Source organism: Beta vulgaris, chromosome 1 (assembly GCF_026745355.1).
Source record: "Beta vulgaris subsp. vulgaris cultivar EL10 chromosome 1, EL10.2, whole genome shotgun sequence".
Classification (NCBI taxonomy): domain Eukaryota; kingdom Viridiplantae; phylum Streptophyta; class Magnoliopsida; order Caryophyllales; family Amaranthaceae; genus Beta; species Beta vulgaris.
The window spans coordinates 3,014,024-3,086,112 of NC_079202.1; the positions used below are offsets into that span (position 1 = coordinate 3,014,024).

The 72,089-nt window shown below is 36.1% G+C and overlaps 4 protein-coding genes and 3 long non-coding RNA genes across 8 annotated transcripts in view; 5 read left to right on the forward strand and 2 right to left on the reverse strand.

Moving 5' to 3' along the window:
• Positions 1-7,718: 7,718 nt before the first annotated feature.
• On the forward strand, positions 7,719-8,754 carry LOC125491967 (uncharacterized). The gene is made up of 2 exons (XR_007268485.2): positions 7,719-8,188; positions 8,499-8,754. It is a non-coding gene; the product is annotated as an uncharacterized LOC125491967 (long non-coding RNA).
• Positions 8,755-17,657: 8,903 nt separating this feature from the next.
• Positions 17,658-18,604, forward strand: LOC125491965 (uncharacterized). Its single transcript, XR_007268484.2, has 2 exons — positions 17,658-18,037; positions 18,349-18,604. It is a non-coding gene; the product is annotated as an uncharacterized LOC125491965 (long non-coding RNA).
• Positions 18,605-27,742: 9,138 nt separating this feature from the next.
• Positions 27,743-28,437, forward strand: LOC125491964 (uncharacterized). The gene is made up of 2 exons (XR_007268483.2): positions 27,743-27,872; positions 28,184-28,437. It is a non-coding gene; the product is annotated as an uncharacterized LOC125491964 (long non-coding RNA).
• An 8,420-nt stretch (positions 28,438-36,857) lies between these two features.
• On the forward strand, positions 36,858-38,018 carry LOC125494435 (secreted RxLR effector protein 161-like). Its single transcript, XM_048637994.1, has 2 exons — positions 36,858-36,948; positions 37,627-38,018. Exons 1-2 carry the CDS (start codon positions 36,858-36,860, stop codon positions 38,016-38,018), a joined length of 483 nt encoding a protein of 160 aa, XP_048493951.1.
• Positions 38,019-40,204: 2,186 nt separating this feature from the next.
• Positions 40,205-55,053, forward strand: LOC104884496 (RNA-binding KH domain-containing protein RCF3). Of its 2 annotated transcripts, XR_007275753.2 has the most exons (9): positions 40,205-40,516; positions 41,655-42,390; positions 44,419-44,877; positions 45,022-45,273; positions 45,564-45,899; positions 46,055-46,131; positions 46,229-46,340; positions 53,399-53,521; positions 54,436-54,570. XR_007275753.2 is itself a non-coding variant. In XM_010669155.4 (8 exons), the coding sequence occupies exons 2-8, from the start codon at positions 41,686-41,688 to the stop codon at positions 54,577-54,579; spliced, it is 2,085 nt and encodes a 694-aa protein (XP_010667457.1). In that variant the 5' UTR covers positions 40,206-40,516; positions 41,655-41,685; the 3' UTR covers positions 54,580-55,053. The 2 variants fall into 2 exon arrangements, 1 of the variants encoding a protein (XP_010667457.1); XM_010669155.4 differs by lacking the exon at positions 53,399-53,521 and having other exon boundaries at positions 40,206-40,516; positions 54,436-55,053.
• An 830-nt stretch (positions 55,054-55,883) lies between these two features.
• Positions 55,884-59,091, reverse strand: LOC104884497 (pentatricopeptide repeat-containing protein At4g19890). Its single transcript, XM_010669156.4, has one exon. It carries the CDS (start codon positions 58,600-58,602, stop codon positions 56,500-56,502), a length of 2,103 nt encoding a protein of 700 aa, XP_010667458.1. The 5' UTR covers positions 58,603-59,091; the 3' UTR covers positions 55,884-56,499.
• A 4,867-nt stretch (positions 59,092-63,958) lies between these two features.
• The window catches only part of LOC104884498 (amino acid permease 6), a 12,689-nt gene continuing 4,558 nt past the window's right edge, over positions 63,959-72,089 (reverse strand). The window contains exons 4-7 of the mRNA XM_010669157.4: positions 71,627-71,841; positions 71,191-71,333; positions 64,768-64,995; positions 63,959-64,664 (exon numbers count right to left, since the gene is read on the reverse strand). Coding sequence (XP_010667459.1) covers positions 64,236-64,664; positions 64,768-64,995; positions 71,191-71,333; positions 71,627-71,841 — 1,015 coding nt within the window. The 3' untranslated portion in view covers positions 63,959-64,235. The remainder of the gene's footprint in view (positions 64,665-64,767; positions 64,996-71,190; positions 71,334-71,626; positions 71,842-72,089) is intronic.

A 72,089-nucleotide genomic window follows, 5' to 3' on the forward strand; every position in this document is an offset into this window, starting at 1 on the left:
TTTTTAAATAATTATACTCTTTTCATAATCGTCCCATAATATAATGCTTGTTATGCTATTTACACGTTCGGTTAAAAAGAATTTGTTTGGTAAGAGATCGTTTACTTTTTAAATTAAAATTAGGCAATAGTAAACTTAATATTAAAAAGAGAATTACCCTAATAATGACTAGTTTAATTTCTTTCGGTGACTAATTTGATTCATTTAGTGACTAGATCTACTTTTATAATTTTTGTTATAAAAAATAAAAAAAAGTTGATATTATGAGATTAACGAATCTAACAGGTAGGGCTGGCAATGAGTTGAGACAGCTCGCGAGCTACTCGAACTCGGCTCGGTCAAAGCTCGACTCGAGTGAGCTCGACTCGAGCTCGAACTCGACTCGATAGGTTAACGAGTCGAGTCGAGCAACTCAATACTCGACTCGAAAAACTCGTGAGATACTCGATAATTTTTTTTTTATATATATATATATACTTTTAATTTTTTTTAAGAAAATTTAGCTTTTTTTTCTATAAAAATACTTGTAATTTTCTTTGAAAAAAAAGTATATAAAATGACTAAAAGTAAAGTAAAGAATTTCTTCTAAAAAAAATAGAACTATATCAAAGGATAAGATATAAAGAAACCCAAAAGATTTAATCTTAACCATTCATTGTAAAGACTAAAGATAGAGTGAGTGTGAGATAGTAAAAACTAAAAACCTAGAACTAGCAGGGAGGCACGCAGTCACGCACAACACTAGCAGTTCATCTCTCAAGGTAAAGAATTTCGCCTCTTGCCGACTTGCCTCTTCAATCCTCCTTCTCTCTCCAATCTCCAATTCTACATCGAAATTCATCTCCAGAACACCAGTACACACATCTCCATCGACATCCGAGTCGCGAAGAGCATCTCCATCGACATCCGATCGCGAAGACCACGATAAGTCGACGGCGAACACGACACATTCTAAGGTAACTCCAATCTGAAATCCCGATCTTTTTTGTATTGTTTTGTTTTGGATATTATGAATTATGGAAATTTGAAACTAATTACACTAGAATGTTTAGAACTTTAGAAGCTAATTACACATTACACTAGTTTCATTCTTAAGTTCATTTCTAGTTCATTTTGCGATTTTAGTTACTAGTTCAGTTTTTAATTAAATTCAGTTTCTATGTTTTTTAACTCCACGATTTTAGTTACTAGTTCAGTTTTTATGCTAAGTTCAGTTTCTGTGTTTTTATTGATAATGCTGCCTGTTATTATTTATGGTTTGTTAAGTTCAGTTTATAAATTTAGTTTGCAAGTTCCAGTTTATAAATTAGTTTGCAAGTTCAGTTTATAAATTACTTTGCAAGTTCAGTTTATGAATTAGTTTGCAAGTTCAGTTTATATATTAGTTTGCAAGTTCAGTTTATGTCAACTACACTTTTAAAATAGTGTTAGTATGAATAACCCTTATTAATAAGGTTTCATTTTATTTCTTGGCAGGTTTTTTGTGGAAAACGTTTGAGCTAGGTGCATGATTTCGTGTTAAGTTTGCGAAACCTAAAATGTGGCCATCATGTGATGTGCAAATTGTATTAGTTGTTGTGGATTTGTAGTGATAGGGTGATAATATATTTGTATTAGTTGTTTGGTTGAAATCGATTCGGAAAAACTCTTCATGTTGATGTTCGATGTATGGTTAAGTATTTTGAGTTTGGTATTTATTGTTCATACAAAATCTTCAAAGAATGCATATAGGTAGCGGGAAGTTGGAACTAAATTCGAGTTGGAACTTGGAACAAAGTCCGAGTTCAAGTTCAATCTTTAACCGATTTCGAGTTCGAGCTTTAACCGAGTTCGAGTTCGAGCTCGAGTTCGAGCTCGAGTTCGAGTTCGAGTTCGAGCTCGAGTTCGAGTTCGAGTTTTGGTTTCGAGTTCGAGTTCGAGCTTGAAATTGTAAAACTCGCGAGTTTTCGAGTCGAGTCGAGTTAGGATATGAGTTTTCGAGTTCGAGTCGAGTTTAGTCAAACTCGAGCTCGACTCGCATCATTGCCAGCCCTACTAACAGGATCTCACATGAATAAGTTGTTTTTATATATACAAACGAGAATATTCGATCAAAGATTTTGAAGTTTAATCCACTAAAACTAAAGTAGACACTATATTATGAGACCGAAAAAGTATTTTGGTGTTATGTGAAATAATAAAATAATATAGTGACAGAATAGGAAGAAAATCAGAGAGAATTTGGAACGTTACAACTTTTTGTTAGGGTCTTTTTTGTGGATGGCGGATATAATTGACTTGGGGATTAAGATTAAGAGGTGCGTTGATTTAATTACTTCCGCCCAAAGCAAAGATTGTTTTAATTGTAGAAGAGGAGTATGTGGTGGAAAGTCCACCTTTTGACTTCAATTCCTTTGTTCCTACAAGAAAAAAGAAATATATCTTTTGAGATGCTTTTTTTTAATGTCATGAAATGAATATGAAGTAGCTAAGATGGTTAGTGTTTACACTCAATTAAATAAAAAATACATTATGAGAAGGCTATATAGTAACTTTTTCTTTGATATTATGATCAATAAGAGAGTAATTTATCCCAATATCACTGAGGATGATATATTCATTATAGTGATGGTTGTTGATCATTTATGTATGGAGGTGTTTCTTTGTACGAATAAAAGTCATATCGATATCTGAATCGAATTGGATGTTTTTGCATATTCATGAATTCTGCCTTTAATTTAAAGCTGAATTTATTGTGCAAGGTCCAATAATAGGATTAAGAGGCTATAAATTACCGCTTGTCTAGAAATAAAAAATAATAATACTTGCTCCGTTCCTATTTGTTTTTCCTACTTTGAGTTTCTTTTATTCTTTTTCAAACACAATCTAAATAGAAATAACAAACAAGAATGGAAAGAGTATATATATTCCCAATACACCCATATTACACTACTTTCACTTTAACAATGCCAAATAAAAACTCCATCCACCTTTGCGATTCTCTCTCAAGACGCAATTAAAAAAAAAAACTCAAACTGTGGATTTTTTTTTTTTACAAAGGAAATAAACAACTAGGGTGTCCCAACTCAAATTGTGAAATTATATCTCTTTTTTGTTATTAGTATATGAAAGTCATGGTGAGTTTCATTTAGAGTGTAGCATGATTGTATTGTATAATTGCGATAAATCTTTAATTTAATTTTATGCTACATTTTAAAATTAATTTTAAGCATTTACTCCCTCTATCCCTAAATAGAGTTACTATTTTTTCATTTATGTATGTCCCAAATAGATTTCACATTTCCTTATTTGGTATGGGTCCACTAATTAAAATATTATTTAGCTTTCACTTTAGTATATTACCCGAGTGGCCGAGTTAAGTACACAACAGGGTACTAAACTTTCATTTTTGTTTCCGCTAGGGTACTCAACTTTAAAAAGTTTCTGTTTGGGTACTCCTTTATAACAGCCATTAATTAGTTTAGGTAATGAACTTTGCAAACTAACCGTTATCACCACACGAAAAAGAAAAATATGATGTGCCAATAATTATGAAAGTGATATTTGAATATTCTAATTCTTGATTTATATGTATATATTAAATTAGAATATTATTATTATCATAAATATACAAAACTAAAAACTATTCCTTCCATATCCTCTTGTTTATAATAAACAAATATTAACAATTGTATAATCATAATTTATTTTCATAATTATAACAAATTAAAAACTACAAAATTAAACATTATCATAAATATACAAAACTAAAATTAAAAATTATATAATATAGTTCGTGAAATTAAACCGAAGAGAGACAAGACTTTTTTTATAATATCGCGCACTCTGACGCTGGCGACGGCAACACGAGCAACCACTAGCCACGAATAAACCAACCATGACGATCATACCACGACGGCGCTAGAACAACACAACCAACCACGACGTCGGGGAATGATGTAAAATGCCGGTGAAGGAGGGGACTGAGGACGCGCGACTGAGGCAGAGGTTTGAGGAGAAGCCACGAAAATTCATAAATCCAACAAACTCAAACCCACAAAACAGAACAATAGAAACCAACAAAAATTCATTAACCCAACAAAGTTTCTCCACAATTTTCAATCAAATTTCTCAACTGGGTCAATAAAAAATTGGATTTTTGGATAAGGGTTTGATGCAAAAGAGAAAATTTTGAACGAATTCGAATTTGGGCACTAGCTTAAATGTCAATTTATTATTCTAAAGTGATGAAAAAAACAGGAACAAATTAAACACCAAAAAAGAAAGAAAAATCGAATTTTCAAATCTAAAAAAAAACAAAAATAAAATATAAAAATTAGGATAACTTTAAATTTGTTTTGTATTTACAAGAAGGAGAAGGAAGGTGATTGAAGAAGTCTCAAGAAGCAGCGAAAGGAGATGACTAAGGTAGGGTTTGATGAGGAGAGAGAAAAGAAGACTTAAAAAAAGACATAATTATTGTCACGTCACTTTTTTCTTTTTTGTGTGCTGATAACGATTAATTTACAAAGTTCAGTACCTAAACTAACAACTGTTAAAAAGGAGTATCCAAACTGAAACTTTTAAAAGTTGAGTACCCTAACTGAAATAAAAGCCAAAGTTTAGTATCCTATTGTGTACTTAACTCTATATTACCCACTTTCCCACATTCTCTCTTCAATAAACAATTCATGAATAGTTTATCAACTTCAATTTTTACTTGTCAAATTAAACAACTAAGGTCTCACTCATGATTTCTTCTTAATACTTGTGCCAAAGGAAATGAAAACTCTATTTAGAAATAAAAAGAGTATTTGCTAATGTATATATTTTTTCTTGAATTTTATAACTCTTATATTTTAGGAGTGTAAATAATTAATATTAAGCCCATATTATATCATTAATGTGTAAACAACCAATTGCCAAGCCAAGAAAATTTTGCCATCATAACTATTTTTAATTACTATATTTTAGTTCTCAAATTATTTATACCTCTGTATAAAAAACTAGTACCGCAAATGATATATATATATATATATATATATTATTAGATTGATATTTTATTCCAAGTAAAGTCATTACTTGGTGGTTAGATTATAACTTGTGCGGGGAAGATCCACATGGGGTTCTGGATGGCCCATTCCCTACCAAAAAGAAATTCGTTTATTGTGTTTTTTAGTGAACCATATTTAACTAGGGATCATAAGTATTTTGCACGCTTATAGTGCATAAAATTGTGCTTTGTTCTAGTGATTTCTTCCTCTACGACGTGACTCTCTTGCTTAGAGAAAGAGTGCTTCTTGAATATATCATGCTACACCATAACTTATTGTGTAGTACCATCTTATACATGTAAAATAATATGAGTAATTCATAGCTTCATCACTCATTTATCATGTCATTATTGGCTTATTTCATATCATTTGGAGATGTTGCCTCATGTCATTTATTACAGGTGATTTCCTTCTTTGATTAGGTTTCTTTTTATCCCTAATGTATAAATATGTTTGAGGTCGTTTATTTATTGTATGCCGTAAGTAAGTCTCATTTTCATAGATTGAGAGAGAAATTCATATAGAGAGACTTTTGAGGAGAGATCAGAGAGTCTAGAGAGATCAAATTGTCTCCTTATATATCATCTCATCATGATGTTGATCAAAGTCCTCGTGTATTGTTGTGGTTTTATCCATGTTTAAGGATCCACCTAATCAAATATGTTTGAGGTCATTTATTTATTATATGCTATAAGTAAGACTCATTTTCATAGATTGGGAGAAAAATACATCTAGATAGACTTCTACGGATAGAGCAAAGAGTCTAGAGAGATTGAATTCTCTCCTTATATCATCATCTCATGATATTCAAATAACTTAGTGTAGTATTGTGGTTTTCTCCCTATTTAAGGATCTCTACAAATATATTAAAAGGCGTGCGAAAAAACGTTTATGTGCCACGTGGCGCTCTCCCTAGGGAGTTTAGTTCATGTAATCCATGTACATTAAAAAAATTTAAAAATTGCATAGTATAGGATTTGATCCTAAGACCTCAAGTACATATACTAAAGTCTTAACCACTAGACTAAGTTATATTTAGTGTTATTATCATAAAGTGTTATATTAATAAATGAAAATTTTTCTTACCGGGGGCATAGCCCGGGCCTAATAACTAGTTTCTACATAAATCTTGTGTGCTCTTAATTCATTGCTTAATTTCATTATTCATGTATGTTGATTTTCACATATTATACTTCGATTGCGTGATTTGTTAATGCAATAATACTTAGTTACTCCTAACATAGTATTGATATTGATTGATAAAAAGGTTTTGGCATTCTGATCTACATGTACATATCACATTCATAGTTTTTAGTTACAATTAAACGCGTTGATATCAACAATACGAGTCGTATATTTCTTTTGAATTTTGTTTTGTCTTATATATAAAGTACATTGTTTAATATTATTTTTTAAATTTATCTCAAAAGAGACAGAGAAAAAACCAACGTCATTATTTGGTGTCCCGTCAATGGTAACAATACTTTGTGAAAGATATCAAACCTCATGGGTATCTGAGAAAAATCTCAAACGAGAGGGTTATTTTGAGAATTCTGTCAAACTTCAAGGTACCTCATAATATTTCCCTAGTTTTGAAACTTATTCATCATTTTCAAGATTTAGGTATTTCGTTTTTTTTAGGCAAGGTATTTAGTTGGTTTGTGTTATTAGTCTTAGGATTTTAAGCTTGTTGAAAAACATATTTACTGGGTAATCAGTCAGACCTGACAAAACGGACACGACCTAAAAGACCTGATTTGAGATCGATTAGAATTCTAAAATGAAGACCTGGAATTAACTTTAAATTCAATATAACTCGACCTGACATGAATCAACTACATTCAAGAGTCAAAGCAAATACGAATTAAAACTGACTTTATTCACTATATATGAAATTGATTTGACTAAAAACTGGAATTTGAACATTGTTGATGTTGTAGTATAAGGTTGGATAGACTACACATGGACCAACCAGAGGCTTCCATGTGTCATTGAAGATAAAAGGGATCTTATAGATTGGGATATAGTGTGTAAGCCTAAGTGCTATGGGGGAATCATCCTTTCAATGCACTGCTAATGTTCCTTCTATAGATTGTCTAGAGTTTAAACGAATCCGAAGGATGGATCATTCTCTATCGCTTGGTAAATACCTAGGATGTCCAGTTATCATGGAAAGAGTTACGAAAGAAACTTTTGGAGAAGTTGTAGATAAAGCTAAAAAACAATTATTAAAGTGGAAAGCAAATTCCCTATTTCAAGTGGGACGATCTGTCCTTATTAAGGCGAATCTGTCTGCAAAGGCAAATTTCCAAATGTAGAGTTTTCTCCTTCCTTCTACTAATACTTCTAGACTTGACAAGATTAACGGAAACTTTCTCTAGAATAAAGAAGAGGATAGTTCCAGTCTAAATATTATAGGTTGGGATAAAGTGTGTAATAAGCCCAAGTGCTATGTGGGCCTTGGCATTCGGAAAGCTAGTGTAAACAATGTAGCCCTTCAACTCAAATTAATTTGAAGAATTCTGAAAGAGCCTAATAACATGTGGGTTAATTTGGTATCTAGGAAATATTTGAAGAATGAAGACGTTTGGAGTTATTCCCTTCTTCTTCCTCCTCCTGGCAATGGAAGAAACTAATGTCTCTTAGACCTATCTTCAGAAAAGGTATTCGATGGCAGGTAGGAAATGGGGTTAGTATTTCCTTTTGGTTTGATAATTGGGTGTAGGGCTGGCAAAAACTGACCCAACCTGATAACCCGACTTGAAAATTCTGGGTTTGGGTTGAGATTTTCGACCTGAAAAAAAAATGGGTCGACCCAACCCGACCTGAAAATATAATGGGTTAGGTTCAGGTTGAGATTTTGAACCTGAAAACAACCCGAAATGACCTGAAGTAAAAATAACTTAAACTTTCTTATAATATTGGGCCAAGCCCAATAAGTCAATAACCCTAAGGCTAAGCCTTTTTTTACTGTGGTATGCCGTTTGTGCAATTACAATCAAAAGCTGAAAAATCAAAACCCTAGAGTATAGAGTAGAGAGAGACTAGAGACTTCTCTCAAAAAAAAAACCCCAGAGAAGAAGAACAGACATTACGTTCTTCGAAATTCTTCGCCATCTGAAAAATACGTTCTGCTAAATCTTCAAAGGCTAACAGTAAGTTCTCTCTAAATCTAGTTACTTTCGTTTTTATTTTCATTTTTTTGCTGTTTCATCTTTCATGGTTTCATTTTTACTTTCATTTTTATTTTCGTTTTTTTTGCCATTTCTTCTCTAAGTTTCGAGTGTTTAGACTTTAAAGTTGTATGCTGATTCTTCTATAAATTTCTAGTATGCTGGTGCTCTGTGCTCACATGGTTGAATGTTGATGGTTTCATGGTTTCGTTTTTACTTTTTTTTTTCGCTTTCGTTTTTACTAGACAATAGACATGTAGTGATGGTTTTTTTTTGTGTTTAATCTTATTAGATGGCTGACTCTCATTGTGAGCGACCCATTAATGTTGGAGATGATTCGGATTCTGATATCAGTGACAGTCATGGCAAGTCAGAGAAGAAGAACAAAGCAAATACCGATTCTATTTTATTTTACTTTTTGCAAGAAATAGTTAAATCTTGAATTTATGTTTTGTAATCTGAAGTTGGTGGCCAATTTATGGTTTTGAATGTAGAAAGTTGAAACTTTAACTTTTACATCTACAAGTGCTTTGCGAATTAAGTTGGCAGTATTTTAGTTAGATTCTTATTTCAGGTCATTTTGGATTGGTTTCGGGTCAACCCGAAACATATAAGGTCGGGTTTGGGTTGATGTTTTCGACCTGAAATATAAATCAGGTCGGGTTTGGGTTGAGGTTTTCGACCTGAAATATAAATCAGGTCGACTTGAAATTGACCCAACCCGATCTGATTGTCAGCCCTAATTGGGTGTATGCCTATAAACTGGCGGATATATTCCCGGATGCTCATCATGATATTTATCTTAAGGTTAGTGAGTTTATTTAATTTCTCAAGAGAATCAGTGGTTGCCCTCAAAATTAGCGAGGTTTGTCTCAGCCGATGTTGTCAAGGATATTACTGGTCTGTTTATCCCCTCGTTTGGCATGGATGACAATTTGGTTTGGGGATTAACAACTCATGGGGAGTACTCGGTTCAATTGGGGTTAAATTGCTTCAAGGGTATGGTATTCGTTATACTCCTAAGGTTGCCTTTGATTGGATATGGAAAACTAATATCCCTCCCAAGATTCGGTTTTTCATCTGGAAAATCTGCCTTGACGGCCTTCCGTCTAAAGATCAGTTAGAGCGAAGCCACATTTTTATTTCTCAAGAGTGTGTCTTTTGTGATTTCCATAAAGAAAATGATTTTCAATTATTTTGTGATTGCCGTTTGCTCATAATGTTTTTGCAAAACTTCATGAGTCTCTCCACTGGCCTATTATTCCTATTTTTTATAATAACATAATTTTTTGTGATAATGTTGCTAGAATGCGTGATAAGCTTATCCATGATGAAATATGTAAGGTCTTTATTATCTAGTGTCAAATTTGGTTTGCTCGAAACCAAATAGTGTTCAAAGAGGAAACTCTGGTTCCTTCTAGGGTAGCTATTTCCATTCTCCATTTCTATAAAAGCTGGAGTCATGCGCAGAATTTGGAGGGTTGTGTTTCTATCTATCCTCGGTCTGCAAGTTCAAAACAACCCAAGGAGGTGTCGTGGGATAAACCTCCTCATGATGTCTTCAAGCTAAACTTTGATGGCTCTAAAGTGGCGAATGGTGGTAGTTCTTTCGGTTTTGAGATTAGAGATTTCCAAGGTAGTATTTCGATTTTGGGAGCGGGATGTCTTCACCATAATACTTCTATCTTGTCAAACAGAAGCCTGGGGAATGGGAGAAGGAATTAGAGCAGCTATTTCTCTTAGAATTTCTCATCTTATTATAGAGGGTGATAATCTGGTGGTTATCAATTCCCTCAAGAATATTTCGAAGATCCCTTGGGAAATTAATAATTTGATCTTGGATGCAGGGGCGGCTCTAAAGGCGTTCTCTTCGGGGGCTTTCAACCATTTCTTCTGAGAACCGAATCAAGCTGCGGACTTCATGGCGCACAAGGGTCGCTCGGTCCTCTCTTCTCACCGTTGATTCGAACTTAATGATACTAGGTTCATTTCCATCATCCACAAGGATGCTTTAGGTTGGTCCTATTTTAGGGACTAACCTAGTTTTTCTCTCCTTATCAAAAAAAAAAGATAAAAGGGAATATGACATTTTAAAGGAATTATTCTTCCGACTCAACCAATTATAGGAATGAAGGGATAATCAGGCTCAAATCCTCAAAAACGACTGCATATGATTGGCTGAATTGATACATTCGAAAAGGTTAGATGGAACCGGATCTAAGCTACGTTAATTTTCATTAATTTCGTTAGTCCCAAAGGCCAAATTCTCAATCGACGGCGTAAAAGCCCCTACCTAGCCACCCATCCAGCCACCACTACTTCGAAAATTGCCCCTCTTGTCCCTAGCCCTTGAAAACCTCCCCCTCCCCTTCCCCTCTTCTGAAAACCTCCTCCCTCCCCTTCCCAACCGTCGAAAACTGCCCCCTCCCTTTCTCAGTCCCAAAAACCTCCCCCTCCTCTTCTCCACCATCGAAAACTCCCCTTTCCCACCGTCAAAAACCACCCCTCCCTTCCCTATAGCCCCCCCCCCCGAAAACCTCCCCCTTCCCTTCCCCAGCCTCGAAAACCTCCCCTTCCACACCTCCGAAATCCTTCTCCCTCTCCTTCCCCATTGTCGAAAATCACCCCCTTTGGTAGGCGTAAGCCGTGTACTTCTAACCAAATATAATTAAGCTACTCTCATGCACACTAAGCAAGTATAATGGGAGTAGGGATCGTATCCACAGGGAGCAAAGGAACTTGCAATCAAAAATTAGTGAATTAAGGACCCTAGTATGTGCTAAGGCCAAAGTAACCAAATTGGGGGAATTTGGAACCATGCAAGTAGGCTAAACTACGCACAATATTAAAACACAAAGATATTACAATATAAAAAGGCCTTGGACTCGATTAACATCCATCCTAACATAGTTTGTGATCACGAAACCTTAACCCCCCGACACTTCCTATGGTCACCTATCGAGAAGTCTAGACCTCTATCCTCCTAGATTGTGGCTAAACACACGATCCGCGTGGTTTGAACCGCCTTTACTATGACTTAACTCAAATGAATCGCACTTAAGTCCAAACTAAAGTAGCATTAAGGTCGAGAAACACGATAGGATTACTAAATGTCATCAAAGCAATAACATTCAAATAATAAACAATGCTTCTCTAAGTGCAAAAGATTAATGTTCAACATATAATTAAACACCTAGTATGCTACATGTAGCTAGGAAACAACAATCCGATTATGCACCTAGAACTAGCATTAGATGAATCACATAACAATACTAGTAACGTTCCTAGCAAAGATAATGCAAGCATCATGAAAGTAAATACAAGAAGCATCACTATGACCATAGAGAAAGTAGAGGGTAAGAACTTCTCACAAATAGATTAGAGCTTCAACAACCAAATCCAAGATAGATGTTTAAGCTAGCAAAGTCATAGAATCCATTACAAATCTACAAAAGAAGAGAAGAAGAAATCCTGGGCAGCAATGTTTTTTCGACCCTCCTCTCGTAGCTAGAATAAAAACTAAAAACTAACTTCACAACATAAACCTCCAAGGGAGGAAAAGAAAATAAAGTGGGCGGATGACACAGGGGTCGCGACTCGCGATAACCCTCGCGACTCGCGACCAAGGGCAGGTCGCGACTCGCGATACTGATCGCGGGTCGCGACGTAGTTCCTACCTCAAATCCAGCAAAACAAACCACAAAGAGGGAAACCTTGGCTTTTGAGTAAGCCATGAAGCTGCAGAACCAAAGTGAAGACTATCCTCGGACGACGATCAAACCAAGAAGCTTAAACCACGAACCTCGGGACTCGGACTCGAAACTCGAAACGCGAAACTCGGAAGACCTCGAACAAAGCTCGAAAGATGCGCCATAAAGGGACCAAGGATAAGGACCCCGGGGCACAAAAAGTGATCGGAGGGCCAAGATCGACCCTCGACTAGCCACCATGCAAACCGTTCCCTAGACTCCTCAAAACACAACATCCTCTGACAACAGTTCATAACATCAAAACTCTTCTAAATCCCGATACTAAGCTTAAATCGACACTAAAAACGTCCCAAAATCCGCCTAAGATTGATAGATAACTTGGACACATCACCCTTCCCCTTCCTCCAGGCCCCCAAAACCATCCCCTCCCCATCCCCACACAAAGGGGGTGGTTTTCGGGGGCTGGAGGAAGGGAAGAGGGGAGGATTTCGGGGAGGGGGGAGGTGGGAGGTTTTCGGGGAGGTTTTTGAGGTGGTGATGGCTGATATGGTGGCATGGCGGTGGTTGGGGTGGCTGGTAGGTGAGGATTTAATTAACAAAGGTTAATGAGGTTCAATTAGAGTTAATTAGGTTAAATTAAAGTTAATTAGTATTAATTAGGTTAGTTAGGGGTTAATTTTGTTGATTTAGTCTTAATGCCTAACGGAGTTGACGACCGTTAGTTATCAAGGGTATTCTAATGATTTTGCAAAACATCAGGGTTATCTTGTGCATTTTCGAAACTGCAAGGGTAAAAGAGAAGGTAAGAGTATAGCGAGAAAATAGACCCGTCTCCGTTGACCCGACTCGAGATCCGCCTTCTACCCAAAAATAATGATCCAAAATAGAATTGAAAAACGAAATAACGCGAACCAAAAGTAAAATGACCCAAGCACGAACCCACCCTTTCTGGATTGGTCCAGACTCAAAATTGACCCGATAATGATGACCTGACACCGACCCGAAAACTTGTCATAAGAGTTACTTTTTAAACAAATTTAGGGAAAAAATTGTCATGAAATACTATATAGTTCTACGATTTAACCACTATTCATTAATTGTTTAACTTACTCCCATTAATCTTATATGTGTTTTATTTATTTGTGAGATTGTAAACCCGATTCAAGCCGACCAGACCTAACCTGAAATCACATGGATCCGAGATGGGCCTGTTGGAAAATTTAAAAAAATTAAATATATATTATTAATTAATATTTATTTTTCAAAATATTTAGTCGTCCATTTTATGTGGGTAGTTTCCCATGAGCAAGGAACTCCCCATGATCCTCTCCCACTTCCTTAACCACTCATAATGTTCACTATTTTCTTAGGGCTCTTTGATGGCAAGACTTTAATATAAAATAAGTGTTTTATTCTGAAAATAGGGCCACTAAATCTGCTCTCTTAAAAAAAATAAAAAGAACACCATCTATACAGTGAGATTGAGGGTTTGGCACCGAAATTCAAAAAATCAAAATCAATTAGGTACACTAGTTCGCAGAAGAAGAAGGAGACAACAAATTAGTAATGACTTGAGGTAATTCTCATCCACTTTAGAGCTTCCGCCCATGTAATTCATGTTCAATTCAAATTATTTATGAGCATGTTAAGTATAATTAGACTTACATTTGGTATCAAGAGCGAGTGTTGCTCCTCTGTCTTGCTTAGTTCTTTCTTTCTTCATCTGCCCCTTCAGATATGATATTTTCTTGTTTTGAGCAATTGAGTGCATTTTATTTTGAAATATGTTCGCTTATTGTTGAAGAAGAGTTTTATCTTTTTTTATTATTTGATTGTATCTCGTGGCTGGAGAGTCTTCATTTTTCTCATGCTTTAGCCTTTTATGTTGAGAAAACTAATGAGGAAGATGAAGTCTTCTATATCGTAAATTTTGTTTTGTTTTTTGTCTGTCACAATGCCACTGTGCATTTATTGTCATTATTATTATTATTATTTGATGAGTTTGATGGACTTTTGGAGTTCAGTATGTAATATGCAGTACATTCATATCTCGTTAAAATGAGTTTGTTACTTATGTCAGTATATTGTTTTTCATAATTTTGAATTATTAGCTATTAAGACCATTGGCAAACTGTGTATATTATTCATAACAAGGCTTATGTGTGTTCGAGTAACATGTTGTTTTTCGTTTGTACCAATTAAGTTTTTGGTCAAATATATTGTTTATATACATGGATTTTAGTATATAAAATCAAGTGAAAGTTGATCACAATTTTATTAGTTATGGAGTAGCCACATCACCTCTAATTATTAAAATTTTATTTTTAGAATCACATGTGGATACTAGACTTTTGTTGTAATTAATTGTATATGATATAAAAACTTACCCACGTGAATTTTATTGTGTTTGAACAATTAATTGGGGTGAAATATAAATTTTGTTTCTTAAGCATCCCACAGGAATTAAGAAATTAATATAGTTTATTTATTTCACCATATGGTTATTACTATAAATCTAATTGAGTAAACTTTAGCCCACAGGCAAGTTTTATGTCACTAGATTCATATTTTACATGATTTACATTGGTAAAACATAAATAATGTTAAAGGTCTCAAATTTATTAATAAGCATGATTACTTCTAATTGTAAATTATTTTTGCAGTAGTTTTACCTGGAAATATTTCTGATATCAAATGTGATATTTCTGAATTAAAGGGTGATAATTATAAGGTGTGGAAAGAAAGAGTGTTACTGCGGTTGGGATGGATGGATATTGACTATGCTATTAGGAAAGACGAACCACCTAACATTACTGCAAGTAGTACTCTAGATGCAATTGATCTTTATGAAAATGGGAGAGGCCTAACCGCCTCTCTGTTATGTTCATAAAGACCAAGATTAGTGCTAGTATTCATGGTTCCGTCGATAAGCATACCAAAGTCAAGGATCTTCTTAAGGCCATCGATGAGAAACTTGCATCTTCTGACAAAGCTCTTGCTAGCACCTTAATCATGCAGTTCTCATCCATAAGGCTCACTGAGATTAAGGGAGTGCGTGATCATATCATGCGCATGGGAGATATTGCAGCTCAGCTTAAGGACTTGAAAGTTACCATTTCTGACACTTTCCTTGCACATTACATTTTATGCACTCTTCCTCACCAATATGACCCTTTTAAGCTCTATTACAACACACATAAGGATAAATGGTCAATTAATGAGCTTATGACCATGTGTGTTTAAGAGGAGGGAAGATTGGTGATGGAGGAGGTGAAAAGGTGAACTTTACTACTTCTGCAAAGAAGAAGAAGGATCACACTAAGGATAAGGGAAAAGGGTCAGATTCCAGCCAATCAAGCCATCAAGAAAGAGTCTTCGTGTTTTTTCTGTAAGAAGAAGGGACACATGAAGAAAGATCGTGTAAAGTTCAAGGCTTGGCTTAAGACGAAAGGTAATTTTCTTACGTTTGTTTGTTATGAATCTAATACGGTTAGTGTTAATCACAATACATGGTGGATTGACTCTGGTACTACAATCCATGTTTTGAATACCTTGCAGGGTATGACAAACCTAAGGAAACCAATGGGGAGTGAACATCACATTTATTCAGGCAACCAGATGAGTTCGCATGTAGAGGTCATTTATTTATTATATGCTATAAGTAAGACTCATTTTCATAGATTGGGAGAAAAATACATCTAGATAGACTTCTACGGATAGAGCAAAGAGTCTAGAGAGATTGAATTCTCTCCTTATATCATCATCTCATGATATTCAAATAACTTAGTGTAGTATTGTGGTTTTCTCCCTATTTAAGGATCTCTACAAATATATTAAAAGGCGTGCGAAAAAATGTTTATGTGCCACGTGGCGCTCTCCCTAGGGAGTTTAGTTCATGTAATCCATGTACATTAAAAAAATTTAAAAATTGCATAGTATAGGATTTGATCCTAAGACCTCAAGTACATATACTAAAGTCTTAACCACTAGACTAAGTTATATTTAGTGTTATTATCATAAAGTGTTATATTAATAAATGAAAATTTTTCTTACCGGGGGCATAGCCCGGGCCTAATAACTAGTTTCTACATAAATCTTGTGTGCTCTTAATTCATTGCTTAATTTCATTATTCATGTATGTTGATTTTCACATATTATACTTCGATTGCGTGATTTGTTAATGCAATAATACTTAGTTACTCCTAACATGGTATTGATATTGATTGATAAAAAGGTTTTGGCATTCTGATCTACATGTACATATCACATTCATAGTTTTTAGTTACAATTAAACGCGTTGATATCAACAATACGAGTCATATATTTCTTTTGAATTTTGTTTTGTCTTATATATAAAGTACATTGTTTAATATTATTTTTTAAATTTATCTCAAAAGAGACAGAGAAAAAACCAACGTCATTATTTGGTGTCCCGTCAATGGTAACAATACTTTGTGAAAGATATCAAACCTCATGGGTATCTGAGAAAAATCTCAAACGAGAGGGTTATTTTGAGAATTCTGTCAAACTTCAAGGTACCTCATAATATTTCCCTAGTTTTGAAACTTATTCATCATTTTCAAGATTTAGGTATTTCGTTTTTTTTAGGCAAGGTATTTAGTTGGTTTGTGTTATTAGTCTTAGGATTTTAAGCTTGTTGAAAAACATATTTACTGGGTAATCAGTCAGACCTGACAAAACGGACACGACCTAAAAGACCTGATTTGAGATCGATTAGAATTCTAAAATGAAGACCTGGAATTAACTTTAAATTCAATATAACTCGACCTGACATGAATCAACTACATTCAAGAGTCAAAGCAAATACGAATTAAAACTGACTTTATTCACTATATATGAAATTGATTTGACTAAAAACTGGAATTTGAACATTGTTGATGTTGTAGTATAAGGTTGGATAGACTACACATGGACCAACCAGAGGCTTCCATGTGTCATTGAAGATAAAAGGGATCTTATAGATTGGGATATAGTGTGTAAGCCTAAGTGCTATGGGGGAATCATCCTTTCAATGCACTGCTAATGTTCCTTCTATAGATTGTCTAGAGTTTAAACGAATCCGAAGGATGGATCATTCTCTATCGCTTGGTAAATACCTAGGATGTCCAGTTATCATGGAAAGAGTTACGAAAGAAACTTTTGGAGAAGTTGTAGATAAAGCTAAAAAACAATTATTAAAGTGGAAAGCAAATTCCCTATTTCAAGTGGGACGATCTGTCCTTATTAAGGCGAATCTGTCTGCAAAGGCAAATTTCCAAATGTAGAGTTTTCTCCTTCCTTCTACTAATACTTCTAGACTTGACAAGATTAACGGAAACTTTCTCTAGAATAAAGAAGAGGATAGTTCCAGTCTAAATATTATAGGTTGGGATAAAGTGTGTAATAAGCCCAAGTGCTATGTGGGCCTTGGCATTCGGAAAGCTAGTGTAAACAATGTAGCCCTTCAACTCAAATTAATTTGAAGAATTCTGAAAGAGCCTAATAACATGTGGGTTAATTTGGTATCTAGGAAATATTTGAAGAATGAAGACGTTTGGAGTTATTCCCCTTCTTCTTCCTCCTCCTGGCAATGGAAGAAACTAATGTCTCTTAGACCTATCTTCAGAAAAGGTATTCGATGGCAGGTAGGAAATGGGGTTAGTATTTCCTTTTGGTTTGATAATTGGGTGTAGGGCTGGCAAAAATGACCCAACCTGATAACCCGACTTGAAAATTCTGGGTTTGGGTTGAGATTTTCGACCTGAAAAAAAAATGGGTCGACCCAACCCGACCTGAAAATATAATGGGTTAGGTTCAGGTTGAGATTTTGAACCTGAAAACAACCCGAAATGACCTGAAGTAAAAATAACTTAAACTTTCTTATAATATTGGGCCAAGCCCAATAAGTCAATAACCCTAAGGCTAAGCCTTTTTTTACTGTGGTATGCCGTTTGTGCAATTACAATCAAAAGCTGAAAAATCAAAACCCTAGAGTATAGAGTAGAGAGAGACTAGAGACTTCTCTCAAAAAAAAACCCCAGAGAAGAAGAACAGACATTACGTTCTTCGAAATTCTTCGCCATCTGAAAAATACGTTCTGCTAAATCTTCAAAGGCTAACAGTAAGTTCTCTCTACAATCTAGTTACTTTCGTTTTTATTTTCATTTTTTTGCTGTTTCATCTTTCATGGTTTCATTTTTACTTTCATTTTTATTTTCGTTTTTTTTGCCATTTCTTCTCTAAGTTTCGAGTGTTTAGACTTTGAAGTTGTATGCTGATTCTTCTATAAATTTCTAGTATGCCGGTGCTCTGTGCTCACATGGTTGAATGTTGATGGTTTCATGGTTTCGTTTTTACTTTTTTTTTTCGCTTTCGTTTTTACTAGACAATAGACATGTAGTGATGGTTTTTTTTTGTGTTTAATCTTATTAGATGGCTGACTCTCATTGTGAGCGACCCATTAATGTTGGAGATGATTCGGATTCTGATATCAGTGACAGTCATGGCAAGTCAGAGAAGAAGAACAAAGCAAATACCGATTCTATTTTATTTTACTTTTTGCAAGAAATAGTTAAATCTTGAATTTATGTTTTGTAATCTGAAGTTGGTGGCCAATTTATGGTTTTGAATGTAGAAAGTTGAAACTTTAACTTTTACATCTACAAGTGCTTTGCGAATTAAGTTGGCAGTATTTTAGTTAGATTCTTATTTCAGGTCATTTTGGATTGGTTTCGGGTCAACCCGAAACATATAAGGTCGGGTTTGGGTTGATGTTTTCGACCTGAAATATAAATCAGGTCGGGTTTGGGTTGAGGTTTTCGACCTGAAATATAAATCAGGTCGACTTGAAATTGACCCAACCCGATCTGATTGTCAGCCCTAATTGGGTGTATGCCTATAAACTGGCGGATATATTCCCGGATGCTCATCATGATATTTATCTTAAGGTTAGTGAGTTTATTTAATTTCTCAAGAGAATCAGTGGTTGCCCTCAAAATTAGCGAGGTTTGTCTCAGCCGATGTTGTCAAGGATATTACTGGTCTGTTTATCCCCTCGTTTGGCATGGATGACAATTTGGTTTGGGGATTAACAACTCATGGGGAGTACTCGGTTCAATTGGGGTTAAATTGCTTCAAGGGTATGGTATTCGTTATACTCCTAAGGTTGCCTTTGATTGGATATGGAAAACTAATATCCCTCCCAAGATTCGGTTTTTCATCTGGAAAATCTGCCTTGACGGCCTTCCGTCTAAAGATCAGTTAGAGCGAAGCCACATTTTTATTTCTCAAGAGTGTGTCTTTTGTGATTTCCATAAAGAAAATGATTTTCAATTATTTTGTGATTGCTCGTTTGCTCATAATGTTTTTGCAAAACTTCATGAGTCTCTCCACTGGCCTATTATTCCTATTTTTTATAATAACATAATTTTTTGTGATAATGTTGCTAGAATGCGTGATAAGCTTATCCATGATGAAATATGTAAGGTCTTTATTATCTAGTGTCAAATTTGGTTTGCTCGAAACCAAATAGTGTTCAAAGAGGAAACTCTGGTTCCTTCTAGGGTAGCTATTTCCATTCTCCATTTCTATAAAAGCTGGAGTCATGCGCAGAATTTGGAGGGTTGTGTTTCTATCTATCCTCGGTCTGCAAGTTCAAAACAACCCAAGGAGGTGTCGTGGGATAAACCTCCTCATGATGTCTTCAAGCTAAACTTTGATGGCTCTAAAGTGGCGAATGGTGGTAGTTCTTTCGGTTTTGAGATTAGAGATTTCCAAGGTAGTATTTCGATTTTGGGAGCGGGATGTCTTCACCATAATACTTCTATCTTGTCAAACAGAAGCCTGGGGAATGGGAGAAGGAATTAGAGCAGCTATTTCTCTTAGAATTTCTCATCTTATTATAGAGGGTGATAATCTGGTGGTTATCAATTCCCTCAAGAATATTTCGAAGATCCCTTGGGAAATTAATAATTTGATCTTGGATGCAGGGGCGGCTCTAAAGGCGTTCTCTTCGGGGGCTTTCAACCATTTCTTCTGAGAACCGAATCAAGCTGCGGACTTCATGGCGCACAAGGGTCGCTCGGTCCTCTCTTCTCACCGTTGATTCGAACTTAATGATACTAGGTTCATTTCCATTATCCACAAGGATGCTTTAGGTTGGTCCTATTTTAGGGACTAACCTAGTTTTTCTCTCCTTATCAAAAAAAAAAGATAAAAGGGAATATGACATTTTAAAGGAATTATTCTTCCGACTCAACCAATTATAGGAATGAAGGGATAATCAGGCTCAAATCCTCAAAAACGACTGCATATGATTGGCTGAATTGATACATTCGAAAAGGTTAGATGGAACCGGATCTAAGCTACGTTAATTTTCATTAATTTCGTTAGTCCCAAAGGCCAAATTCTCAATCGACGGCGTAAAAGCCCCTACCTAGCCACCCATCCAGCCACCTACTTCGAAAATTGCCCCCTCTTGTCCCTAGCCCTTGAAAACCTCCCCCTCCCTTCCCACTTCTGAAAACCTCCTCCCTCCCTTCCCAACCGTCGAAAACTGCCCCCTCCCTTTCTCAGTCCCAAAAACCTCCCCTCCTCTTCTCCACCATCGAAAACTCCCCTTTCCCACCGTCAAAAACCACCCCTCCCTTCCCTATAGCCCCCCCCCCCGAAAACCTCCCCTTCCCTTCCCCAGCCTCGAAAACCTCCCTCCCTCCACACCTCCGAAATCCTTCTCCCTCTCCTTCCCCATTGTCGAAAATCACCCCCTTTGGTAGGCGTAAGCCGTGTACTTCTAACCAAATATAATTAAGCTACTCTCATGCACACTAAGCAAGTATAATGGGAGTAGGGATCGTATCCACAGGGAGCAAAGGAACTTGCAATCAAAAATTAGTGAATTAAGGACCCTAGTATGTGCTAAGGCCAAAGTAACCAAATTGGGGGAATTTGGAACCATGCAAGTAGGCTAAACTACGCACAATATTAAAACACAAAGATATTACAATATAAAAAGGCCTTGGACTCGATTAACATCCATCCTAACATAGTTTGTGATCACGAAACCTTAACCCCCCGACACTTCCTATGGTCACCTATCGAGAAGTCTAGACCTCTATCCTCCTAGATTGTGGCTAAACACACGATCCGCGTGGTTTGAACCGCCTTTACTATGACTTAACTCAAATGAATCGCACTTAAGTCCAAACTAAAGTAGCATTAAGGTCGAGAAACACGATAGGATTACTAAATGTCATCAAAGCAATAACATTCAAATAATAAACAATGCTTCTCTAAGTGCAAAAGATTAATGTTCAACATATAATTAAACACCTAGTATGCTACATGTAGCTAGGAAACAACAATCCGATTATGCACCTAGAACTAGCATTAGATGAATCACATAACAATACTAGTAACGTTCCTAGCAAAGATAATGCAAGCATCATGAAAGTAAATACAAGAAGCATCACTATGACCATAGAGAAAGTAGAGGGTAAGAACTTCTCACAAATAGATTAGAGCTTCAACAACCAAATCCAAGATAGATGTTTAAGCTAGCAAAGTCATAGAATCCATTACAAATCTACAAAAGAAGAGAAGAAGAAATCCTGGGCAGCAATGTTTTTTCGACCCTCCTCTCGTAGCTAGAATAAAAACTAAAAACTAACTTCACAACATAAACCTCCAAGGGAGGAAAAGAAAATAAAGTGGGCGGATGACACAGGGGTCGCGACTCGCGATAACCCTCGCGACTCGCGACCAAGGGCAGGTCGCGACTCGCGATACTGATCGCGGGTCGCGACGTAGTTCCTACCTCAAATCCAGCAAAACAAACCACAAAGAGGGAAACCTTGGCTTTTGAGTAAGCCATGAAGCTGCAGAACCAAAGTGAAGACTATCCTCGGACGACGATCAAACAAGAAGCTTAAACCACGAACCTCGGGACTCGGACTCGAAACTCGAAACGCGAAACTCGGAAGACCTCGAACAAAGCTCGAAAGATGCGCCATAAAGGGACCAAGGATAAGGACCCCGGGGCACAAAAAGTGATCGGAGGGCCAAGATCGACCCTCGACTAGCCACCATGCAAACCGTTCCCTAGACTCCTCAAAACACAACATCCTCTGACAACAGTTCATAACATCAAAACTCTTCTAAATCCCGATACTAAGCTTAAATCGACACTAAAAACGTCCCAAAATCCGCCTAAGATTGATAGATAACTTGGACACATCACCCTTCCCCTTCCTCCAGGCCCCAAAACCATCCCCTCCCCATCCCCACACAAAGGGGGTGGTTTTCGGGGGCTGGAGGAAGGGAAGAGGGGAGGATTTCGGGGAGGGGGGAGGTGGGAGGTTTTCGGGGAGGTTTTTGAGGTGGTGATGGCTGATATGGTGGCATGGCGGTGGTTGGGGTGGCTGGTAGGTGAGGATTTAATTAACAAAGGTTAATGAGGTTCAATTAGAGTTAATTAGGTTAAATTAAAGTTAATTAGTATTAATTAGGTTAGTTAGGGGTTAATTTTGTTGATTTAGTCTTAATGCCTAACGGAGTTGACGACCGTTAGTTATCAAGGGTATTCTAATGATTTTGCAAAACATCAGGGTTATCTTGTGCATTTTCGAAACTGCAAGGGTAAAAGAGAAGGTAAGAGTATAGCGAGAAAATAGACCCGTCTCCGTTGACCCGACTCGAGATCCGCCTTCTACCCAAAAATAATGATCCAAAATAGAATTGAAAAACGAAATAACGCGAACCAAAAGTAAAATGACCCAAGCACGAACCCACCCTTTCTGGATTGGTCCAGACTCAAAATTGACCCGATAATGATGACCTGACACCGACCCGAAAACTTGTCATAAGAGTTACTTTTTAAACAAATTTAGGGAAAAAATTGTCATGAAATACTATATAGTTCTACGATTTAACCACTATTCATTAATTGTTTAACTTACTCCCATTAATCTTATATGTGTTTTATTTATTTGTGAGATTGTAAACCCGATTCAAGCCGACCAGACCTAACCTGAAATCACATGGATCCGAGATGGGCCTGTTGGAAAATTTAAAAAAATTAAATATATATTATTAATTAATATATTTTTTCAAAATATTTAGTCGTCCATTTTATGTGGGTAGTTTCCCATGAGCAAGGAACTCCCCATGATCCTCTCCCACTTCCTTAACCACTCATAATGTTCACTATTTTCTTAGGGCTCTTTGATGGCAAGACTTTAATATAAAATAAGTGTTTTATTCTGAAAATAGGGCCACTAAATCTGCTCTCTTAAAAAAATAAAAAGAACACCATCTATACAGTGAGATTGAGGGTTTGGCACCGAAATTCAAAAAATCAAAATCAATTAGGTACACTAGTTCGCAGAAGAAGAAGGAGACAACAAATTAGTAATGACTTGAGGTAATTCTCATCCACTTTAGAGCTTCCGCCCATGTAATTCATGTTCAATTCAAATTATTTATGAGCATGTTAAGTATAATTAGACTTACATTTGGTATCAAGAGCGAGTGTTGCTCCTCTGTCTTGCTTAGTTCTTCTTTTCTTCATCTGCCCCTTCAGATATGATATTTTCTTGTTTTGAGCAATTGAGTGCATTTTATTTTGAAATATGTTCGCTTATTGTTGAAGAAGAGTTTTATCTTTTTTTATTATTTGATTGTATCTCGTGGCTGGAGAGTCTTCATTTTTCTCATGCTTTAGCCTTTTATGTTGAGAAAACTAATGAGGAAGATGAAGTCTTCTATATCGTAAATTTTGTTTTGTTTTTTGTCTGTCACAATGCCACTGTGCATTTATTGTCATTATTATTATTATTATTTGATGAGTTTGATGGACTTTTGGAGTTCAGTATGTAATATGCAGTACATTCATATCTCGTTAAAATGAGTTTGTTACTTATGTCAGTATATTGTTTTTCATAATTTTGAATTATTAGCTATTAAGACCATTGGCAAACTGTGTATATTATTCATAACAAGGCTTATGTGTGTTCGAGTAACATGTTGTTTTTCGTTTGTACCAATTAAGTTTTTGGTCAAATATATTGTTTATATACATGGATTTTAGTATATAAAATCAAGTGAAAGTTGATCACAATTTTATTAGTTATGGAGTAGCCACATCACCTCTAATTATTAAAATTTTATTTTTAGAATCACATGTGGATACTAGACTTTTGTTGTAATTAATTGTATATGATATAAAAATTACCCACGTGAATTTTATTGTGTTTGAACAATTAATTGGGGTGAAATATAAATTTTGTTTCTTAAGCATCCCACAGGAATTAAGAAATTAATATAGTTTATTTATTTCACCATATGGTTATTACTATAAATCTAATTGAGTAAACTTTAGCCCACAGGCAAGTTTTATGTCACTAGATTCATATTTTACATGATTTACATTGGTAAAACATAAATAATGTTAAAGGTCTCAAATTTATTAATAAGCATGATTACTTCTAATTGTAAATTATTTTTGCAGTAGTTTTACCTGGAAATATTTCTGATATCAAATGTGATATTTCTGAATTAAAGGGTGATAATTATAAGGTGTGGAAAGAAAGAGTGTTACTGCGGTTGGGATGGATGGATATTGACTATGCTATTAGGAAAGACGAACCACCTAACATTACTGCAAGTAGTACTCTAGATGCAATTGATCTTTATGAAAAGTGGGAGAGGCCTAACCGCCTCTCTGTTATGTTCATAAAGACCAAGATTAGTGCTAGTATTCATGGTTCCGTCGATAAGCATACCAAAGTCAAGGATCTTCTTAAGGCCATCGATGAGAAACTTGCATCTTCTGACAAAGCTCTTGCTAGCACCTTAATCATGCAGTTCTCATCCATAAGGCTCACTGAGATTAAGGGAGTGCGTGATCATATCATGCGCATGGGAGATATTGCAGCTCAGCTTAAGGACTTGAAAGTTACCATTTCTGACACTTTCCTTGCACATTACATTTTATGCACTCTTCCTCACCAATATGACCCTTTTAAGCTCTATTACAACACACATAAGGATAAATGGTCAATTAATGAGCTTATGACCATGTGTGTTTAAGAGGAGGGAAGATTGGTGATGGAGGAGGTGAAAAGGTGAACTTTACTACTTCTGCAAAGAAGAAGAAGGATCACACTAAGGATAAGGGAAAAGGGTCAGATTCCAGCCAATCAAGCCATCAAGAAAGAGTCTTCGTGTTTTTTCTGTAAGAAGAAGGGACACATGAAGAAAGATCGTGTAAAGTTCAAGGCTTGGCTTAAGACGAAAGGTAATTTTCTTACGTTTGTTTGTTATGAATCTAATACGGTTAGTGTTAATCACAATACATGGTGGATTGACTCTGGTACTACAATCCATGTTTTGAATACCTTGCAGGGTATGACAAACCTAAGGAAACCAATGGGGAGTGAACATCACATTTATTCAGGCAACCAGATGAGTTCGCATGTAGAGGTCATTTATTTATTATATGCTATAAGTAAGACTCATTTTCATAGATTGGGAGAAAAATACATCTAGATAGACTTCTACGGATAGAGCAAAGAGTCTAGAGAGATTGAATTCTCTCCTTATATCATCATCTCATGATATTCAAATAACTTAGTGTAGTATTGTGGTTTTCTCCCTATTTAAGGATCTCTACAAATATATTAAAAGGCGTGCGAAAAAAGTTTATGTGCCACGTGGCGCTCTCCCTAGGGAGTTTAGTTCATGTAATCCATGTACATTAAAAAAATTTAAAAATTGCATAGTATAGGATTTGATCCTAAGACCTCAAGTACATATACTAAAGTCTTAACCACTAGACTAAGTTATATTTAGTGTTATTATCATAAAGTGTTATATTAATAAATGAAAATTTTTCTTACCGGGGGCATAGCCCGGGCCTAATAACTAGTTTCTACATAAATCTTGTGTGCTCTTAATTCATTGCTTAATTTCATTATTCATGTATGTTGATTTTCACATATTATACTTCGATTGCGTGATTTGTTAATGCAATAATACTTAGTTACTCCTAACATGGTATTGATATTGATTGATAAAAAGGTTTTGGCATTCTGATCTACATGTACATATCACATTCATAGTTTTTAGTTACAATTAAACGCGTTGATATCAACAATACGAGTCGTATATTTCTTTTGAATTTTGTTTTGTCTTATATATAAAGTACATTGTTTAATATTATTTTTTAAATTTATCTCAAAAGAGACAGAGAAAAAACCAACGTCATTATTTGGTGTCCCGTCAATGGTAACAATACTTTGTGAAAGATATCAAACCTCATGGGTATCTGAGAAAAATCTCAAACGAGAGGGTTATTTTGAGAATTCTGTCAAACTTCAAGGTACCTCATAATATTTCCCTAGTTTTGAAACTTATTCATCATTTTCAAGATTTAGGTATTTCGTTTTTTTTAGGCAAGGTATTTAGTTGGTTTGTGTTATTAGTCTTAGGATTTTAAGCTTGTTGAAAACATATTTACTGGGTAATCAGTCAGACCTGACAAAACGGACACGACCTAAAAGACCTGATTTGAGATCGATTAGAATTCTAAAATGAAGACCTGGAATTAACTTTAAATTCAATATAACTCGACCTGACATGAATCAACTACATTCAAGAGTCAAAGCAAATACGAATTAAAACTGACTTTATTCACTATATATGAAATTGATTTGACTAAAAACTGGAATTTGAACATTGTTGATGTTGTAGTATAAGGTTGGATAGACTACACATGGACCAACCAGAGGCTTCCATGTGTCATTGAAGATAAAAGGGATCTTATAGATTGGGATATAGTGTGTAAGCCTAAGTGCTATGGGGGAATCATCCTTTCAATGCACTGCTAATGTTCCTTCTATAGATTGTCTAGAGTTTAAACGAATCCGAAGGATGGATCATTCTCTATCGCTTGGTAAATACCTAGGATGTCCAGTTATCATGGAAAGAGTTACGAAAGAAACTTTTGGAGAAGTTGTAGATAAAGCTAAAAAACAATTATTAAAGTGGAAAGCAAATTCCCTATTTCAAGTGGGACGATCTGTCCTTATTAAGGCGAATCTGTCTGCAAAGGCAAATTTCCAAATGTAGAGTTTTCTCCTTCCTTCTACTAATACTTCTAGACTTGACAAGATTAACGGAAACTTTCTCTAGAATAAAGAAGAGGATAGTTCCAGTCTAAATATTATAGGTTGGATAAAGTGTGTAATAAGCCCAAGTGCTATGTGGGCCTTGGCATTCGGAAAGCTAGTGTAAACAATGTAGCCCTTCAACTCAAATTAATTTGAAGAATTCTGAAAGAGCCTAATAACATGTGGGTTAATTTGGTATCTAGGAAATATTTGAAGAATGAAGACGTTTGGAGTTATTCCCTTCTTCTTCCTCCTCCTGGCAATGGAAGAAACTAATGTCTCTTAGACCTATCTTCAGAAAAGGTATTCGATGGCAGGTAGGAAATGGGGTTAGTATTTCCTTTTGGTTTGATAATTGGGTGTAGGGCTGGCAAAAATGACCCAACCTGATAACCCGACTTGAAAATTCTGGGTTTGGGTTGAGATTTTCGACCTGAAAAAAAATGGGTCGACCCAACCGACCTGAAAATATAATGGGTTAGGTTCAGGTTGAGATTTTGAACCTGAAAACAACCCGAAATGACCTGAAGTAAAAATAACTTAAACTTTCTTATAATATTGGGCCAAGCCCAATAAGTCAATAACCTAAGGCTAAGCCTTTTTTTACTGTGGTATGCCGTTTGTGCAATTACAATCAAAAGCTGAAAAATCAAAACCCTAGAGTATAGAGTAGAGAGAGACTAGAGACTTCTCTCAAAAAAAACCCCAGAGAAGAAGAACAGACATTACGTTCTTCGAAATTCTTCGCCATCTGAAAAATACGTTCTGCTAAATCTTCAAAGGCTAACAGTAAGTTCTCTCTAAATCTAGTTACTTTCGTTTTTATTTTCATTTTTTTGCTGTTTCATCTTTCATGGTTTCATTTTTACTTTCATTTTTATTTTCGTTTTTTTTGCCATTTCTTCTCTAAGTTTCGAGTGTTTAGACTTTAAAGTTGTATGCTGATTCTTCTATAAATTTCTAGTATGCCGGTGCTCTGTGCTCACATGGTTGAATGTTGATGGTTTCATGGTTTCGTTTTTACTTTTTTTTTTTCGCTTTCGTTTTTACTAGACAATAGACATGTAGTGATGGTTTTTTTTTGTGTTTAATCTTATTAGATGGCTGACTCTCATTGTGAGCGACCCATTAATGTTGGAGATGATTCGGATTCTGATATCAGTGACAGTCATGGCAAGTCAGAGAAGAAGAAACAAAGCAAATACCGATTCTATTTTATTTTACTTTTTGCAAGAAATAGTTAAATCTTGAATTTATGTTTTGTAATCTGAAGTTGGTGGCCAATTTATGGTTTTGAATGTAGAAAGTTGAAACTTTAACTTTTACATCTACAAGTGCTTTGCGAATTAAGTTGGCAGTATTTTAGTTAGATTCTTATTTCAGGTCATTTTGGATTGGTTTCGGGTCAACCCGAAACATATAAGGTCGGGTTTGGGTTGATGTTTTCGACCTGAAATATAAATCAGGTCGGGTTTGGGTTGAGGTTTTCGACCTGAAATATAAATCAGGTCGACTTGAAATTGACCCAACCCGATCTGATTGTCAGCCCTAATTGGGTGTATGCCTATAAACTGGCGGTATATTCCCGGATGCTCATCATGATATTTATCTTAAGGTTAGTGAGTTTATTTAATTCTCAAGAGAATCAGTGGTTGCCCTCAAAATTAGCGAGGTTTGTCTCAGCCGATGTTGTCAAGGATATTACTGGTCTGTTTATCCCTCGTTTGGCATGGATGACAATTTGGTTTGGGGATTAACAACTCATGGGGAGTACTCGGTTCAATTGGGGTTAAATTGCTTCAAGGGTATGGTATTCGTTATACTCCTAAGGTTGCCTTTGATTGGATATGGAAAACTAATATCCCTCCCAAGATTCGGTTTTTCATCTGGAAAATCTGCCTTGACGGCCTTCCGTCTAAAGATCAGTTAGAGCGAAGCCACATTTTTATTTCTCAAGAGTGTGTCTTTTGTGATTTCCATAAAGAAAATGATTTTCAATTATTTTGTGATTGCTCGTTTGCTCATAATGTTTTTGCAAACTTCATGAGTCTCTCCACTGGCCTATTATTCCTATTTTTTATAATAACATAATTTTTTGTGATAATGTTGCTAGAATGCGTGATAAGCTTATCCATGATGAAATATGTAAGGTCTTTATTATCTAGTGTCAAAATTTGGTTTGCTCGAAACCAAATAGTGTTCAAAGAGGAAACTCTGGTTCCTTCTAGGGTAGCTATTTCCATTCTCCATTTCTATAAAAGCTGGAGTCATGCGCAGAATTTGGAGGGTTGTGTTTCTATCTATCCTCGGTCTGCAAGTTCAAAACAACCCAAGGAGGTGTCGTGGGATAAACCTCCTCATGATGTCTTCAAGCTAAACTTTGATGGCTCTAAAGTGGCGAATGGTGGTAGTTCTTTCGGTTTTGAGATTAGAGATTTCCAAGGTAGTATTTCGATTTTGGGAGCGGGATGTCTTCACCATAATACTTCTATCTTGTCAAACAGAAGCCTGGGGAATGGGAGAAGGAATTAGAGCAGCTATTTCTCTTAGAATTTCTCATCTTATTATAGAGGGTGATAATCTGGTGGTTATCAATTCCCTCAAGAATATTTCGAAGATCCCTTGGGAAATTAATAATTTGATCTTGGATGCAGGGGCGGCTCTAAAGGCGTTCTCTTCGGGGGCTTTCAACCATTTCTTCTGAGAACCGAATCAAGCTGCGGACTTCATGGCGCACAAGGGTCGCTCGCGTCCTCTCTTCTCACCGTTGATTCGAACTTAATGATACTAGGTTCATTTCCATCATCCACAAGGATGCTTTAGGTTGGTCCTATTTTAGGGACTAACCTAGTTTTTCTCTCCTTATCAAAAAAAAAAGATAAAAGGGAATATGACATTTTAAAGGAATTATTCTTCCGACTCAACCAATTATAGGAATGAAGGATAATCAGGCTCAAATCCTCAAAAACGACTGCATATGATTGGCTGAATTGATACATTCGAAAAGGTTAGATGGAACCGGATCTAAGCTACGTTAATTTTCATTAATTTCGTTAGTCCCAAAGGCCAAATTCTCAATCGACGGCGTAAAAGCCCCTACCTAGCCACCCATCCAGCCACCACTACTTCGAAAATTGCCCCCTCTTGTCCCCTAGCCCTTGAAAACCTCCCCCTCCCCTTCCCCACTTCTGAAAACCTCCTCCCTCCCCTTCCCAACCGTCGAAAACTGCCCCCTCCCTTTCTCAGTCCCAAAAACCTCCCCCTCCTCTTCTCCACCATCGAAAACTCCCCTTTCCCACCGTCAAAAACCACCCCTCCCTTCCCTATAGCCCCCCCCCCCCCCGAAAACCTCCCCCTTCCCTTCCCCAGCCTCGAAAACCTCCCCTCCCCTTCCACACCTCCGAAATCCTTCTCCCTCTCCTTCCCCATTGTCGAAAATCACCCCCTTTGGTAGGCGTAAGCCGTGTACTTCTAACCAAATATAATTAAGCTACTCTCATGCACACTAAGCAAGTATAATGGGAGTAGGGATCGTATCCACAGGGAGCAAAGGAACTTGCAATCAAAAATTAGTGAATTAAGGACCCTAGTATGTGCTAAGGCCAAAGTAACCAAATTGGGGGAATTTGGAACCATGCAAGTAGGCTAAACTACGCACAATATTAAAACACAAAGATATTACAATATAAAAAGGCCTTGGACTCGATTAACATCCATCCTAACATAGTTTGTGATCACGAAACCTTAACCCCCCGACACTTCCTATGGTCACCTATCGAGAAGTCTAGACCTCTATCCTCCTAGATTGTGGCTAAACACACGATCCGCGTGGTTTGAACCGCCTTTACTATGACTTAACTCAAATGAATCGCACTTAAGTCCAAACTAAAGTAGCATTAAGGTCGAGAAACACGATAGGATTACTAAATGTCATCAAAGCAATAACATTCAAATAATAAACAATGCTTCTCTAAGTGCAAAAGATTAATGTTCAACATATAATTAAACACCTAGTATGCTACATGTAGCTAGGAAACAACAATCCGATTATGCACCTAGAACTAGCATTAGATGAATCACATAACAATACTAGTAACGTTCCTAGCAAAGATAATGCAAGCATCATGAAAGTAAATACAAGAAGCATCACTATGACCATAGAGAAAGTAGAGGGTAAGAACTTCTCACAAATAGATTAGAGCTTCAACAACCAAATCCAAGATAGATGTTTAAGCTAGCAAAGTCATAGAATCCATTACAAATCTACAAAAGAAGAGAAGAAGAAATCCTGGGCAGCAATGTTTTTTCGACCCTCCTCTCGTAGCTAGAATAAAAACTAAAAACTAACTTCACAACATAAACCTCCAAGGGAGGAAAAGAAAATAAAGTGGGCGGATGACACAGGGGTCGCGACTCGCGATAACCCTCGCGACTCGCGACCAAGGGCAGGTCGCGACTCGCGATACTGATCGCGGGTCGCGACGTAGTTCCTACCTCAAATCCAGCAAAACAAACCACAAAGAGGGAAACCTTGGCTTTTGAGTAAGCCATGAAGCTGCAGAACCAAAGTGAAGACTATCCTCGGACGACGATCAAACCAAGAAGCTTAAACCACGAACCTCGGGACTCGGACTCGAAACTCGAAACGCGAAACTCGGAAGACCTCGAACAAAGCTCGAAAGATGCGCCATAAAGGGACCAAGGATAAGGACCCCGGGGCACAAAAAGTGATCGGAGGGCCAAGATCGACCCTCGACTAGCCACCATGCAAACCGTTCCCTAGACTCCTCAAAACACAACATCCTCTGACAACAGTTCATAACATCAAAACTCTCTAAATCCCGATACTAAGCTTAAATCGACACTAAAAACGTCCCAAAATCCGCCTAAGATTGATAGATAACTTGGACACATCACCCTTCCCCTTCCTCCAGGCCCCCAAAACCATCCCCTCCCCATCCCCACACAAAGGGGGTGGTTTTCGGGGGCTGGAGGAAGGGAAGAGGGGAGGATTTCGGGGAGGGGGGAGGTGGGAGGTTTTCGGGGAGGTTTTTGAGGTGGTGATGGCTGATATGGTGGCATGGCGGTGGTTGGGGTGGCTGGTAGGTGAGGATTTAATTAACAAAGGTTAATGAGGTTCAATTAGAGTTAATTAGGTTAAATTAAAGTTAATTAGTATTAATTAGGTTAGTTAGGGGTTAATTTTGTTGATTTAGTCTTAATGCCTAACGGAGTTGACGACCGTTAGTTATCAAGGGTATTCTAATGATTTTGCAAAACATCAGGGTTATCTTGTGCATTTTCGAAACTGCAAGGGTAAAAGAGAAGGTAAGATATAGCGAGAAAATAGACCCGTCTCCGTTGACCCGACTCGAGATCCGCCTTCTACCCAAAAATAATGATCCAAAATAGAATTGAAAAACGAAATAACGCGAACCAAAAGTAAAATGACCCAAGCACGAACCCACCCTTTCTGGATTGGTCCAGACTCAAAATTGACCCGATAATGATGACCTGACACCGACCCGAAAACTTGTCATAAGAGTTACTTTTTAAACAAATTTAGGGAAAAAATTGTCATGAAATACTATATAGTTCTACGATTTAACCACTATTCATTAATTGTTTAACTTACTCCCATTAATCTTATATGTGTTTTATTTATTTGTGAGATTGTAAACCCGATTCAAGCCGACCAGACCTAACCTGAAATCACATGGATCCGAGATGGGCCTGTTGGAAAATTTAAAAAAATTAAATATATATTATTAATTAATATTTATTTTTCAAAATATTTAGTCGTCCATTTTATGTGGGTAGTTTCCCATGAGCAAGGAACTCCCCATGATCCTCTCCCACTTCCTTAACCACTCATAATGTTCACTATTTTCTTAGGGCTCTTTGATGGCAAGACTTTAATATAAAATAGGTGTTTTATTCTGAAAATAGGGCCACTAAATCTGCTCTCTTAAAAAAAATAAAAAGAACACCATCTATACAGTGAGATTGAGGGTTTGGCACCGAAATTCAAAAAATCAAAATCAATTAGGTACACTAGTTCGCAGAAGAAGAAGGAGACAACAAATTAGTAATGACTTGAGGTAATTCTCATCCACTTTAGAGCTTCCGCCCATGTAATTCATGTTCAATTCAAATTATTTATGAGCATGTTAAGTATAATTAGACTTACATTTGGTATCAAGAGCGAGTGTTGCTCCTCTGTCTTGCTTAGTTCTTCTTTTCTTCATCTGCCCCTTCAGATATGATATTTTCTTGTTTTGAGCAATTGAGTGCATTTTATTTTGAAATATGTTCGCTTATTGTTGAAGAAGAGTTTTATCTTTTTTTATTATTTGATTGTATCTCGTGGCTGGAGAGTCTTCATTTTTCTCATGCTTTAGCCTTTTATGTTGAGAAAACTAATGAGGAAGATGAAGTCTTCTATATCGTAAATTTTGTTTTGTTTTTTGTCTGTCACAATGCCACTGTGCATTTATTGTCATTATTATTATTATTATTTGATGAGTTTGATGGACTTTTGGAGTTCAGTATGTAATATGCAGTACATTCATATCTCGTTAAAATGAGTTTGTTACTTATGTCAGTATATTGTTTTTCATAATTTTGAATTATTAGCTATTAAGACCATTGGCAAACTGTGTATATTATTCATAACAAGGCTTATGTGTGTTCGAGTAACATGTTGTTTTTCGTTTGTACCAATTAAGTTTTTGGTCAAATATATTGTTTATATACATGGATTTTAGTATATAAAATCAAGTGAAAGTTGATCACAATTTTATTAGTTATGGAGTAGCCACATCACCTCTAATTATTAAAATTTTATTTTTAGAATCACATGTGGATACTAGACTTTTGTTGTAATTAATTGTATATGATATAAAAACTTACCCACGTGAATTTTATTGTGTTTGAACAATTAATTGGGGTGAAATATAAATTTTGTTTCTTAAGCATCCCACAGGAATTAAGAAATTAATATAGTTTATTTATTTCACCATATGGTTATTACTATAAATCTAATTGAGTAAACTTTAGCCCACAGGCAAGTTTTATGTCACTAGATTCATATTTTACATGATTTACATTGGTAAAACATAAATAATGTTAAAGGTCTCAAATTTATTAATAAGCATGATTACTTCTAATTGTAAATTATTTTTGCAGTAGTTTTACCTGGAAATATTTCTGATATCAAATGTGATATTTCTGAATTAAAGGGTGATAATTATAAGGTGTGGAAAGAAAGAGTGTTACTGCGGTTGGGATGGATGGATATTGACTATGCTATTAGGAAAGACGAACCACCTAACATTACTGCAAGTAGTACTCTAGATGCAATTGATCTTTATGAAAAGTGGGAGAGGCCTAACCGCCTCTCTGTTATGTTCATAAAGACCAAGATTAGTGCTAGTATTCATGGTTCCGTCGATAAGCATACCAAAGTCAAGGATCTTCTTAAGGCCATCGATGAGAAACTTGCATCTTCTGACAAAGCTCTTGCTAGCACCTTAATCATGCAGTTCTCATCCATAAGGCTCACTGAGATTAAGGGAGTGCGTGATCATATCATGCGCATGGGAGATATTGCAGCTCAGCTTAAGGACTTGAAAGTTACCATTTCTGACACTTTCCTTGCACATTACATTTTATGCACTCTTCCTCACCAATATGACCCTTTTAAGCTCTATTACAACACACATAAGGATAAATGGTCAATTAATGAGCTTATGACCATGTGTGTTTAAGAGGAGGGAAGATTGGTGATGGAGGAGGTGAAAAGGTGAACTTTACTACTTCTGCAAAGAAGAAGAAGGATCACACTAAGGATAAGGGAAAAGGGTCAGATTCCAGCCAATCAAGCCATCAAGAAAGAGTCTTCGTGTTTTTTCTGTAAGAAGAAGGGACACATGAAGAAAGATCGTGTAAAGTTCAAGGCTTGGCTTAAGACGAAAGGTAATTTTCTTACGTTTGTTTGTTATGAATCTAATACGGTTAGTGTTAATCACAATACATGGTGGATTGACTCTGGTACTACAATCCATGTTTTGAATACCTTGCAGGGTATGACAAACCTAAGGAAACCAATGGGGAGTGAACATCACATTTATTCAGGCAACCAGATGAGTTCGCATGTAGAGGCCATTGGGACATGCAGCTTAACTTTAAGTAGTGGTTTTATTTTGCATTTAGAGAGAACATTTTATGTTCCAAATTTCTCTAGAAATTTGATTTCAGTTTCAAGAGTTGTACCTTCGAGAATTTCCTTTAATTTTTCGGACTCTGGTTTCAGTTTAATTAAAGATTATGAAATTATTGGTTATGGTATTTTGTGTGATGGTTTATATCGTCTTGAATTGCAACATAATATCGCTAATAGTTCTTTGCATGTTAATACTGGTTTAAAGCGTTGTATTGTGAATGAAGAGTCCTCTATGTTATGGCACCGGAGATTGGGACATATATCCATTGAAAGAGTCAAGAGATTGGTAAAGGAAGGAGTACTTGATGCTCTAGACTTTGCTGATTTTGAGACTTGTGTTGGTTGTATTAAGGGAAAGCAAACTAACAAATCTAAAAAAGGTGCTAAGAGGAGCTCCGACCTATTAGAGATCATACTTACGGATATTTGTTGTCCGGACATGAACGCTAAAGATCCGAAATACTTCATCACCTTTATTGATGATTATTCACGATATATATATATATATATATATATATATATATATATATATATATATAATATATATATATATATATATATATATATATATATATATATATATATATATATATATATATATATATATATATATACTTACTTCATTCTAAAGACGAAGCTTTAGATGCCTTTAAATTGCTCAAGGCTGAAGTAGAGAAACAATGTGGTACGGACATTAAGATCGTGAGATTAGATAGATGTGGAACATCGAGAATGGAGAAGCATTAGGACCATTTGCAAAATTTCTTCAAGAAAATGGGATTGTTGCCCAATACACTATGCCTGGTTCTCCAGACCAAAATGGTATAACAGAAAGAAGAAATAGGACCCTAATGGACATGGTGAGAAGTATGCAGAGTAACACTAAACTTCCATGCATCGTATATATTAAACTGAGTTCCTTCTAAGGCAGTCCCAAAGACGCCTTTTGAGTTATTCAAAGGATGGAAACCGAGTTTGCGCCATATGCGCATTTGGGGATGCCCTTCAAAAGTGAGAGTTTACAACCCATATGAAAAGAAGCTTGACCCGAGAACTATTAGTGGGTATTTCTTTGGATATCCCGAGAAATATAAGGGTTATAGATTCTATTGTCCGTCTCACAGCACCAGAATTGTGGAATCAAGCAATGCTAAATTTCTTGAAAATGACTTAGTTAGTGGGGATGATCAAATTCGGGACATTGTTTCTAAACAGGATCACGATAAAGTTTCACCCCCGACTTGAGGGATATTTCAAGTGATAGACTGGTTGTTGTTCACGCTCCTCAAGATAAACTAGGCGTTAGACAACCAGTAACAGAAATTCCATAAAATGTTGATGATAATCTAATAGATCATAATGAGAATGAGGAACATTTCGATGATCAACAGATTGATCAAGTTCTTTTAAGGATATCTGTTAGAATGAGGAAATCAGCCATTTCTGATGATTATGAGGTGTATTTGCAAGAACCGGATTGTAATGGTGAAGCTGACAATGATCCAATTACGTTTTCACAAGCCACAAGTTCAAGAGATTCTGAATTGTGAATGAATGCCATGAAAGATGAGATAGACTCTATGGCATCAAATAGAGTTTGTGATCTAGTCGAGTTGCCTGATGGTGTTAAAGCCATTGGATGTAGATGGGTCTTCAAGACACATAGAAAGACTCAGTAGGCAACATCGAGAGACATAAAGCTAGACTCGTTGCCAAAGGGTTCACTCAAAGGAAAGGAATCGACTACACGAAGACCTTTTCTCTTGTATCAAAAAAAGATTCCCTTCGAGTTATTATGGCATTAATTAGTAGCTCATTTTGACTATGAGTTACATCAAATGGACGTGAAAACGACATTTCTCAACGGTGATTTAGAAGAAGAAGTTTACATGAAACAACCTGAAGGATTCTTCTCTAAAAAGGGTGAGCATTTGGTTTGTAAGCTGAATAAATCCATATACGGATTGAAACGGGCTTCTCGCCAATGGTATATGAAGTTCCATTAAGTGATAACTTCATTCGGTTAAGAAAACATCATGGATCAATGTATATACCATAAGGTCAATGGGAGTAAGATTTGTTTCCTTGTGTTGTATGTGGACAATATTTTGCTAGCAACCAATGATAAAGGGTTTTTATATGAAGTGAAACAATTTCTTTCAAGTAACTTTAATATGAAAGATATGGGTGAGGCATCTTATGTCATTGGCATTAAGAGCCATAGAGATAGATTCTGAGGCATTTTGGGTTTATCTCAAGAGACCTATATCAACAAGGTACTTGATAGATTTCATATGAAAAACTGTTCACCAAGTGTAGCACCCATTGTGAAAGGTGACCAGTTCAGTTTAAACCAGTGCCCCAGAAATGATATTGAGAGGGAACAAATGAAAAATGTTCCTTATGCTTCAGTTGTTGGAAGCATTATGTATGCCCAGGTTTGCACTAGACCTGACATTGCATATGTTGTTGGAGTATTGGGAAGATATCAGAGTAATCCAGGTCCTGGTCATTGGAAGGCTGCAAACAAAGTGTTGAGATATCTTCAGGGTACTAAGGACTACATGCTTATGTATAGACGGACTGATAATTTCCAAGTAGTTGGTTATTCTGACTCAAACTACGGTGGCTGCATTGCCTCAAGAAAATCCACCTCTGGATATGTATTTATGTTAGCCCATGGTGTCGTTTCTTGGCGGAGTGCAAAATAGACCTTAACTGCTACTCCACTATGGAGGCTGAGTTCGTCTCTTGTTTTGAGGCTACCTCACATGGTGTATGGCTGAAAAATTTCATATCTGGGCTTAGAGTCATTGACTCTATCTGTCGGCCGATAATAATGTTTTATGATTATTCAGCTGTTGTTTTTATGGCTAAGCACAATAAGAGTGGAAGTCAAAGTAAGCACATCGACATTAAGTTTCGAGCCATAAAAGAATGTGTTCAAGAAAAGAAAATGATTATAGAACATATTAGCACTGGATTAATGATTGCTGACCCCTTGATAAAAGGCGTGCAAATTAAAGTTTTTAAGGGTCATGTAGAGAGCATGAGACTTGATCCTATCATTTAAAACACTATTTGAGTTATGTTGTAACTTTTCATTCAGTTGGATATTTCTCTTTCAAGTTTATGTACGCACATGTTGTTTTTGTTATTTGAGAAAATGTCATTAAGTTTGACCTTGCGTAAGCATAGGGTTTACTCATTAATTAGTATGAGTGGTGAAAGACAAAGTATATTGTGATACATGGAAGATAGATTCTCGTTCTAAAGGGAATTTTACCGCTATGATTCATATATGGAGTTTTTCTCGTTAAAATGGACCAAGTGGGAGAATGTTGGAAATTTTGAAAAAATTAAATATATTCTGTTAATTAATATTTAGTTTTCAAAATATTTAGTCGTCCATTTTATGTGGGTAGTTACCCATGATCAAGGAACTCCCCATGATCCTCTCCCCACTTCCTTAACCACTCATAATTAACGTTCACTATTTTCTTAGGGCTCTTTGATGGCAAGACTCTAATATAAAATAAGTGTTTTATTCTGAAAATAGGGTCACTAGATCTGCTCCCTAAAAAAAAAAGAACACCATCTATACAGTAAGAGTGAAGGTTTGGCACCGAAATTCAGAAAATCAAAATCAATTGGGTACACTAGTTCGCGGAAGAAGAAGGAGACAACAAATCAGCAATGGCTGGATGTAATTCTCATCCACTTTAGAGCTTCCGCCCATGTAATTCATGTTCAATTCAGTTATTTATGAGCAGTGGCGGACCCAGCTTGGGACATGGGGGTACAACTGTATCCCCAACTCAAAAATAAAATAAAATAAATTAGCTTTTTTAAAAAATAAAAAATACGAACTACATAGTACTGCTGTACTACAGTACCAGTGTGCTACTAATAGCGTACGCGGGGAAACAAGAAACCTAACAAAACATTGCTACTTTGCTAGTTGACGCGCGTCAGACAACATTTATTACACTTGACACTTGTCGCCTATCTACTAGCCTAATATAATATAAAAGTTTTTATTTGAAGGGTATAATATAAAAGTTTCAATAACGTTAATATTTCACAAAATGTTATTCAGAAAAAGTAAAAAAAAATACCAAAATTCATATTTTTTCATTCACTATAAGTACACACCCATTTTGCTATACTTTATTTACATTTTTAGTTTTCTCTTCTCTTCCTAATTCATTCACTTCTTTAAATAATTTTGATTTTAATTATTTTTTATTCTAATTTGTTCAGAAAAAACTTCATTATAATGGATTTCAATTATCTTAATTAGTTAAGGGTAATAAATTAGTCATTTATAATTATTATGTAATAAAAGTTTCTCATTACTAAGTTACAATTTAAAGAGTTAATTACAATTAATGGATAAAAGCTTCTTATTACTAAGTTACAATTCAAAGAGTTAATTACAATTAATCAGTGTAATTGGATCCCATAAAAAATAAGTGTAATTGGATTTTATATATTAATTAATATTTGTATTGGGAACTAATTGAAGAGAGATAAAACATGATGGGATAGAGAAAAAGAAAGAGAGAGGATGAAAGAACCTTTTTCATTTATCATGGTTAATGAATGAAATTGGAAGACAATGCATATTTAAGATATTTCGGGGGTAAGATTTATGTATTAAACTATTTTTGCGGAATTTTTTTCTCCTACGTTTGTCTTCATTGTACGTCCGTATCCCCGAATCTGAATTTCTGGGTCCGCCACTGTTTATGAGCATATTAAGTATAATTAGATTTACAGGACCTGCACCCGAACGTTACTCAAACACGAAGCCGATCCGAGCATAACCTAACCCGTTATGACCCGACCTATATAACCTGCTTGCCACCTCTAGGTAATAGAAAGAGCCAAGGCCCAAGGCTAACCCATTGTATCTCCTCTCAATTCTCAATTGTGAGTAGTTTGCACGGCTGCAGACTGCAGTTTGTCGCACACTCGCACCTCTCTAGAGTCTAGACTCTTTAACTCTTTGTCTATTTCCGTACCCAGTTCCTTGTTCTCACTTCTCACTCCTCCGTCAGTCCGTCGCTTGCAGGTTGCAGCTCACCTTCACCCTTCGCGCTGAACCAAACCCCTAAATCTCGTCGCCGGCATCTTGCTGCTTTCTCCCGCGCACGGACCTAAAATCCTATCGCAAGCCGCAACTCCCACCACCGCACGCACACAGGTAGCTGTTCTGCCTCTTTGTTTTTACTCTCAATTAATATTTTTGATTTTACGATAGTTTGATGTTATAGAACTCAAATTACTCCATTCATAATTAATTTTGGAGGATAAGTTGTTGCATTAACAAACTCACTGATTTAGAATTGAAGCCTCTGTTGTGATTTGTTTTAGGTTTCTTTGTTAGTTTGCTATATATAACTATTTTCGTGTTGTCTTTCGGGTTGTTTTTATGTATATAATTGTTAATGTTTATAGATTATTGGATTATTCATTGTGAAAGTAGTCATTTGGATGAAAAACTAGTCAATTAGGTATGTGGTAATTGGAATTAGAATGCTCAATTGGTCAATTAGGTATGTGGAAATGGATGGTTCCCATTCGTTCTCATATAACGAGTTTAATTTCAAATGTCAAAACTGGAAAATGTAATAGAAAAGTTCAGAATTCTTCTATAAGGATGGTGGAGGGAAGGCACAAAAGTCCTCTGATGTTATAAATTGGTTTCAAGTTATGAAAAGTTGAAAACTTATTGGATGCATTTGTAATTTTTTTTTACTTGAAATCTGCCCTTCAAAATTGTTGTAATTTGGATTATTGATTTGTATTTTGGCATCATACTTTGTGCCTTTTGATTTTAATTTATTTGTACCATCATCTCTTAATTCCTTGATCCGCCACAAGTTCCACTAAGTGGCGCACCAAATATCTCTATTTTACAAGTTTACAATCCCAAAAAAAACTAATATTATCTAACTCCAAAAAATTAGCCACTAACTATTAAATCAAGGGTTAATGATAAGCTCATATATAAGTTAAGCTCAGTCGTTAAGGGCCATTAAGAGTTGTCTACATTTAATTTACAACTGCAATAAGTTCTAGTAAGATTAGACAAGTTAAATTCACGGCCTACAAGTTCAAAGAAGTGAATACAGGGGCCATGAAGCCTACCAAATTCAATTCCCAATTACATCTAATAAGTTTAGATAAGTTAAGTTGAGGGCTAATGAATTCAAATTAGTTGGGAAAATTTCATTTAAGTTTAGATTTGTAAAATCAAAGGGAGAGTTGCTTCCTAATAGTTTGGTTCCAGACTTATCGCCACAGGTTTTGTTTCCTTATATTTGCTGCATCTCTTGCAGATTACGGTGACTTTGGGCCTTTCATTTAATCATGTCTCTTTTCTTAACACCTGCGAAGAGGCAACATAGTCGAAACCATGAGGACTCTAACGGGAAAAAGTTTCAAAGGTCTGCAAGTTTTAAGTCAACGAAACAGCATAAGAAGACCTCATCTGCTGGTGCTGTTTTCCGTGTGCTCTGCCCGTCTTCTAGGATTGAAAGTGTGACTGGAAAGGAGAGCAATATCATATCACAGATACGCCAAGAAACTGGTGCAAAGGTCAGAATTGATGACTCTGTACCTGGATGTGATGAGAGGGTAATCTTTATTATGGGCCCAGATAAGGAAGCTGAGAGCAGCGATCGGCATAACAAGAACGACAATGAGGACTCGACCTCAGCCAAAGAGCTAGGTAATTCCGAAGATGACAATGTAAACGATGCAGACAAAGAAACTCCTACAGTTGCCGAAGATCTATTGTCTAAGAAAGGAACTTCGTCTGTGCAAAATGCTTTGTTGCGTGTGTTTGAAATTTTTTTTGAAGCGGAGAGGGAAACAGAAGGAACTAATGAAAATGGCAATGGATCTGATACAGTCACTTTGAGGTTCCTTGTGCTTTCCGGTCAAGTGGGTTGCCTTTTGGGGAGGGGTGGCTCTGTCATTAAGCAGATGTCTGCTGAAAGTGGGGCTCAGATTCGTGTTCTTCCCAGGGACAAGCTACCTCAATGTGCCTCTTCTGCTGACGAAGTAGTTCAGGTGATTTATGATCTTTATCTCTTGAATTGTGACATTCCACAATTCTGGGTGCTTTCATCTGTCAACTCATTTATTTTAGCAGACCAGTTTGCTCCAGCATTTGCTTCATTTGTTGTCAATATGTCAACATCCTGATCATATTTTGGTTTAGTTTTTGTCATTTCCTCTGGCACTACTCCTGTTAGTATTTCTTAGTGTTAGTATGTTGTGCTTTAATTTTAAGCATACATGTAATGTTGGTCTGAAAGATTGAACCTTTTGCTGTGCCTGAAATCTGAAATGATAAAACTCCCTTCCTCTTGTTGATTCATATAATTATGAGATTTACTGTGCAAATTTTCCTTATTCAGTTTTCCATTGATCAGAGATGGAATACCACGCTTATATATGAACACAATTTATTTGAGAACTATAGTACGAAATGAAAGGATTTTTGTTTTTATCATCAAAGATTTCTTTGCTCTGCTCTTGCTTCTCTCCATTTTCTTCTATTACCTTCCTTGACTCGTGTGGGAACCAAAATATGAATATGAGAAACAAACGACAAACATTTGAGTCACTGATATAAATGTTGGACTTGGCTGCTCTTTTTTTTTTTTTTTCCTGATAAGTAGAAAATTTTATTACCAAAGGCAAGTAGTCCAAACTACATACAAACTAAGCACAAGACCAACAGGTCAAGCAACCCAACACACCAAATCAAACAAGTGAACAGGCCACTAAAAACATCAAACACTGGAATAACAGAAGCTAGATGTGTATTCTATCACCTAGTGTACACCAAGAGCTGAATCTGTGGCACAAGTTTAGCAATCCTTCTCTGAGTTTGTTTAAATTTTTTTCCTGCCACAGAAATAGATGGTGATAAAGAGAATCATCCTATTCAAGTACTGCATCCCAGAATTAGCCTGGAGATGCTGAGTAATATGCAAATCCTGCCAGCCACCTGTAATCCTGTCAATTCCAAGCCATTGAAGGATACTACTGGAAACACCATTAAAGAACTCACAACCAAAAAACAATAGATTCATTGTCTATCCACATAGGCAACACATAAGGTCACATGGATAACCAATCTTGTTATTATTGCAAGTACTTAATCTACCTAAAAAAGCCAACCAGGAGAAAGTCACACACTTAGGTGGAGCAGGATTATTGTTTAGCATCTTCTTTCATCTTGAGTAGATTATTGCAGGTACTTAATCTACCTAAAAAAGCTAACCAGGAGAAAGAAACACGCTTAGGTGAAGCAGGATTATTGCTTAGCATCTTCTTTCATTGCACACTAGGAGCACTATCACGAAGATCATTATAGAACTTTCTAATGGAGAAATAAGGAAGCTGAAGCATGCTAACACCACAATCCACAAAATGCTTACAACCCAATATGCTTGACTAGGAACATCTAGAGTAGCAAGGTCTCTGTTTTTGACATAATAAATATGCACCCATCTAATTCAAACCTTGTCAATCTTTTGTGCTAGATTCCAATACCAATTTGGAGATGGCAATTTTATACCATAACTCAATATTCAGAAATTAACCCACCTGCAATCTTAGGGAGACAAAGTTTTTCCAAGCTACCAAATTGCTGTTAGTAGTATCAGACTTTCCAGACCATAAGAAGTTTTTACAAGCAGCTTGAATTACTTTTGAGTACCTTCTTAACTTCTTAGGCAACAGATTCACTTGGCACCAGTAGGTCTGAACTCCAAATAACAGAGACTTGCTAAGCTGGAGCCTATCAGCACAAGAAAGAAACTTAGCAGCCAACTATCAAATCTAGCAATCAGCCAACCACTTTCTTGAATAAAGGCTGACACTGAATAATACACAGTTTCTTGGATGGAAGAGGCACTCCAAGGTACCTGAACAACAAGTCTCCCCTAGAAATATGAAATGCCTGCAATATAGCCTCCTGAATATCTCTGGCAAACCTGCCAATCTGCATGGTAGAAAAATTCAATTTGTCTAATACTATTATTATATTAACTTATTTTGCCTCTTATTCGCACATTCTAATTGCAGATCATCGGAGTAGCTGATGCTGTAAAGAAAGCAATCAGAACTGTTGCAGATCAGATTCTGGAAAATGAACTTGAGGATCATGATTCATTTCCTTCTAAGACATCTGGACCCGCATCTCATTCACACAGCAATCATGTTTCAAGGCCTGAATCCTATCCTCCTAGGTCTTTGCCTTCTCACGGGACATCTTTTGGTGGTGGATTCCGTGACAGTGCTGATTATCATTCAAGTGGTCCCCCATTGTTCCCCAAGTTCCCTGAAAATTTTATGCCTGGTAGAATGGATGCTCCCGACATTGTCACCTTTAGATTACTTTGCCCTGATGACAGGGTAGGAGGTGTGATTGGAAAGGGAGGAGCAATTATCAAGACTCTCCAGCATGAATCAGGATGTGAGATCAAAGTTCTTGAAGGCAATTCTGATGGAGAGGAACGCATGATAGTTGTATCTGGTCCAGCGGTAATGATTTGGCATATCATTCAGCTAATTTCTGCTTAATGCAACTACATCAATGTTATTGCCTTTGACAATGTACATCCACTTAAAAAAGAAGCCATTGTACATCTATATAAGGAGGCTAATTCCATTGTCTAATTCATGCAGCACCCAGATGATAGGATCTCTGCTGCACAGGATGCGGTCCTTCGTGTGCTAAGTCGCATAGCCAAAGCTATACCTGATAGCAAGGAGAAGGGTGTAACAGCCAAGCTTCTTGTTTCCTCCAATCAAATTGGCTGCCTTCTAGGTAAAGGTGGCTCTATTATTGCTGAGATGCGGAAGGTTACTGGGGCTTATATTCGTATTTTGGGGAAAGATCAGATCCCTAAGGTTGCATCTGAAAATGAAGTAGTTCAGGTATTCTTCTTAGTTGAAGATATTTGTGTTTATATAAACTTGGCTGTTTCTTGGGAACTGCAAGGATAAGTATGACACTAATTTGGATTGTTTACATTAGCACAGCTGCTGCTCTATATGTCCTTTTTTGTTATGTCCATCATGTTTTGAAAAATGGCATATCTTTTATGTTACAAGGGTATGCAGTGGAGTTTTGTTGCATTTGCCTGTATGAGCTATTAAGAATGCGCTTTTGTATAGTTTAAGATGCGATTCATTGTCATTCCCTGATGTGACTACTGTTTGACCAGATAAATGGAGAACTGGAGGTAGTTCAGGAGGCACTTTTGCAGATAACCACAAGGCTGCAACATCATTTCTTCCGTGATGCATATCCCTCCATTAACCACCCACCAAATCTTGCATTCCCTGATCGAGCTCCCCCTTTTCCTTCATTTATGGGAAGACGAGAAGTCTCTCCTCCTGGAATGTATCCTAAATTAGGCCCTTCATTTAGAAATTTTGATTCTATAGGTGCTCCTCCATTGCATGGTGGTTTCCATCCTCATGATGAACATCCACCATTCCTGCATGATATTCACAGGCAAGGGATGCCTAATGTTTCTGAAAGACCCTGGCACCCGCAGGTATTGCTATGTACTCTCAGCCTTCCTTTCTATTAGATTTGGTGTTTTTTTTATAGATTAAGATGCTGTAGATATAAGCGTCTATTCTTCTTGGTAAACATCTCATTGCTATTGTGATATTTGGTTATTAACTGGTCTCTTTAACTGGATTGTAGAATTTAATCGAAGGTGGTCCTATGGGTTTGTTGGATTATGGTGGACCCCCGCAGAGACGGATGTCTGGATTCGGAGGGTATTTTTATTACAGATTGTCAATGGCTGCTAAGGTGCTGTGTGTCTTGAAATGATTTGCTAATGAATTTGCTATGTCTATCTCTTGTTATGTACAGGGGGAGCCAGCATCCTGTAATCACCAATACGACCGTGGAAGTAGTAGTTCCCAGCTCTCTTGTACCTTCAATATATGGAGAGGATGGTGGATGCTTACGACAAATGCGACAGGTATGTCATCATGTTCCATTTTCATTTGATGCTGTAATGTGAATTATGATACTTGAGTTGACATAGGAGTTATACTTGGATTTTGATCCAAGTTGTCAATTTGGACATTTGCAAGCAAACCAAGCAAACAAGTAATTGATTTTGAATATCCTCATTTATTGCATATATTTAACATCGATAGTGGGACACATTTGAGGTTTACATTCGTTGAAGTATGAAAAGTGAACGAATTCTTTTTAGCTAAATAATGTAAAATGCACTTTTGCAACAACAATGTAAAGCCTTTATCCAATAGGGTGGGATCTATTGCTTGAGTTAAGATTATATCTCCGGTGGTCTTTCTTATTGGTTTTCTGCCTCCACTTAATTCTGTCAATTGCTGTGTTCACTCGCAATCCCATTTTCTTCATATTATTTTTGATGCAATCTATCCACCTGACTTTCTAAAATCTTCATGATCCAAACTCTCCACTACCTTTACCGCTACATCATCTAGACGACATCTCAGAACTCTCGAACTTATTCTTTCTTATGTTGTCCTCAATATCATTAACTCTGACCTCCTTTTGAAATATCTGTCCCGGATCCTATATTTTAAGGTGTTCCTACACATCCATCTCAACATATGTCTTTATGCTACCCAGTCTTTTTATTATGATCTTTTCTAAATGCTCTTAAACCCATATAATTCCGTCGGTCTTCCTATAATTTTTTTTGTCAATCTTTAGAGGTACACTATGGCTGCACAAAATCCTAGTTGCTCGCTCCTATTAGTCATGTCTTGGTCCAATCCTAATGCAAAATTGACACGAAGTACCTTAGTATAATATGCGTGCCCAACGTTTAGCTAGGCGACAGGTAGAGAATTCTTGGCCAAAACCGCATTTCATTTGTTTGGCATAATGACCTATAATAGGCCTTGAGATATGCGCACCCTTGATCACCTCCTGGAAGGCGTGAGGCATAGCTCCCTTACGGTTATAGACATGCGAAATTGGTTGATTACAGTTGAAATGTTGGAAGTAAAGGAATACATAAATAAATCTTGCCAAGGCTCTAACTTTTAATTTGAGCAACCCCTCATTTGATTTCATTTGATATCTTCAAATTGAACCCTAAATCAAAACCCCAGTTTCAAAGAAACGCCAAATATGCGAGTGCGATGCACTTGACAGCTATTGCTTTGATGCCATCTCGGTTGCAATTGACACTATAGATTTCTGTAGCTGTTGCAGTTGGTATTTTTAAGTCAGTTACTCTCTATATCCTACATAACTCTCTCTATATCCTACATTACTTTGTACACACATCACGACACATTGTTTTAGATAAATTGTTGTTTGGTTAGCAATTGTTATTTTATTGCAAAGGTAGATGTGATAGGAGTTGCTGTACTATTTTACTTTGTCGAGGAGAGAGAGTGGTGGGACATACTTGAAATGTAGAACGATTAAAATTACAGTGGTCATGTCCAAAAAATAGAAGTTTGAAGAATGGGGTAGGTGGACAAAAATGAAAAGTGTAACGAGTAATGTGGGACGGAGGGAGTACTGATTCTTTCTCTTTCTTCGTTTTCTATGTCATGCGCTCTCTTTACACTATTCTCTTCTTTTTAGTTTCTCTCCCTTTATCGTCTCACTCTGTCAAACTATCATTCTTCTCTCATGCTTTTTCTTCAACCATCGAGATTTTAATGTCTACCTCCATTGCTTCAATTTAGCTTCAACTCCATCTCTAATCTCGTGACACTCTCGTCCACCAATACTATAGCATCTGATAATGACATACTTCTTCCGTTCTGAAACAGTGAAACACTTCTCTCTTTTGTGAGAGAGCTTTTTGAGAGAAGTGTTTCACTTATTTCAGAACGAAGGAAGTATATTATTTCATTTATTAGCGCTGCAATGAGGAAATGGCTTAACGTAATTCCTTGATGTAGTCACATTTTATGGGTGCATTGTTTCACGTCTCGATACATATCCTTTACTAAGTCCTTTTTTTCCATAAGTTGGCTTAAGTATCTTCATTGTTGTTGTAATTTGGTACCAATGTGCATTTTATATAACCATGAGCTGTATTGTTTGTCCTCCAAATCTTGTTAAATTAGTCCGTTAATCAATCAATACCATCTAGGCATCTCGAAAGCTTAATGGGAATTTACCTTACCTCTACAATTTGAATTTTTTATATAATCTCGATTGCCTTCCATTTCCTCTCTAGAGCTTAGTTTTAAAAGGCGCAAGGCGCGAAGCGAACCAAGGCGCAAGGCGCACACATCTCGTAGGCAAGGCACATCCTGGTGTCAATAAACTTAAAAATAAAAAAAAGAAAACATCGTAATAGTTAAAACAACATTAATATTATATTGAAGACCCATAAAAGGATATAAGAAAATGTATTTATCATTAAAATATTGCACCAATAAATTGTTTAAGATTCTCAATCAACAAGGTACAATTCAAATGATTCCTAGAAAAAAGAGCTACAATGCATATGATATTCCAAAAACTAATTAATGTAGGAACAATATATAACAGACTAATGGGGGCACAGAGCCTGATACAGCCACTGGTTCACTGCCTCTGCAATAATAAAGTGAGAGAGAAGAAAGAGGTTGAAAAAAAAGGAAAAGAAAAAGACAGAAGAGACGAAATTAAGAAAGAAAAAGAGACTTTCCTAAAAAAAAAAGAAAAAAAGAAAAAGGGACGAAATAAAGAAAAAGAAAGACAGAAGAGAAGGACAGAAGAAACAAAAAGGGAGAAGAAGAAATCAAATCAAGAAAAGAGAAAGAAGAAGTCCGAATGAAAGAAGAAGGGAGAAAGAAGAAGATAACTTACCGACGACAGCCAACCACCGGCGAGGTGACGAGATGACCTAAAAACAACCGCCGACCACCAAACAGACGACCGCCGGCGAGAAGCAGCTGGCGCTGCAGATGCATGTTATAGGGTTTCCAGTTTCCACAGAGGAAAGGCACAGGTAGATGTTATTTCTAGAGTTTTGTGTTTGAAAACCTACAAACGTGTATTTTTTTTTAAAATGAGGAGGTGGCCTCCACGAGCGCCTTATCCCCAAAGGCGCACACATCCTGCTCCTCACGCCTCTTGAAAAGGCGCAAAAAGCGCGTGCCTCCGTGCGCCTATCGTTGCTTGCCTCGCCTGGGTTGTTCCAAGCGTCAACGCCTGTGCTCGCCTTGCGCCTAGGCACGCTTTTTAAAACTAAGCACTAGAGTCAGAGATGTCTCCTCTAACACCCATTTTGCTTTAGTTAAACAACTCATTATAGTATTCTCTCCATTTATCCCTGAGTTCACTATATTGTTTAAAAGTTTATTTGTTTTTCATTTTTTCACATACTTCACCATGAGGAGATCCTTGGCGAACACCTATCTTCTTCTAGCTATTTAATAGATATTATTTTCACGATCTCTCCAGTGAGTGAAATTCATCGTATACCTCTTAGCTATGATACTCCGAAACTACATTTCAACGTCCCAATACGGGTCGGATACGATAATTTGCACTTGGATACGACTAGATCTAGGAAGAAAGAAGTCAGTGGAGGCAGGGAGAGGAGACTACTTACTTAATATGCTCCCGACCATCGAATTTTGAGATCTAGGCCTTGAATAGCAAACCCTATATTTGTTAATTGGAGGTCAAATATACGAATTATGTGATAGAGATATTAGGGCTTTTGCTCGGGAGGTTAAATCCGGTGCATAGGTTTGAATTTTGTTTTCGATTGCCATAGTTTAACTTGCCGGTCATTCTCCGGCCACTGTAGGGAAGAGAGAATTAGAAAAGAGTGGAGCAGACGTATGATACCTTGTACTTTTTCTATTTGTTAACCGTTTTGACTTTTCAACTCTATATTTTGGAATTTTCAGATCATGTAAGCTTATTGATACAAGTGTTTCATTAACTACAACAAATTATTGTTTTGAAAAAAACCTAAGTTAAAACTTATTGGATTCATTTTTTTTAAGAATATTTATATAAACGCCGTGTCCCGTACCCTGTCAATTTCAGGACGGCGTCCCCATATCCTCTGTACTGTGTACTGTATTCAGTACTCGTACCCTTGAGGTTACATAGCCTTTTGGTATACCTTTGATTTTGCTGGTCGAACATTTTCATTGGCCTTGACCTTACCATGATATCCTTATATTTTGCCATATTTTTTTTGTATCCATATTATCCTAATGCTAGTAGCATTCTCTTTTCTTTTCAACCGTTGTTGTTGCGTCCTCATTCAACCTTCTTGTGTTCATCAGTACTTTTCGGTTTAATTCTTTAACTACTTTGTTGGTAAAAGCAATTTTTTTTCTTTACCTATGTCTAGTCAGGGCCGTCCTATAAGGCCTAAGTGGTTTCTTTAACTGCTTTGTCGGCAAATACTTTTACATTACATTCTTTTATATGCCACCATCTTTCTTTTGGCTTGCCTAGACTTTCATACGATTTTAAACTTAATGTGTATGCGAACATGCAGCACTAAAAGTCCATGTCAAATAGCCGCACTCTCTCTTGATAACCTTACCGTTATTGCAATTATGCATGTTCATAATCCTTTTGTTAAAAAGAAGTTTCTTTGTGTTTCATTAGCTCCACTTCGAGAAGTTACAGGATGTGTATTACACTCCTTAAATCATGTGTTAGCGCAAAATCTAGAATTGTTTATCCTCCTTCATTCTTTCTTCCATATTCTAAACCTACATGAACATTTCAAAGGCATATTGACTTGCCCCATATGCCCATTTATATGTCCACCACTAAATAGCTTCTCTATGTGAGGATCACTTGAACTACCTTACCTAAAACTTTAAAAACCGACGAGGGACGATACACACCTTCACTCCATTACGTAAAATCTTTACCTTGAGAACGTTACCCCATATTTTATATACCTCAACTAAATTGTTTATCAACATATAATCTACACTAATACCAATTTTACTTTTACACTTACACGTCACGAATATTACAACCTATATCCACGAGAATTGATAATTATAACTCCTCCTCCTACCCACTTGATATCTTGAAGACACTAATGTTAACAATTTTTTCTTAATTACGTCTACCAAGAGACTATGTTTTAAGATTTTGTATGCAACATAGAAGCCCATGCTCATTTGAGACTTTACTTGGGCGACGGTGTTTTTGTGCTGCTTTGCGGAGGCGACGTAACAACTCTTGCATACTTACCACAACACATGGATCTCAGAAGTGAAGTTCGTTTTTCGAGTATGGATCACTCTTGCGAAATATCGTATTTTCTCATGTTCATGGATGTGAAAACTTTTTATGCTGTTTGTCACCTACCACAACCCTCCCTAGACCGATAATGGATACTGAGCGACTGAGTTCGCTTGCACTGAGTAGGCGGATTTGGCTTTAGAATTATTCCAATTAATTCCACTGATGTCCTGCTTAGATTTGTTTTTATAATGGATATGTAAGGAATATGAGTTATCATGAATTATGCATGATAGAATCATGTCTGCTGAGGACTCTGGCTTCATCCTTTTCCACTTGAAAATTGAAATGCCCGTACCTGTACCTTATTTTAGTTGTGAAATGAACTTGTGATTCCTTTTCAATATACTTCCTTCATCTCTTTCTTTTTAATTGACCTGTTTCTCTAGTCATGCTTGTCAATGCATAATTTTATCATTATTACCTTTAATTATCAATTAAGCAAATATAATAAAAAATTGATAATTTTACAAATATATATGGAGACAAATCTAAGAAGATCTAACATGACTATTTTTCTTGCGTATAAATCACTAAAACTAGTTGAAATAGAGCCAAAATCAAAACATGTCAACTAAAAAGAAACGGAGGAGGTATGAGATTATTTTCCCGAAACTATCTATATATATACATATACTTCTCCCCACACAAAGCAAAAGCATGTCATGTTGCCACATGTACTCTCCCCACACAATCAAATGAGACATATTAAACAATAAAAACTTGTGTTTTAATACTCGAACCCGTGACCTCTCATTTGAGATACTAATGACTAACCAACTAATCTACTATCTCATGTTGTTCTTTATGGGGAAAAAAATCATTTAAAGACAAGATACTATTTCTATTTTGTAACAATTAAATATAAATTTATGTATTAATACTCATTAAGCTAATGCTAATAATAGTGTCTTCTACCTCCAGTACTCTTATATTAAAAAAAAAGCTCTTCAAATTTTTATAACCTCCGTAGTAAACACTACTACACCATTGAAGTGCATCGGTTATGTTCATACACATTAACCTAAATTTCAGATCAAGATTGTATTATACTCTTCGTAAGTAATTATTTATTATATATATGTACTCTCTTGAAGTCGAGGGTTATATTGATTAAATATTCATATTATAATTTACTATGTATGAAATTTAAAAGGAACTAGATGATCATATAGCGTGAGCACAAGTAATAGCTACAATTTTTTTTTTAACTTCTCTAAGTTTTTGATTTAAGACTTTAAATGCATATTGGTAAATAATCTGGGGTGTATCACCTAGGACAAGAACTAGTTTTTAAGGTAAAAAGGACAAGCTCTTTATTGTGAGTTTTGGATCTGTGGGTGTGAAAAAACAAAGTAGTCTTCTCATCACTGTTAATTCCTCGGTTCAAGTGTGAGGGGTATGCTGTTTATGGTTTAAGGTGTAGCAGGGGGGAACTAGAATAAATTGTTAGAAATCAACATAATTATATATTTTTGTTTATTTCTCTCAATGAGAAAAATAGCTCCTTGTGCAAAGTCCAACTCTCCAATCAACTAAACACTTCTACAAAGCTCACGACGCATGAGCAACAACTATCATCTAAAAGTCCTTATACATCATCTGGATAGATGATCAATGGTCTATAGGACATCAATTCTAGCTTCCATATAGTTGACTGAAAGACTTTGCTGACAAACTCATTTCTTTATGGCTATCCATTCCGTAAACTGTTATGTTGAGAGCAACAGTTTGCTTTCTTTTGACTCCTCTTTATGTCTCATTCTTCCGTTGCTTTTGTCTGGGAGGAAGCTGCAGCTTCTTATTGCTTTCTTTTGACGACTCTTGACGTCCTCATTTGTCCATTGCTTCTGTCTGGGAGGAACCTGCAGCTTATGAATGCAACAGAGTTGCTCCATTCTCTCTATGGTGCTGATTTAGGTACAGTTGCATTACAGTTGACTCACTTTTCTCTATGCCTGTCAAGAATTTGCTGCCTCACTTGTCAAAAAACCTGGGCAACGCGAGTGTTAATGGATTTCTTTTTTGTTTTTCTGTCGTTCTCTACTATTCTACCGTTGTCTATACCAATTTTCTGAAGATAGCTGCATTTGCCTTCATAGTTCCACCTTGTCTTTCTAGGTTAGGGAAAAAGATCCAAAGTAAAGGGGATTCTTAGATGCTGATCATGGGAATTATCAGTTTCTTTGATGATGGTGAGAAGAAGCTTACATGTTAGAAGCTTAGTGGACCTGTCGACCTTCCTATATGTCAGCTGTGTTTTGTAAGCACAACCGAATCCCCTAGACGCGCTGCAGTTGGTTCTTCCAATAATATCTTGTTAATAGTTAACGTTAGGGTCTGCTTATATTAGTTACACTCCCTCCCTCACAGAAAAAATGGTTACACTTGATTTGAGCACATTTATTAAAGAAGAGCAGCGAAATAGACAGACAAGAGCGCCTGTGCTTTTGGATGAGGAGAGAGATAGTGAGAACTCATATGCTAATAAAGAAGTCACATTTATTTTGTAACAACCGGAAGTAGCAATATAATATGGAACAGAGGGAATACAAGATTAAAGGGAGGGGAATATAAGGGAAAGGAACCATCTGCAGTTCTAACAGAGCATGAGGAAAGATGAGAGCAAATACCAACGGTGGTGAGTGGTGACAATGGAGTGAAAGAGGCAGTATTGTTCGTTTTAGATGATAGCCATAGGGTATGCTTTTCTGCTTGTATTTTTCTTAACTGCTATCAGTTAAGTGAGTTATTTATCATGGTGGTAGTACTTCATTATGATCTTTGTTAGCCCGACAATGGCTGATTAAAGCTGATGATCATGTCTTGTGCAGATATCGGATGCAAAAATTACCATCACTGATCCCAAACCAGGTGCACCTGAAACTCTCATCATCATTTCTGGAACTCCCGAGCAGACTCATGCTGCTCAGAGTCTTATTCAAGCATTTGTTATGCTTGACAAGGAATCTTCTTGACGATTTGAAGAAGCTCATGGCTGCTTTTTTTCAGTCCTTATCTAGGGAGTAGTCATTTTTGTTGTCTTTAATATGTAACTAAACTTTGGACACCCTTCCCGCTTTGTATGTTCTTCTAGCATGTTCATGAAATGAAGTTAGTATCAAGTTAATGAGCTCACATGAATACATGATCGCGTCTTCAACATTCAACAAGGATATGCTGTCTTCTATGATCGGCCTTCCATCATTTTCTTATGCGTCAGAATATCCGACAACAATAAGAACTTCGTGTCTTAGCAATGCCATTGTTCAACTTGGAAAAACATTTATTCTTAGGTTGTGATTGATTGTTCATGTAAGCAGGTTAAGGTTTGTACTAATTCCTTTATTGGTAAGGTAGTCGTGTTAGAAAATTTATGTGTAATTTTGTAATGCAAACCAAATCTCCACCATTACGGAAAAATTAAAACTAGAACTTCTATTTCGTTATCATCTCTACAGTAGTATTGCGTTATAATGAAGATTTGACATAGATTTTGGGGGTAGACATGCGTGATCATAAACAGTTACCAAATGTAAATATATACTTCCTCCGTTTCATATTACTTGCTACATTTCTTAATTCACGGACTCTGAGGCAATTTTTGGAGAAGAAAGAGGTAGAGAGTAAAAAGAAAATGGATTCGTGTGAGAGGAGAGAAATAGAGAGTTTAATGCCCAAAAAGAAAGTGCAACAAGTAATGTGAAACTTCCCATTATGGAAAGTGTAGCAAGTATTATGAAACGCAGGAAGTAATTAAATACTATTACTGTTATTGATCATGGCTTGCTAATTTCGTCCACAAGGGATACTTGTCTTTCTGGATTATCCTATGTACAAAATCATGTTTGGTATATGTAAAAGATGACACCAGGTTGGCTTAACTTAAAACATGACAGGACTAGTATGGAAGTTTAATTAATAAAAACACATGAAATATTCTTTACAAAATTACATTATCATTACCCAGTGAAAGTTTGAAGGACTGAATGAAGACAAATGAAATTGAATCTAATCTGATTTTGATTCGATCCACATAATAGATTTGAAAATGAAAGAATAAAATCCAATATGAATCTTATAGGGGAGAAACTTGTGTGCGATCCCCTGAATCCAACCCTAATCCGATTAGTACTGCTAGTCTACTACCTCATTTACCGATGTATTAAAATTAGACTCCAATAAGTAATTATGTATGTATTACTAAAAATCAATGAATAATTGTTTTTAAAACTGTAATTTATGATCATAATGATAATGATTAGTCTCAAGTTTAATTCGATTCGAAGAAAAAATAATTCAATCTGAATTTGAGATTTATGAATCCATTGACATTCTCAGCAGTATACGAACATATATGTATCACAGTCCTTAGGAAGTAGTACATGGTGTTACAAGAAGTTTATCTATTGGAGTAATGGCTACATATCATGAGTACCAAAGCACAAACATATTAAGCAGCCAATCTTGAACTTCTTTCATGTTCTTAGTTATGAAGGGTTTTGCCACCCCAAAGAATCTGGAAACAAATTTCTATAATTTTCCATTTATGATCATTAGGCCAAAAATATGGAGTGGATCATTCCCTTCCATGGTTGCACTCTATCGGGAAACTTCTCCTCAATGACTTCTAATCTCTGTCAATTCTCAAACCATCAGATTGTTTTGGCCCTTGAATCAAATGTCAGCAGTTACAAGCAAAACATATGACCTCAGTCTTTTGCATAAACACTGATGTGTTGAAAGCATCTGAATCCGACAACGGAACTCCAAAAATTGTGCAATTCTAGTTGCTTGAAGATCATTAAGAGTTTCTTTCAATAAAAGCTTCTCAGAAATAAATCTGATGCAGCTAACTCGACAGCCGTCAAAGTCGTAATATCCTAAATTGATCCAATTTAAGTTGCATTTTGATCCTTTGTAGTTTCTTTCAATAAAAGCCTCTCAGAGAAAGCGGAAACAAGTTCATAGTTGTTGGTGGCATAACATGCAGTCATGAAAGCTGCTACTGTGACACGATCAATATTTTGCTGCTTATCCAACAGCTTCCTGAAAAACATTGCTGCCATATCTACTTTCCCTTCACTACAAAGTTTTCTGATCAACGTTTTTACTGTCCTGATCCACAGCTTCTTCTCCAGCCGTTCCAAGATGTTATTAGCGTGGCTAATGTCATTATTCTGGCAATACTCGTAGCATAGAGTTAGTCGAGTCACCTCACAAGGTGAGAACCCTTTTTCAATCATTGCATCATACAGTTTGCTAGCCTCTTCAAGTTTGCTTTCCTTGCATAGTCCACTTATTAACGCGCCATAAGTAAAACTGTCTGGTAGACAATGATGGTCATTCATTTGATGAAAATACTTGATGGCTGAGTTGACATTACCCACACTGCAATATCCACATATCATAGAAGTGTAGGTTTCCTTGGTTGGAACAAGGCCAAGCTTGATAGCTTCTTTGAACCACCACTCACTATCAGCTATCCTTTTCTGCCTAGAAAAAAAGGCAATTAAGATGTTACATATGTATATATCAGGTGCAAAGCCGGCTTTACTCATCTTACAAAGCCATGCCAAGACTTCATTACTATCATTGCTCTTTGATGAAGCAGACATTAGAATAGTGTAAGTGACTCTATCCGCCTGTAGTCCTAGTTCAAAACCCTCGTCAAGCAGTTCATAAGCCTCCTCTGACCTTCCCTTCTTACATAGACCATTGATAATGGCATTGTAGGTATAAATATTAGGAGTAAGCCCTTCTTTCATCATTATATCCGTCAAACTATATGCTCTTTCAAAATTTCCTGCTTTACAGTACCCATCAATGAGGGTAGTATAGGTGTCAACATTCGGTACCAATTCTTGTTCTTTCATTCGGCCAAGTAACATTTCTGCCCGATTCAACTTACCCTCCTTGCAGTACCCATTGATCATAGCAGTGTAAGTGCACACATTCGGCTTATAACTATCACTCCGAACAAGCTTAAGGAATAGCCTAAATGCCTTTTCTGTCCATCCCTTCTTGCAGAGCCCATCTATCAAGGTTGTATGTGTATACACATTCGGCTTCCAACCTCTCCTAACCATTTCCTCCAACATTTCAAATGCTTGCTTAATGTTACCCCTCTTTGATAACCCATCAACCAAACACGTGAAATTAATAAGATTCGGAGTAAATCCCATCTCCATCATCTTATGAAAGAACCATAATGCCCTGTTCACATTTCCTACATTGCAAAATGCACTCATCACCAAAGTACACGTCGCATTATCAACAACGAAATTTCGTTCAATCATTCTACCCAACCACTTATCCACCTCGGAAATCTTCCTCAGTCTACAATAACCCACAACCAGGTTCACAAAGCTACAAGAATCTGGACATACACCTCTCTTAGACATTTCATCGAACACATACTCTGCATACTCAACCGAACCCAATTCACACGCAATCTTGATAATGCAATTCATAGTACGAGTACTTGGACTCAAACCCTGATTATGCATCTCAATAACCATACTAACAGCCTCCTTAAACCTTCCAATCTCAGCAAAATTCGTCACCATTTGGACCATCAATTCATGGGCTCTCTCCAAATTCCCATTGCTAATCAAACAAGATGCAGCAACAATGTAAAAACGCATAAAATAGCGAAATTTAGAGAACCCAATTGCCCAATCAAAGAAACTTAAGGCCACCATTGAACCCGCCTCCTCGGCGAGCGAAGCAACGATGGTAATAACTTGATCATTGGAGAGAGATTCTTCTTCAATGTCAAGTTTTAGCTTTGGAGGTGAAAATCTGAGGTGGGTGTGTTGATGGTATAATTGGAGCACTTGTAAACATACTTTTTTGACAAGAGATTGGGGTGATGTTGAGAATGATGGTGGAGAAATGGGGTGGGTTTGGAGAGACACTGGCAAAGTGGAGAGAGGAGAGAGAAATGATGCACAATTTTTGCTGAATACTCCATTGAATCTGAATCTGGGAGAAAGCATGAGAGCTTTGAGTTGGGAGCATTTAAATCAAACTTTCATGTCTCTGTCACTCAGTAAACAGAGGAAATGGAATGTATTTCACTCTCGTAGTCTTACGTCTTAGTGAGACTACGTGAGAGTAGAAACGTCGCGTAATCGTGTTAAAGAAATTACACTAGAACAAGCTCAGAACCCAGGTAGCACTTATAAGTTAGGTAAAATTGTGAAATAGTACCTTTTGTAGCACTGATTTTATGAACTAACTAGTTATTAGGCCCGGGCAATGCCCCGGGTAAGAAAATTTTCATTTATTAATATTGTACTTTGATATGATAACATCTAGTTTCTAATTCTAAACCCTAAAAAAATCATCCAAAATATCATTCTAAACCCTAAAAAAACGAAAAAAGAATTGAAATCGCATCTAACTATCATTCCAAACCTTAAAAAAATGAAAAAAGGATTTGAAATGGCAACAAAACTAAAAATGAAATGAAACAAGTAATTGATGGCAGGAAAACGAAACGAAATCGCATCAATTGAAATCGCCTCGCTGAGTTGTTGGTCTTCGCTGATGGCGTTGTAGGTGAAGATGGGGAGATGGAGAGAGAGAGAGAGAGAGAGAGAGAGAGAGAGAGAGAGAGAGAGAGAGAGAGAGAGAGAGAGAGAGAGAGAGAGAGAGGAGACAGATAGAGAGAAAGAGATGGCGGTGCTGATGGAGTTGCGACGAGTGACAACTAACCAATTGAGTTTCGTCTCTCAAATAACTGATGAGAGGAGGAGATGAAGAGAGAAAGATGGCGATGCTGATGGCGGTGAAGATCGAATTTACTTTGTTTTTCGATTTCGTGAAGTGAAGAGCAGAGGATGAGAGACGAGAGTTGAGAGATAAAAGGGGGATGAAGAGACATATGGATTTTGCCAGTTAGGGTTGAATGGGATGAGAGAGATGGCTGGGTGAGTGAGTAGAGATGAAAGGCAGTAGAATGTTTAAGTTTTTTAGGGTTATGTTGAGGAGAGAGAGTGAGAGGAAAGGGGTCTGGTTGGGTGAAATGAGAGAGGAAAGGGGTACTATTATCGTGAATATAAGTTAAGCGAGAGATTTGGATGTTGGGCTTGTCATTTTGGACCGCTCATTTTGGGCCGTAACTGATCCGGTGGGGATGAACCAAATCAGTTAATGAAAACTGATCCGGTTTTCCTCCCAACCGGATTAGTTAATTGACCCAAAATTTAGCACCTGTAATTTGGTGGATTTACTGATCCGGTTTTGAGAGAACCAGATAAGTTTTGTTGTGTCATATAAGGTTTTTTTCACTAGTGCCTAATGACTTGCCTCCTATGAGAGATATATAACACTAGATTGACTTGATTCCATGCTATAGCTACCTAACATTCCTCATTATCACATGAGTCCTAAGGAGAATGAGATCTTAAGGGAGCAGATTGAGGATTTGTTGAAGAAAGGTGTTTATTCGTGAGAGCATGAGTCCATGTGCAGTACCGATCCTTGTAGTCCCTAAGAAAAGAGATTAGTGGAGGATGTGTGTTGATAGCAGGGTAATTAATAAAATAACTATCAAGTATTGCTTTCCAATTCCTCAACTAGAAGACATGCTCGATGAGTTATCGAGTTCTATGGTGTTTTCGAAGATAGATTTGTGTAGTTGTTACCATCAAATCAGAATTCGTCCTGGAGATGAATGGAAGACAACCTTTAAAACCAAGGATAGTTTGTATGAGTGGTTGTGATGCCATTTGGATTGTCAAACTCCCTTAGCACTTTAATGAGGTTGACGAATCAGGTTCTTCGTCCTTTTACTAGTTATTTTATAGTGGATTATTTTGATGATATTATGATTTACAGTAAGAACAAGAAAGAGCACCTAGAGCATGTGAATCAGGTCTTGCAAGTTTTACAAGAGAACCAACTGTACATTAATATGAAAAAGTGTACATTCTGTACCAACAAATTGCTTTTCTTAGGCTTTGTTGTTGGTGAAGAAGGAATGCATGTGGATGAAGAGAAGGTGAGTGCAATTAAGGATTGGCCCACACCTACATCAGTGATTGAAGTTCGCATTTCCATGGCTTGACCACTTTCTATAGGAGATTTATCAGGAATTTCAGTTGCATTACAACACCAATAACTGAATGTCTGAAGAAAGAGAAGTTTAAGTGGGGGGTTGAGCAAGAATAGAGTTTTGCATTGATAAAAGAGAAGCTACGTAGTGCCCCAATGTTAGCTTTTCCTGATTTTGATAAAGTATTCCAAGTTGAGTGTGATGCTAGTAGGGGTGGATATTGGAGTTAATCTGTCTCAAGAGAAGAGACAGGTGGCTTATTTCAATGAGAAGTTGAGTGATGCTCGACAAAAATGAAGTACTTATGATCAAGAGTTTTATGCAGTATCTCGAGATCTTCGACAATGGGAGCATTATCTGGTTCAAAGGAAGTTAATTCTTTCCACTGACCATTTAGTTTTGAAGTTTCTTCATAGCTAAAAGGTGATAAATAGATGCATGCTCGGTGGGTGATTTTTCCGTAGAACAATATTCCCTTTCATTATCCAACATGAATCAGGAGCTTTCAACAAGGTGGCTGATGCATTGAGTAGGAGAGCTTCCTTTCTCATTACCTTAGCTTAGGAGATTGTGGGTTTTGAGTGCCTGAAGAAGTTGTATGAGAAGATGTTGAGTTCAAGAAATCATGGGCCAAGTGTAGTAAAAAGCAACCTAGTGGAGACTTCCATATTCGAGATGACTATCTATTCAGAGGGCCGGGGGTAAGTTGTGCATTCTTTGTTCATCCTCAAGAAAAAAGAAGATTAGAGATCTTCATGATGGTGGACTCGGTGATCATCTGGGTAGAGACAAGACAATTGTTGGTTTGGAAGAGAGGTGTTATTGGCATCACTTGAGGGGTTATGTTGGTGCGACAGTCCAAAGATGTCATACTTTTCAAGATTCAAAAGGTCAGTCCCAACCGGTCTCTATATGCCTTTGTCTAAACCCGATGACATTCGACAAGATTTGATAATGGATTTGTGTTAGGTTTACCTCGTAGTCAGCGAGGCGTGGATTCTGTTTTTTTTTGGTAGTTGATTGTTTCTCCAAAATGACACACTTCATTGCTTGTAAGAAAACTGCTGATACATCAAATGTAGTGAAGTTGTTTTTCAGGGAGGTGGTGCGAGTTCATTGGGTTCCTACCTCTATCACTTAGATAGGGACACCGAATTTCTTAACCATTTATGGATTACTCTTTGGAGGATGTTCAGGACGGTGCTGAACAAGAGTTATAGCTCATTCACAAACAGATGGGCGGATTGAGGTGACTAACAAGACTATGGGGAATACGATTCGTATTGTTTGTGGAGATACACTGAAGCAATGAGATTTGGCGTTACCCCATGTGGAATTTGCATATATTAGTGTTGTACATTCGCCTACAGGAAAGTCAAAATTCTCTCTTGTTTACACTTGTGTTCCTAGGCATGTTGTTGATATGATTAAGTTGCCTAAAGCACCTGTAGTTAGTATAGCAGCTGGAAATATGGGTGAGGAGATAGTAGCTACTGAAGAAGCTGTCAAGGCTAAGTTATAGTCTACTGGGCAAAAATAAGGTTGTCGCTCATGAGAGCCAAGGTTTTCAGTGTGGGAGATGATGTTATGGTGTTTCTACGTAAGGAGAGGTTTCCAATTGATACTTATAGTAAGATGAAGCCACGAAAATATGGGTCATCCAAGATGATTAGGAAGATCAATGACAATGCTTATGTGGTAGCTCTTCAGGAAGACATGAACATATCAAACACTTTCAATGTTGCTGACATTTATGAGTACCACGCAAATGAAGTTCTTTATGAAGATAAGAACTCGGGGACGAGTTCTTCAGAGGTGGAGGAGACTGACATACGGAGATTAGCTGCACGGTTCGACGAAGAAGCCCCTCATCGAAAAGTTTGAAATGATTCATACTAGTCCGGCTCCCGGTGTTAGAATGTTTAATAAATTACCTTTTCGGAAAGAGAAACAGGCCAACGAGTCCAACTCATCGCTATGCTATGACCTACTGGTTTTTAAGTCCTATGAGTTCGTTTAAGTCCCGAAAACAATATTTTAATAATTTTCGGATTCTATTTTATCCTAATGTTTGTATTAGGGTTTTGTTTAGACTATTTAAATATTTTAACCGTTATTACAAGGCAGTTTTATTCTAATAATAATATTTGAGAGTTTAACTCTTTTTCTGGTGGATTCCGGAGTTGCTACAAATTTATTACTTATAAATCTGTTTGTTTGTATTAGGAATTGCATTTGCTTTTCCTCCATTAATTCCGACTGCATCAGGTTCACGGATTCGTTATTGGAAGGATTGCTGTCAAATTTAGTGTTAATTGAGATGATGAAAAACTAGATTGTTATTACACTTACAAGTTAAAGTGCAGTCATAGGCGGATACACAGGGGGTACAGTGGGTACAACTGTACCCCCATTTATTAGAAAAGCAGATATATAGTTTACACATGCAGACTTTTATCAAAACTAGTGTTTGTTTCAGTGGTAAGGGAGAGGAAATTGATAAAAGAGTGTGAGGTTGCATGTTCGAATCCTGTAATCTACCTTTCAATCTTTCTTTTTTCTCAAATGTTCTTTAGCAACATTTTATTTTCCTCTTACTCTTTGAGGCCCTCCTAAATAAAAGGAATAACTTATGTAGGAGTTAAATATGCAATTCTTATTATACATAGTACATACACCAATATGAATCATAGAAAGTTGCTAACTTATATTAAAATTGTTGGATTATTTTGTAATTTTTTTATCTCACTTCTATCTACTTATTAAGTCATCATTTTATCTTCTAATAACCATTTTTTACCTTAATTCATTAACATGATTATGTGACTTATATCAACAACAAACTTTAAAAAAATTCTTCTAAAATAATTTATCTTTCAAATTTTTCTCGGAATTCAAATTCATTACCTTTATCCACATCTTGTATCGGAGCATTTATATCATATGATATTTTTTTTCTTATAGGTATTTTTAGGTTAAAGTTGGCGAAATTTGACTCCAAAAAATAAAATATAGCCAAAGATTAGGGACGGACAAATGATATATTTTATGAATCTAATTGCTCATTGTTCCGTACCCCCATGTCTGAATTTCTAGATCCGCCACTGAGTGCAGTGATCAGGTTGTATGTCGATGTTTTGTATGAAGTGAGAATTTCTTGCATATGGTTCTTTAATAGTACTCTGCAAGTTAAGTGATTTGAGGGTTATTAAGCAAATAAAATATCACGGTAAAGAACATGTTAAAGTATCACAATTTAGTAATCCGTTTCTAACAAATTTCTTGCCAAAAGATTGATCAAATGTAAAGGATTTTCATCCATAATTGTGACATTAGAAAACCAGTTGTATTTAAGTTTCCAATCATCTAGCTAATTTAGTGCCACTAATTACACAACAAAGCTTCACAAGGGGTTTGCAATTTTTTCAATTACATCACTACCTTATGCTAGAGGATTAGATGTTCTGAACGAGATCAAAGATCTAAAACTTTTACCACATTACTGGAATGTCGCACTACATTTTTGCTAAATATTTCACAACAAATAGGATCAAAGGAGTTAAAAGAGACTCATTCTTGTGCCTGAAAGGGCTTGTATTTCTTTACAGAACCAACAAGTCCCTGAATCGACCCAGCTGCCGCGATTAATGACACTACCAAGCAAGCATAGCTAAGTGTTTTTAGAGCTATCCACTTTGACGAGTACTTGGGCACCTTTGCTTGTGAGATGTGCATCTCGACGGGGAAAAACACAGTCAGTGGCCAAAATGATAGTGATCCTAATAACCCAAGGAAATCGTTGAAGAATGGGAATAACATAGCTAGAATTGCTGTTACTATCACATATGATGTCCTCCATACTAGTCTAAACCAGTTGAAGTAGTAGATCCCATTGCCAAAAGGGATCTCGATTGGGTGATCCCTTGTTATGAATTTGTTTTCCGGCCAATGCTTCTTTGACCATGACTCGACGAAGCCAAACACGGGTTGGGTGAAAACCTATGTACAAAATAATTGGAGCCTTAGTTATAATACTCATTTTGTCAAAATAAACTTGTTAGTACGCGATTATATATATCCTTGTCTTTGATGTAAAATGTACCTGGTAAGCACCAACTAGATGAACTGCAATGCAAACGTTGGCAAAATCGACAAGCCAAAAGGGCTCGTAAAATCCAAATCCAGTGAGGAAGTTTCCAGGGGCTTCATTACCAAACGCGGCATAACCAAAGCAACCACAAAGGATGTAAAACAGGCTGGTGGTGGATACCCCAACCAGGGATGCCTTCTTCATTACTTTGTTTTCTGGAGGGGATGATTTTAGTGTGTCCTGCCAAAATTAATCAGATTGAAGACGTGATGAGTTTATTGTTAATATAATAAATGCGAATTTGATATGGAAACTAAAAGTAGTGCAAGGGTAGAGGAAACACTAAAATGAACTACATACACTAGCATTACATTTTCTTCAACACAAGTAGGAAAAATGCAAAGGCAAAATGCATAGCTTGCTCAACTAGGCTTCCACATCAACAGAAATTCAAAGATCAGTAAGCCCAAGTGCCCAACAATCCAAGAATAAATTTCAACTAGAATTACACTAACATTACTAGTTCTTCTTGGAGATGTTATTGTGGATGGTGAATGTTTGCTCAAATTTAGCTAGTTTTATGTTAAAACTTATCTCAATGTTAATTTACATTAAGTAGTTAGTTGCTTCATTCAAATAAGCTAGATAAATACAAACAAATTTCATCAAATTATAGAAGTCAACTTGAGTTTAAATTATTTCGCATATGTCAAATTAGTTTAAAAAATAACCTTTTTTTTTTTTACTCTGTGACTCTTTTCTTTATAAATTAATTGATATTGCCTATAATACCTTCCTCTCGATATGGATCATCAATTGGAATTGACCGTGCTTTTGTCAGCCCAAATTAGCCTAAAGGTGAAATAAGCTTAAAAATTCAGGCTAAATCATACTTTTCAAACCATCTTGGATCGGACCACCCAAATGAGTCTCAAGGTGATCACTAATTTGCTCTACTTTCTCTTATCAAGATGTAAACTTCTATAGTGTGTAGACAAATCCAATGACTAGAAACTCTAGCAATGGTTATTACAAGGAAAATAATAATCTTTGCATATTATACACATCTTTGTGTAACACAAACAAGCATAATACTAATCTCTTAGGTTGGATTCTTATGGGGCCCAAAATTGGTCCCCTCCACCCCTCTCTTTCTCTCCCAACCAAAGGTGGTCTTGTCAAATGTCAATTGTTATCACCGGTTGGAGGTTGGTTATTCGCTTCACCTTGTCCTATGTCGAATTGTGAGGATTGGCTGAGTGCCTATTCAGCCCATATCTCATACGCATACGCCAATCGTTTTTTTTTTTCCTTTGAATAATAATAAGTCTTACATTCACGGGAACACAATTAAGCTAAGAAAGCAACTCCATTTTGGCCTATAACGTAGATGCTACCAAATTAGATTACTTATATAATGGACGTACCAGCAAAGCTAGCGTAACCATCATAATACTTCATTTATTATTAACCCCATATTGTCCTCATCTTGATTTATGATGAGGGTTCTGTTATCTATGGAAAAAATTGTTTTAAATAAGCCAACTTTTGCGCGATCTTTTCATTTTAAGTCTACTTTTTGATTATCCTTGATTGAGTTAGGCTCGTATGTATGTTTTCTTCTATTGAGTTTTAACCTGTTTGTGACTTGTTTAGTAGGTTACTTATGATACGTGTTACAATATTCCACCCCCACCCTCGCCTGTTTTAGAAGAAGGGACATTGTAACACGTATCATAAGTAACATACTAAACAAGGCACAAACAGGTGAAAACTCAATAGAAGAAAATAAATATACAAGTCTAACTCAATCAGGAATAATCAAAAGGTAGACTTAAAATGGGAAGACTACGCAAAGGTTGACTTATTTAAAATAATATTTCGTTATCTATTTCCTGTCCTTTTTTTTATCTATTCAATTTGATTTTTAGGTTTTGTAAATTTTAAATTACTTTCTTTAAGTTTTTTTTAAGTATAAACTAACAATAATATATAGTTAAAAAAAATAATGTAAATAGTGTAAAAATACAATTTGAATAAATTTTTAATTTTGAAAATCAACAATATAATATCATATTATGTACTATTATCATAGGGGAAGTGAAAATTTTGATATCTAAAAAATGAGTGTATAAATAATCTTAAACTACATACCTTCCAATATTCATGCAGAATTTGTTATTTTATGGTCTCCAATACACTACTTTAACCATTAGTATCTTCAATTATGTACTAATTACGAATTCGAAATCTGAAAACCAAACATTGAGATAAACCTAATAAACACCTATACAACTAATGTTTTCCTATACATTATATAATGGTGATATTCTACATTCAAAATTTATAAAATTTTACTTGAAGTTAGTAAGTGTTGCATGAATTATAAAATGAAGGAAGTTGTCTAAAAGGTAGAGGTGATCATAGAACGGGGTCGGACTTTGGTCAAAAAGTGACCCGTTTCAGGCTAAAACTGCGGTCGAGCCAAGGTTCAGGCCAAAAACTAGAGAAACAAAAAAGGTCGGACTTTGGTCAAAAAGTGACCCGTTTCAGGCTAAAACTGCGGTCGAGCCAAGGTTCAGGCCAAAAACTAGAGAAACAAAAATGGAAGAACAGTTTTACCTAATCTTGACAAGCATCTACAACTAACCTGTAAAGGAGTTTATGTTGTGCCACAAAAGTCATTTACCAAAAAACAAAGTCATGTTCAATGGGCTTTGGCCCCCTCCTAAATGAATTAATCATGTACATGAAGTATAAAAGTCATGTTCAATTCAGAATATCTTTTGTGGCTTATACCTTTCTGATGTTGACAATGCATATGGGCTAATCTACATTTTGAGGAATAGCAAATGGACAAGATTAAATCTTGATGAGAGAGTGGTCATCTTTTCTCTTCTTTGAAATTCCTTGGCTGTGAAAAGTGGGAAATGCTAACATATTTTATGGCTCAAAATAAACATTCTGTGGTCCACCATTTTTTATAAAGTTTTTGCTTAGAATTTTTTTAGTAAAAAGTGTTAATTTTTCTTGGAGTTAGAAGAGTAATAGTGTGATTGACCATTTTAGTAAAACAAAATGCTCACTATATTTAGCAACTACGAAATCTTTTAAGGGTTCAGCCCTTCTTAAGCTAGTGCTCCGTGCATGGTCGTTTTTACCATGTTCAACATATTACATAGAACAGGGTTCTTTAATTGTGAGGGCTTTAAAATAGAGAAGGTCTAAGTAGTAAGAAGAAAATGTTTATCCACTTATAAATTACACCATTTTTATTATCAAAATTAGAAAAAGTCTATGATCACCTAAAACGCTAACGAATTTGTTGTATGAACAATGTAACTTGTCTGTTTGGATTTATTTTCAGTTCATCAGTTCAATTAATTTGAATACAACTCAATTTTTCTCTGCAGTTCAGTTTCTATCAGGCGAGGTCTTAGTAAGATTGCTAGTAATGTAAACAATTCTAATTATTTTGACACATCGACTATTCACCTCCTTTAATTTAAAGTTGCTGAATTGGATGATCAAATATAGCCAAATTGATTGAATAATGTAGTCCAAGACGAAATAGAGAGTTAAGTACTCGCTAGTTAGTCATGAATTACGGAATGTCGGCTGAAATTACTTCAAGAAGACCAAAACTATATTGAGATTATGTATCGTTAAAGTGTAGGAGCTGTTGAAAACAAAGGTCAACATCGCGGAATTAAATGGGATGGATGATGATCCATGACACGTGGGGCATCTGCTTTTAAAACCTTTCACACCATTATGAAACCATCTTTACATGCACTCAAAATTCCATTTCATGCAACATGGGCACCATTACTTCTTGGGGGGCATCACCATTTTGGAACTAAATAATCAATGATACTTGGGCCAAAAATGGTAGTTCGTTATCGTTTTTTATTTTTAGATTTCAGTTTTCTTAAAAATTAAAAATATAAATATGAAAATCAAAAAAAATAATTTTCAGTTTTTTGTTGTCAATTTTTAAAATTGACATATTTAGTATAAGTATGATTAATTTGAAATTTATTATATTTCTTATATCATATGACTTTTATATTTATAAAATCGAAAATTGAAAATTTACAATGATTCTGAACTAGCCTAAACTCTCTTAATAAACAAGATTAGTTCTGAAATTCAATTACCATATCTACCAACTAAAGCAATTAACATACTAATGAGTTACATTACATCCTATGATCAACACAATTTTTTTTATGAGTTGTTAGAGACTATAGTAATCTTGGTACGATAGATTAGTTAAAATTAGAATCAAATCTAGATGAAGAAAAAAGTTACCCTAGTTGAAAGTATCTAGAATAAGTTAGCCAAAGACTTTTCAACCTAGCTAGAAATGATAGTCCTAAATCAGGAACAAAATCCAAATTCAACTTTGACGGGTAGTCGCTGCTGAGGTGATTGATGATCATCCGCACCAAACCAAATAATTCAAAGTACTATGTCTTATGAATATTTCTAAGGATCCATGATTTAATGCTAGTAAGTCAAATACGGGAGAACAACGTCTCAATAAAAAAACGGAAAGGGAAAACAAAGGGGTAATATGATCATTAAAAATTGACGATATTTTAAACAAAATATTTTTTTTTGGATTGGTGTACACGTTATTTGGGGAAAAATAGAGTATTTATTTTTACAATTGCAACACATATGTATGGACTCTAATAAAAATTTTGACCATTAATATTGTTAATTATATATGAGTAAAAATTATTAAAAGTTGATATTTAAAAGATACATATTTAGACGAATTTAACTATAACCACTTGATAATTAATTTTGATTACATACTAATAAATATACAATCAAATTTTATCAAGTTTCACCACAAAAATATATATGTTGCAATAGAGTAAGAATAGAGTATTTAGGTGTACATGTATTCCAAGGGTAATGCAAATCATTCTTTGAATCCCTTTTTTGAAAACCTCGTGTTAAGAAGAAATTTTTACTGAACTACTGTAGCGTATAATAGCTGTATAGGGTCGCTTGACCATATGCCCCAAACTCCAACCCTCTCCCCACAACATTGAAATTTTACTTACACCAAGATTTGAACCTTGGTCTCCCACATAGAAGATAAAAAGCCATACAATTGGACCAAGGGTCCTTGGTTAATCATGGGATAATGCATAGCAAGAGTATATATATGCTTTTTTTTCCTACGTGTATATACATGTGATGCATATATCATATATATGCCTCAAGTATACCTAATTTTAGAGCAACAAGTGATAGTATAGTGGTGTCGATATAATCTCCGAACCTAAAAATCCTGAGATGAAGTCTCACCTCTTATATAACGAGGAATCCTCAATTTACCCTCTATACAAAGAACTTCTTACATTAAAAGAAAGGTTGACCTAATTTTAGATAGGTCCAAGTGTGTAAGAAACTAGGAATGGCTCATAAAAAGGAAAACAAGTTTAAAACGAAGGGCGTGTCACAAGCGTAACGGTGTTAGAAGAGCAGTTAATTCGAGCACGCATCTCGATTCACTAGTTAGTGCGTCACAAACAAACCATTTGGCACACTATATCAATTATCAACATCCTCCTCCATGCATATTCATATTATGACCCACGATTTAAGCATAAGAATCCAAATTCTTGTCCTAAAGCGTCAACTACCATTGTATGGTTTTGGGTTTTTAGAAATAGAAAAAGAAAAACAAGAGAACTTGGTGTATGTGGATAGGTCTTCCACGTAACTATGTTGATACTAATACCATAGCATTGGATTTGAATAATTGAAATTTTTTAACATATTGCACACGAAATTATGTACGATATGTTTTGTATACTATTTTTCTTGATTTAAAGCATGTTCTATTACCATTTATAAACAGAACACAGCATGTTCTATTATCATGTAGACAACTATGATCACCTTATATGGAACAAATGCAGGCAAAAAGTTTAAAGCAAGTACAAGATGTCTTGATATTATAAAATGTTAATTAATATTGTATGTAGTAGATAATATTGTAGCAATGGACACAATACTTACTTTTTCATGAGATGTCTTCTACACGTAAGGTATATTTGTATAGAAACCACTTATTTAGATTATTTAAGATATGAAATTCAAGATAATCGCACCGGTTAGTTACACATAACTTTCTTGCCTACTTTGAGTAGCGACCAAATGCAGGTAATTTTTTAAAAGTAATGAATTATAGATTACTTTTTTCATTATTAAATATTGCTCTAGGTCCTATCAAGGTAAACCCCCCTCCCTACAATTTCCTTTTACTATTTCTTCTACTTCACGCACGAAAGTAAAACAATCTACGACCCAACCACAACTTCAAAATAGTAACAAAATGCTAATGCGGACTAACAAACCAATGGGAGTACTAGTTAGAGTACTAAAACAACACTTAGTTTGTAGACTTACTTGTATCTCGATGAGGACATTAGAATAAGCATAGGCAAAGGCAATATCGCCTATGGCTTGGAAACACCTCCACACCTTGTCTGCGGCTGTCACGTCCACTCCAACCGTTACCCCTGTTAATGATGTTCTTGCGATTCCCCCACCTATAACACCAATATTTTGGATCATCATAACAAGGAAGGTGAATTTGAATACAGCAAATATGTACTTTCTCCTTCATTTTACACATATCATATTTGCAATTCCTTTTATATAAGAGCTTTTTTTATAAAATCGTTTTATTTATTTAGAACGGAGTAAGTATACAATTGGTAGAAAATATACGGTTGTATACTTTTGTTTCTTATTAGCTGTAACATTTTGTATACCACATCAGTGGACACAAATGAAAAAAGAAAACAAAATGGTGGTCCGAGATGGAGTACACTATACATACCTACAACTTTGGCGATGGAGAGAGCGAGGCCAATAGAAGCATAGGTAAAAGACATAATTGCTGCCACCATAGAAAGCCAAGAAAGCTCGTGAAAGTTTGGGATTTGACTGAGCAGAATTTGGATGCACCCAAATATTATCATGAACGGATTGTTTGATGTGTTGCACTTCACATGGTGCCCGTACTTGTGGAAACAATTTGACCTTTTTACCGCTCTGCTCCATTTCCAACATTTCTTTTGTTAGAATAAATATATATTACTACATTTTAATTTACTTGAAACACTAAAAATTTCATGTCTTTCAATTTACAACTTTATCTATTGGCATCTTATATTCCATATAAGTAAAAATTAAGTATACATTGAAACGAATTTAAAAATTCTTCACATAATTATATTTAACCTTATATGCCAATCAAACAAGATGGGCAAAAGGAATTGTATAAATATTGTAAAAAAGTT

Excerpts from the sequence above, each read along its gene's own strand:
- LOC104884496 (XM_010669155.4), top strand. The coding sequence starts at position 41,686 with ATGTCTCTTTTCTTAACACCTGCGAAGAGGCAACATAGTCGAAACCAT. Across the intron at positions 44,878-45,021 it reads TAGTTGTATCTGGTCCAGCG|CACCCAGATGATAGGATCTC; the intron begins GTAATGATTTGG and ends TAATTCATGCAG. Across the intron at positions 46,132-46,228 it reads CGGATGTCTGGATTCGGAGG|GGGGAGCCAGCATCCTGTAA; the intron begins GTATTTTTATTA and ends TGTTATGTACAG.
- LOC104884497 (XM_010669156.4), bottom strand. The coding sequence starts at position 58,602 with ATGCTTTCTCCCAGATTCAGATTCAATGGAGTATTCAGCAAAAATTGT.
- LOC125494435 (XM_048637994.1), top strand. The coding sequence starts at position 36,858 with ATGAATGCCATGAAAGATGAGATAGACTCTATGGCATCAAATAGAGTT. Across the intron at positions 36,949-37,626 it reads TGGTGTTAAAGCCATTGGAT|CACCCATTGTGAAAGGTGAC; the intron begins GTAGATGGGTCT and ends CACCAAGTGTAG.